Genomic DNA, 60,948 nt, shown 5'->3' with positions numbered 1-60,948 from the left:
AAAAGAATCATCCATACCTGCTAGTTTGCATGCTCTCACCTCAAATTTCTGTTGGACTACTGTAATGAAGTACTGTTCTTCCCAGAATTCCACTGAAATAGCTCTTGTCAAGGTCAGTAACCTCCACATTGTTAAATGTAATGGTTGATTCTTACTCCTTATCTTACTTAATCTCTTCTCAGCGTTTGACACTGTGTGTGGTATAAATACATGGGGTGTGCTTACTCATTCATTTTTTTAAAGAGGTAAAGCATTTGGCTATGATAAAAGAAAAACTTCAGCTGAATTAAATTTAAAGGAGTTTAATGAGAAATGAACGATTTGCAAATCGGGACCCCAGAATCACAGCAGGTTCACTGAGACTCCAGCACGTGGTAGAAGATTTATAGATTAAAAAAGAAGAGTGAGGTACAGAGATCAGAAGTGAGGTACAGAACAGCTGGTTTGGTTATGGGTTGGCGTTTGCTTATTTGAACACAGTTTGAACACTCAGCAGTATATGAGTGGTTGAAGTATGGCCATCTGGATTGGCCAAAACTCAGCGATTGTTACAGGCACGTACTCCTCAGTTAGGTTTCTGATCTTGTCTGCCTATTAAGCTAGGTTACAGCTGGTCTACCAGGACTCAAATATAAAAGTACAGAGTCTTCTCAGGCCATATTTAGTTCACTTTAACAGCTGTATGATACAGATAAACCTCTATTTTTCTGTTATTTGCAATCAAATCCATTCTTCACTGATTTATAAGTTTATAGAATCTTAAAAAAAAAAATCCCAACCAAAAAACTCTATTACTAGAAGCAATGCCAGGCATGGTGGCTCATGCTTGTAATCCCAGCACTTTGGGAGGCCAAGGTGGGCAGATCACGAGGTCAAGAGATCAAGACCATCCTGGCCAACATAGTGAAACCCTGTCTCTACTAAAAATACAAAATTTAGCTGGGTGTGGAGGCGCATGTCTGTAGTCACAGCTACTTAGGAGGCTGAGGCAGGAGAATTGCTTGAACCCAGGAGGTGGAGGCTGCAGTGAGCCAAGATAGCGCCAGTGCACTCCAACCTGGCGACAGAGTGAGACTATGTCTCAAAAAAAAAAAAAGAAGAAGCAACATGGTAAAGTGAGGGGGGGAACTGAATTTAGAGTCCAGATGTACTTCTCCTTTGGGACTAGTGTGGATTTTACTCCCACTCTCAAACTTACTACACTTCAGATCCATTGTGCTAAGAAGGAAGAAAACAATGGCAGAGACTGAGGTAACAGTGCATTTTCTCTGTTAAGTCTTTCCTCAGCCTGGCTAAACATGTAGTTTGGCAATTGAAAAAATAAAAGGGAGCTTCAACTTCAGCTTCCCAAAGGTTGGATTAGATGCATTTTCCTTATTTTTCCCATTAAGTGCAACTAAAACTTAATAGAAAACAAACCTAAGATGTCTTTGAAAGGCAGAGATGAAGGAAGACTGGCTAGGGACCTTGGAACCCAAGAAACAACATGGTAGTGAGTCGTCTGGATTTTCTTCTTGCCTTGTAAATCATAGACGTGAAGCTGAAGAAACTGGCAACATGTGAACAGCAATAATGCAGACAGAAAAAAAAAAGTCCCAACAAAAGTTGGTTCTTTCTAGCTAAAGGACAAGAAAAAGGGCAGCTTAGCAAGACAGAAAACTTTTAGGCAGTAACTGCTCTACTCTAGCCCAGCACCACGGGAAAAACTATGGCTCCACCCACACCCACACCAGCAAAGGCCAAATGAACACCTCCAGCCATGGAGGCTTTAATGAGGTAGTCCTCCCTCTTTCTCTCTGCTGGAGTGGTGTCAGAGAAAGCCTGCAAAACAGAAGGCATAAGAAAGACCCAAAGTCTCAAAACATAGTATCCAAAATGCTCAGGTTCCTATCAAAAATCACTCTTCATACCAAGAACCAGTTAGACATCCAATGAAGGGAAAAAAAAGACAGTGGATAACAACACTGAGATGACAGAGATGTCAGAATCATCTGATAAAGCCTCTAAAGCAGTCACACAAAAATGCTCCACAAGCAATTACAAACAGGCTTGAAGCAAATGAAAAAAAATAGTGTCAGTGAAGAAATAAAAAGTCTCAGTAAATAAAAGGAAAACCAGATGAAAATTTTAGAAATGAAAAATACAAAAACCCAAAATTCAAAGGATAGTCTCAACAGCAGAACAGAAGACACAGGATGGTTCAGTAAATTGGAAGAGAGAGAAGAAAAATTTCCTGATTATGGCCAGGCATGGTGGTTCACACCTGTAATCTTAGGAATTTGAGAGGCTGAGGTGGGCAGATCACTTGAGACCAGGAGTTTGAAACCAGCCTGGCCAACATGGTGAAACCCCATCTCTACTAAAAATACAAAAATTAGCTGGGCGTGGTGGTGCATGCCTGTAGTCCCAGCTACTTGGGAGGGTAAGGCTGGAGAATTTCTTGAACCTGAGAGGTGGAGGTTGCAGTGAGCAGAGAATGCACCATTGCACTCCAGCCTGGGTGGCTAAGTGAGACTGTCTCAAAAAAAAAAAAAGGAAAAAAAAGAAAGAAAATGGAAGAGCTACTGAAGACAAGAGTAGAAATTAAGAGAAATAAAACAAACATAAAAAAGCAAGGATCAATAAAGTCAGACTTGATCATTTGAAAAGAGATCAAACTGACAAACCTCTGACAATATGGATGGAAAAAAGGCACAAAAATAATAGGAATGAAAGAAGGAACATGTGTTCAGATGGTGCAGCCATTAGAAATTTAATCAACAGGCTATGATCAACTTCATATTAATAAATTTGGAAATTCAGATGAAATGGAAAAATTCCTGGTAAAGAATAACTGAATAAGGAGAATAAAAAACCTGAATAGTTCTATAAACAAAAGCAAGATGAATCAGTAATTTTTTTTTTTTTTTGAGACAGCACCTCACTCTGTCACGCAGGCTGGAGTGCAGTGCCGTGATCATAGCTCACTGCAGTTTTGAACTCTTGTGCTCAAGTGATCCTCCCATCTCAGCCTCCTGAGTAGCTAGGACTAGAGTTATGTGCCACCATGCCTGGCTAATTTTTCTGATTTTTTTGTAGAGACAGAGTCTTGCTTTGTTACCCAGGCTGGTCTTGAACTCCTAACCTCAAGTGATCCTCTTGCCTCAGCCTCCCAAAATGTTGGGATTACATGTGTGAGTCATGGGTACCTGGCTGAATCAGTAATTTAAAAATAATCTTCCCACAAAGAGAATTCTAGGCCCCAATAGTATTACTGGTGAGTTCTATGAATATTAAAGGAAGGAACAATTCCAACTAATTAAATTATTTCAGAGTATAGAATAAAGGAAAACACTTCCCAACTTATTATATGGGCTTGGGAGAAGATATCTGTGACACATATAACCAAACCATAGCATCCAGAATATTATGGAACTACAACTCATTGAGGAAAAAAAGTAAAAATAACAACAACTAATTTCACAGAAAGAAAAATATGAATATTAGGAAATGATGTTTAAGCTCATCATAATCAGGGAAATTAAAATCAGTATGAACTATCTCACACTCACCAAACTGGCAAAAATTAAACAGTGAAACAATGCTAACCACTGATAAGACTGTGAAACCATGGTCTCCCTCATCTGCTACAGAGGGAGGATAGGTGTTAGTTCATTTTGTGTTGCTATACAGGAATACCTGAGACTGGGTGATTTATGAAGAAAAGATGTTTAATTGGCTCATGGTTCTGCAGGCTGCATGAGAAGCATGGTGCATCATCTGCTTCTGGTGAGGCCGCAGGAAACTTCCAGTCATGGTGGAAGGCAAAGGGGGTGAGGTGCATCAAATGGCAAGAGCAGGTGCAAGATGAAGCAAGGGAGGAGGTGCTACACTTTCTTTTAAACAACCAGATCTTGCATAAACTGAGTGAAAACTCACTTATTATCAGGAGGGTAGCACCAAGACATTCATGAAAAATCCACTCTGATTATCCAAACACCTCTCACCAGGCCCACCTCCCATGTTGGGGTCACATTTTTAATGTAAGATCTGGAGGGGACAAAACAACCAAACCATGTCAATGGGTAGAACTATTGTGAACGTGGTTTGGAGGCCGGGCATGGTGGCTCATGCCTGTAATGCCAGCACTTTGGGAAGCTGAGGCAGGTGGGTCATCTGAGGTCAGGAGTTTGAGACCAGCCTGGCCAACATGGAAAAATCCTGTCTCTACTAAAAAATACAAAAATTAGCTGAGCATGGTAGCATGAGCCTTTAGTCCCAGCTACTTGAGAGGCTGAGGTGGGAGGGTGGGAGATTTGGTATTACTAAAGTTGAACATGCATATATATTCTATATCTCACCAATTCCACTGTATTGTTTCATAACAGCGAAAGCTCCAAACAATCCAAATGTCCACCAATAAAATGGACACATAAATTATGGTATAGTTATACAACAAAACTACACCTGTGAGGATTAGTAAACTATAGCTAAATCCATCAACATGGATAAACCTCAAAGTCTTGCAAGGAAAATAAGCAAAGAAACCATGATTTTATTTATAGAAATTCTCAAAGCTGACAATGAAAACCACACATTAATTAAAGTTACAAAGGAAAGGAGACTAGCACAATATTTAGAATTAAGGATCCAATCAGGGAAGGATAGTGAGGGAGCCGTGTGGGGCAGGGACATTGTTGTTTCTTGGTCTGTGAACTGTACATGTATTTTTTCATATGCTTTTAAATGTATGCTATATTTAATAATTATTTTTGAATGGTTCAGTAGATTGAATAATGGTCATCAAAAAAAAAAAAATTTAAATCCTAATCCTTGGAATTTATGTATGTTAACTTTTTTGGATAAAGGGTCTCTGCAGATGTGATTAACAATGGTGACATGAGATCACTCTGGATTATCCACTGGGCCCAAAATGCCATCACAATTGTCCTTAGGAGAGTCAGAGGGAAATTTCACACAGACACATAAGAAGGCAATGTGGAAACAGAGGTAGAGACTGGAGTGTTGTGGCCATAAGACAAGGAAGTGAGCAACCACCAGAAGCTCAGAGGCAAGGAGCAGATTCTCCCCAGGACCTCTGGAGGGGCAGAAGAAAACAGATTTGGAACTTGCAGCCTCCAGAGCTGCAAGATAACAAATTTTGGTTGTTTTAGGCTACAAAGTTTGTAGCAATTTGTTACAGCAGCTTCAGCTGCCTGGGAAGGATTGCTTAAGAGACCCAGCAAAATCCCAGACATCTGCACAAGGGCCAGTTGGCAAAACTGAATGATTTTTTCCCAGCAATGTCCAGCAGCCTTAATGTAGGAAAAGAAAAAGTTGACAAAATGATCTGCGGTTAGGTTTCTGCTAGGCAAGGAAATAGAATATTGGTAAGAGAGGTTGAGTATATAGTAGGAAAGTGAAGGAGAAAGATCAGAAGAGATTGGGAGAAGGTGAGGAAATGAACCAGAAATCCTGGTAAGATTAAAGAACACATGTAGTGGAATCATCAGAATGAGAGAACTGAAAAGATGGCTGGTTGTGGTCAGAAGAAATTCAGTTGAGAGGCAACTAAGGTAAAGAGGTTGGAGGTGGCTATAGAGGTGAATGAATAAATGGAGACAAGGAAAAACAGACTTCCCAGGTTCTAGAATGATACTGTGATTAAAATACTAATCACTTACCTGAGAACTCTAATAGGGTCATATAGCCTCCCCATCAGTTCTGATGCTAGATTAAGTGCTGTAAAAAGACTTAAATGTAAGCCAATTTCTTTATTTCATGAAACAATCTAGCAGTGGTCAGAATAGCCTGCAATATCTTCACAAGAGATAATGGCCTGAAAGGCCTTTCTGTAAACTATAGACAAAGCTAGTTTTTAAGGCGTGCCCAGAAGCAAAGGATCTACATGGCACTTTTTGACAATAGGAACTAATGCTACTGAAACTCTAATATGCATACAAATCACCTGGGAGAACTTGTTAAAATGCAGATCCTGGTTCAGTAGGTATGAAATGGGCCCTGCATTTTTGCTGGCTTCAAAGTGATGCTGATGGCTGCCAGTCAGTGGGAAGAACCAGATTAAATATTTCCCTCTCTAAAAAAGGTGATCCTTAAAAGCATGGCCCATTTGGAGGTGATCTTCCCAACTAGGGAATGAAGCTTCAGCATAGCCAATGGTGAATCTGGTATTTCCATCTCCTGGGATGGACAATAGCTAATGGAGTATGATGAATACTCAATTAGATCATCATGTTGTGACACAGAATCAAACTACCTTGTAACAGAAACATATATCCACTACAATAAGCGAATTTAGTAAGGGTGCAGTATACAAGATCAATGTATAAAAATAAATTATATTTCTATATACAATCAAAGGATAATTAGAAATTGAAATAAAAATACTGCTTACAATGGCATGGAAAATATTAACTACTGAGGGATAAACCTGAAAAAACATGTACAGAATCGGTGTAATGAAAACTACAAAATGCTCCTGAGAAAAATTAAAAACCTATATAAATGGAGAACAGTAGTACCATGTTCATGCATTGAAACACCCAATATTAAGATGTCATTTCTTCCCAAGTTAATCTACAGATTCAATAGAATTCCAATCAAAATCTCAGTAGGACTTTTTGTAGAAATTGACAAGTTGATTCTAAATTCATATGGAAATGCCTCAGAAAATATTAAATAGGTAAAACAAAAAAGAAGACAGTTGCAGGGATAATACTACCTGATTGCAAGACTTATTACAAAGCTAGGGTAAGGAATCAAGACAGCATGGTGGTGGCATCAACATAAATAGGCAGTGGAACAGAATTAGAATGCAAAACCTGACCCACACACACATGAACAACTTTTTCATTCATATATATGGACAAATGTGCAATTTAATGGAGAAAGAACAGCTTTTCAACAAATGGTGCTGCAATAAATGGTTATCTATATGTCACAAGATATAAAACAGGTCTTTGCTCAGTACCTTGAACCATACATAAAAATCAACCTAAAATAGACCGTAGCCCTAAATGTGAAACCCCAATGATAAAACTTCTAGAGACAAATAAAAATAGAAGATATTTGTGACTTTGGATTATAAAAAGATTTTATAGATACAATACCAAAAGCTCAATCCATAAGGATAACATGATAAATCTGACTTCTCAAAATTAAAGACTTTTGTTCTTTAAAAGACTGAGAATGAAAAGACAAGTCCAATAATGAACTTATATCCAGAATTAAAACCACAATGAGTAACACTACACAACTGTTAGAATGGCTCGATTAAAAACAGCATATGAGTGCTAAAGATGTAACTGGACTTTCATACAAGGCTGGTGGGAATGTAAAATGGCACAAACACATTGGCAGTTTCTTAAAAAGTCATTCCTGCCACGTGATTTAGCTGTTCCACTCCTAGGTATTTACCCAATAGCCAGCATATGTCCACACAGAGGCTTTTATGTAAACATTCACAGCAGCTTTATTTACATTAGCCCAAAGCACAAAACAACCCAAATATCTACCAGCATGTGAATGTGTAAACAAATTGCAGCAGTCCACATAATGAAGGAACACTCCCCAATAAAAAAGGAATGAGCTGTTGATATGCCTAACATGAATGAATCTCAAAATAATTATTTGGAGTGAAAGAAGCCTGGCAAAAAGCATACATACACTATATGAATCCATTAACATAAACCTCTCAAAAACACACATTAACATCATGACAAAGATCAATGGTGGGTGAGAGGGATTACCAAGGGGCATGAAGAAATTTTGGGGGTGACACAGGTTAATTATCTTGACGGGCTGACAGTTTCACCACATATATGAGACTTACTAAGCTGTATAATTTACATATGTGTAGTTTTTCATGTCAATTACACCTGAATAAAACTTCTAAAAAACCTAATTATATTCTTTAAAATTCAACTAGTGCAAAGTTTTGCTTGTAAATATTATTCTTGTACAAGCAATATCTAAATTATAAAAATAAGAAATAGACTTTGTATGACAGTACTACAATATATAATAGTATTATTTTTGTTCAGTTGAATTCAACTGGTATTTTCCATTTATTTGTTCCACATCATAAGAATTGATATTGATCACATATATATTACTAGAATGACCAAGATACAATGTAGTATAAATTTTTATGCTATAGTATGCTTAGTGTGTATAAATTTGTACTATACTAAAACAAAATTACGGTGATTATATTTCCAACTAAGTATATATTTTCTATTTTTCATACATTTCAGTAACAATGATCATGTAGAAAGATCATAGAAAAGGATTTACTATTTCCAAATACAGTGAAGAAACAAAATGATCATTATTTGCAGATGACATAATTATTCATATAAAAAGAATGTACATGTTAAAATTAACAAAAGGTTTAGAAAGCCTGCCTCATAGACAATAGATAAAAATGGGCAGAAGTCTTTATCAGCAATAAACAAATACAATTTACTCTAGAATATATGTTACTTTGTATAAGAGCAGCGAAAGCTACAAGACATGTGAATCATAAATCTTTATGTGGATAATTATAAAACTTTATTGAAGGGCATAAAAGATATAAATGTGGAGATATACCATGTTCATAAATACAAAGCCTTAGTATTACAAATGTGACCATTCTCCTCAAATTGATCTATAAAGTCAATGAAGTTCTTTTCAAATGAAATCCTATGAAGGTTTTTAGGAACTTCACAAGCCAATGCAAAAATTCATAGGCGAGTATAGGGCTTCAAGATAGCCATGACAACAGTGAATAACTTGAATAATGATGGTGCTGTGGTGCTCATCCTATTAGATAGTAATTCTTTTCTTATTAAAGCTGTATTTAATAAAGAGTGTTGGGGCAAGATATGGTAGTGGTGAAGAGCATACAGAAAGAACTACAAATAATATGGAAATCTGATATATGACAGAGGTGAATAAACTTTTTTTTTTTTTTTAGCTCTGTCTCCTAGGCTGGAGTGCAGTGGCATGATCTCAGCTCACTGCAACCTCCACCTCCTAGGTTCAAGTGATTCTCCTGCCTCAGCCTCTTGAGTAGCTGGGATTACAGGCGCCCACCACTACACCTGGCTAATTTTTCTATTTTTAGTAGAGATGGGGTTTCACCATGTTGGTTAGACTGGTCTCAAACCCCTGGCCTCAGGTGATCCACCTGTCTCAGACTCAAAAGTGTTGGAATTACAGGTGAGAGCCACTGTGTCTGGCAAGATAAAATTTTAAATAAAGGAGGTACTATGAAAATTAGATGAGTATTAAAAATTTTAAAAACTGAGGTAGACACCACGAATGTACAAAAATATATTCCCAAACTGCTCAAAGTGAAAAAGCATATTCAGAAGAAAAAAGGTTAATATGTTTATGACATTGAGGACTTCTTAATACATAAAAATGCACCAACAGTGAAGAAGATAGTTACATTAATATTAGAATAGAAAACTTTTACATGACAAAAATCACAAAGTGAAAATGCAAACCATGGAGAGAGAGAAGACATTTGCAACCTCTATGTCAAGAGGTTAATATCAAGAATACATAAGGGCCAGGTGTGGTGGCTCACGCCTGTAATCCCAGCACTTTGGGAGGCCAAGGCGGGTAGATCATGAGGTCAGGAGTTTGAGACCAGCCTGGCCAACGTGGTGAAACCTCGTCTCTACTAAAAATACAAAAAAAAAATTGCCGGGCATGGTGGTGCACGCCTGTAATCCCAGCTACTCAGAAGGCTGAGGCAGGAGAATCCCTTGAATTGGGGAGGCGGAAGTTGCAGTTAGCCAAAATTGCGCCACTGCACTCCAGCCTGGGCAACAGAGAGAGACTGCGTCTCATTTAACAGGAAAAAGACAAACACCACAATAGAAAAATTTGCAAAGGCTATAAATAGGCAATACAGGATAGGGGAAACCAAATGGTCAATAAATACAGGAAAGGACCACCAACATAAATAGCAATCAGAGAAACATCAATTTTAAAGCATCAAAGACACAATTTCAAACTTATCAGCTTGGCAATAGTCCAAAAACATCAAGCTATTGGCAAAAATATAGAGCAAGAGGAAACCTTAATTATTGCTGGTGGGAGACTAACTTGCTACAAGGATTTTGCTGAACAATCTTGAAATACCTAGGTTACAATGGAAAACATGACCATCTCACATTCTAGTAGTTCCTATTTCTCGTGACATGTCTTAGACAAGCCTTCACACACTGCAGAAGATTATTTGTGTGCTTTTTTTTTTTTTTTTTTTTTTTTTTGAGATGGAGTCTCACTCTGTCACCGAGGCTGGAGTGCAATAGTGTGGTCTCAGGCTCACTGCAACTTCCGACTCCTAGGTTCAAGTGATTCTCCCACCTCAGCCTCCTGAGTAGCTGGGACTACAGGTGCATGCCACCACACCTGGCTAATTTTTCTATTTTTAGTAGAGACAAGGCTTCACCATGTTGGGCAGGCTGGTCTTGAACTCCTGACCTCATAATCTGCCCACCTTGGCCTCCCAAAGTGCTGGGATTACAGGTGGGAGCCACCGCGCCCAACCTTGTATGCTATTTTTAATAGTGAAAGGTAGGCTGGGTATGGTGGCTCGTGCTTGTAATCCCAGCACTTTGGGAGGCCGAAGCGGGCAGATCACAAAGTCAGGAGAAAGACCATCCTGGCCTATATGGTGAAACCCTCTCTCCTAAAAATACAAAAATTAGCTGGGTGTGGTGGCATGTGCCTGTAGTCCCAGCTATTCAGGAGGCTGAGGCAGAAGAATCGCTTGAACCCAGGAGGTGGAGATTGCAGTGAGCCGAGAGCACACTGCTGCACTCCAGCCTGGTGACAGAGTGAGACTCTGTCTCAAAAAAAAAAAAAAAAAAATAGTGAAAGTTAGGAAAACCTTAACTACACCTTAGTAAGGAAAAGACTTTATCTGTAACGTTTTATTTCCTTTAAAAAATCTGATGCAAAGCCTGGCACAGTGGCTCTTGCCTGTAATCCCAGCAGTTTGGGAGGCCGAGGCTGATCGCCTGAGGTCAGGAGATGGAGACCAGCCTGGTCAACAGGGTGAAACCTCGTCTCTACTAAAAATACAAAAATCAGCCAGGTGTGGTGGCGGGCACCTGTAACCCCAGCTACTCAGGAGGCTGAGGCAGGAGAATCACTTGAACCTGGGAGGTGGGGGTTGCAGTGGGCCGAGATTGTGCCATTGCACTCCAGCCTGGGCATCAAGAGTGAAACTCTGTCTTAAAAAAAAAAAAAAACGAAAATCCAATGCCAGTCTGGGTGCAGTGGCTCACACCTGTAATTCCAGCACTTTGGGAGGCTGAGGCAGGAGGATTGCTTGCGCCCATGAGTTTGAAACCAGCCTGGGTAATACAGTGAAAATCCATCTCTACAAAATTTTTTTTTAATTCCCCAAGTGTGGTGGCATGTGCCTGTAGTCCGAGATACTCATACGGCCAAGGTGGGAGGATCACTGGAGCCTGGCAGGTAGAAGTTAACAGTGAGTTGAGATGGCGCCACTGCATTCCAGCTTGGGCGACAGAGTAAGACCCTGTCTCAACAAACAACAAACATCTGATGCAAATAAAACATTTGTTAAATATTATTTTGTATACTTACCTGTTAATCTGAAATACTACGTAAAAATTTTTCAAGTGTGAAACATAAGCAATATTGTCTTTAACATTTACAGCAGGTCAAGTTATATATCTTTCTATTCAAGTGACCTCTAGTCACAAAAACATTAGTAATGCTCATCTGTTTATAAATAATTCTCCACAACCTAACACCTAGTAAGTAAAGCTGTTATTACTCCTGTCCTGGAAATTATCCTATAAATGGGTTACCTTGTCATGTTGGTTCAAAAGCAGAAAGTGGAAATTATCCTATAAATGGGTTACCTTGTAATGTTGGTTCAAAAGCAGAAAGTGAAAAAGCAATACAACTCTTTTAAAAATCTACTCTAATCTCAATACAGTTTTAAAATTTTGATCTCATTAACCTTATGAATGTCAACCACCAAGAGGAAAATAAAACACACCAAAAGATCCAAAACTCTTTAAGGACTGTAAAGGGAGAAGCTTGAAAGCCTGAAGCCAAGCCTCTCTTTGTCCAAAATCACCACTCTCACTGTTCCAGCCCCATGAGTTCCTGTTTTGAGAATCTCTGTATTAGATGCTATCAAAAGTTAGTAATCATAGCTAACATTTATAGAGTGCCTACTACATGCGGAACACTGTGTTAAGGACTTTACATTTATTAACTCACTTTTAAATCATTAACACACTTTGAGGGCTTTACATTTATTAATTGACTTTTAAATCATAAACACACTTTCAGATCAGGAAAGTGGTTTCACTATTCTTGATTTCAGTTCCCCATAGTACAGTATAGTAAGATATTTTGAGAGAGAGACCATATTCACATAACTTTTACTACAGTATGGTTTTAATTGTGCCACTTTTTTATTAGTCATTGTTTATCTCTTACTGTGCCTCATTTGTAAATTAAACTTTATCATAAGTGTATATATGGATAGGAAGAAACAGTATGTATAGGGCTTGGTACTACACTTGGCTTCAGGCTTCCCCAGGAGTCCTGAAACATATCCCCAGTAAATAGGAGGGAACTACTTACTTTATTTCTGATTTTCACATAAGCAAACTGAGGCAATTTGCCTACAGTTAAATGGCTAGTAAGTGGTGTGGACAAGATTCAAATCTAGGTAGTTTGGTTGCAGAACATACACTCTTAATCAGGAATCTTTGCTAGTTAGACAATTAATGAGAAAAGATGTATCAGGAAAACTTAATCTGAGAGTTAAAAATAAGTATTTTCTAAATGAGGTTGGAAGAAAAAAGGATAGAACCAGAGTCTCCAAAGCATTTCTGTCTGTTTTATTCCTTGCCAGACATTGAGACTGTGATTCTATTTCCTGTTTTGAAAATCAGTTCCGTTCTGCACGGCTCAATGCCTTTAAGATGAAGGTTTCTTTGTAATATTAACAATCAGTGCACTCTTTCTTTCAACACCTTTATTAAGTTGGTTGCAAAAAAGATATACATTCTCATATTGACAATTCTTATCATGAATAAAAGCATCAAAAATAAGGCAATCGCAAGATGTGCTTCACATATAAACAACAATCATGTTGTAAGAATAAGAAACCTGAATCCCTGTACAACAAAAAGATTAGGAAGCAAAATGTGAATAAGCTTGTATTCAGAATATACCTATTTGTGGGTGCAAAGACAATACACTCATTATATAACTCACTTAGGTTCCTTTATGATGCATAATTCCTTAATCATTCATTTGTGAAACAAGAATGAATATTAAGAAACATGAAACCCAACTGCATTTATTTTCACAATATCAATGCTGAACTCAAAATAGCAACTTCATTAACTCTCAATGGTAAATTTCAAACCTGGAAAGCAATCTTAATTTTTTTAACCCTGTGAATTGGGTCCGCAAAAAAAGATGAATTCTTTTACTCTACTTACAAAGAGGCTGGGTCTCAGCCTGCACTTAAACAGCATGAGCAACAAAGGACAGGAAACAAATATCACCAAGAGTAATGCCCATACATAGAAAAATATCTAATTGAGCCACGTTCTTTCTACTTACATAGCAAGCCTATTAAACCACTAGAAGATCGTATCTCATGCAACAAATTTACTGAATTAACTACACATCTATCAGAAATTTCCAAATCCCTGCTCCCAACACAATTTTAGTACACCTATTAAGTACCACGGGTCATTTAGAAAAACAGAAAAAAATATATCCCAAGTCTTTGCAATTAAAAAAATCATAACATAAACAATGTTAGATATTAATTTTGAACTAAATATGTTTTTCCTAAATGCAATTTATGTAATCAAGGCTTTTTGAGCAAAGACAGGTCTTAGCTATATGATCTGTACAAACTTACAGTAGTGTATATTCCAAATAAAGATTTTTTCTTCCTACTATGGTATGACAATATAACTGTTTTCTGAATGAAGATACAAGTTAAGGCTTAAGGTGTAAACACTTTAGAAGGCAAACAGCTTAGTGAAAAAATTACTATTCATTAAAAAATGTGTATCATCTCATAATAGGACCCTGAACTTTCAAATTTACATGTGAGAATACATTTACATCTTAAATTTCTAGGAAAGGCACAGGCTTTATGTAAAAAAGCAGCAAAATTTTAAACCCACCAATATATTGACAAAGCCATTACTTTTATTAGAAACAAATAATGCTTCTCCAGATGTTGGCAACACGTCATAGTATCAACATATACTTCATACAGTGTATTTCTCCCTTTAATTATATTCCAGCAGGAGGTGGAATACCTCCTTGGCTATGTGGGGCAGACGTATTTGATGGACTGTGTAGGCTAGTCTCCTTGTACACAAACCAAGCATTTCCTCCCCAAAGTATCATATTCAGAAAGCCAAAGATCTATGAAAGAGAAAAATAAATATGAAAACCAAATACCTACTCATAAAAATTCATGCCCTACTTAAAAATCTCATTTTCTTTAAATATTTAACATTCTTAGGCAGTATACCATTCTTTCACTTAAACTTTAATACTACACACAATGTGAAATAAAGACTATATTTCAGTGTACAAAATGTGGTTATATAATGACTTATTCCCAATGAAATAAGGCTAAGTCTCTAAATCTGTAACATATAAAATCATGGCTAAGAGATTTAGCTATTCTTATGAATGTTTTCACTTTTCTCCCATTTAGAATGATTATCAACTGCTCGTGTACCTTTTCCTATTTACCTCTTATCATCCCCATCCTACCATCTCTTCTACTCCAATCCAACAGTTGTAGCCAGAAAAAAAGAGGAGTCACACAACTTTGCTTCCCATCCCACATGAGTCAACCTCAAAGAAATTAATCTTCCTGGCCAGGTGCAGTGGCTCATGCCTGTAATCCCAGCACTTACAGAGGCTGAAGTGGGTGGATCACTTGAGGTCAGGGGTTAGAGACCAACCTGGCCAAAATGGCAAAACCCCCTCTCTACTAAAAATACAAAAGAATTAGCCAGGAGTGATTGCAAATGCCTGTAATCCCAGCTACTCAGGAGACCTAGGCAAGAGAATCACTTGAACTCAGGAGGCAGAGGTTGCAGTGAGTCAAGATTATGATACTGCTCTCCAGCCTGGGCGACAGAGTGAAACTCCATCTCAAAAAAAAAAAACAAAACCAAAATTAATCTTCCCAGATATAAATCTGACTAGATGAAAGAAAGTCTCAGAGATGAATAAAATCATAATCTTGGTAACAGGTAATACTTTTTTAAAACAAACTTTTCTTCACTAAACGCTACATTGTAACTAGAACTCAGATAGTTGAGTAAAAATGAAAACCATCCAGAGATTTACTGAAAGCTGTTGCTTTCTTGAATTACTAGTACTTTAAACAAATATAAAAATGATTTATAAATAATGCATACATACCACAGATACATTTAGGGATCCCATACTGGTCACAGAGCCAAAGTAACACAGCACTTCTTTCTTCTTACAAGGCAAAAGTTCCTGAACAATATTGTGACCGGTAGCTATTTTAATATCTGTCAGAGCTTTAGCCCAGGCTGAAGTGCTCACCAACCACAAAAAAGTGGCAACAAGAGTAACAACAAAGTCCTAAAGCAAAAATCAGTATGAGTTAATAATGAACAATTAATTTTAATCTAAATTTCAAATCCATGACAAAGAAACTGAGATTACATTCAACCTTATGGTACTGAGAAATGGCCTTCATGATATACTTTATTAAAACAGTCAGCATAGTAAAGATTGTTGCTGGTGTTACAAGCACAGTGCCTGAGTTACAACAGTAAATAAGACTCAGTCATCTGGATCCTCAGAAGTCTAAGATTTTCACACTAGAAACCAAAGTTTTATAGAGCCTTCAACATAAACTTACATCAGCCACTTACTCCCAGGATCATAACTTAGACCTTGTCATCACCAATAACTGTATCTATCCCTCCATACTCTGTTTCGATCATCCCATTTTCCCAAAACACCTTTTTCCAGCTGACTCTCTCTGGCACCCCAATCCTAAAACTCCTTTAGCTCCACTAAGACTTACAATCTGATCCTACTGCTTTTTTACTGTCTCACGACTTCACTAATGTCCTCACTTCTTTTAATCAATTTCTATTCTAAGGTCCTTTGTTATCATCCCTTGCATATACTCTCAACTCCCTTATCCCTCTTCTGCAAAACTCTAACTTTATTTAAATTGAATTCTCCATTAGATGTATAACAAAATGGTGAAAAACCCACATCAGAATGGTTCTCTCTTTTAAATTTCCTAACCACAAATTGTAAAAATGCTCATTATATTAAGAAAAAGGCAACAACAAAAATCTCCCTAGGTACCTTATCACTATTAACTCTGTATTGAATTCTCTACTATTTATTACTAAGAATGGGATGGTTTTAATATTTTAGAATAAATGGTTCTAATGGATGATTTTAATACTTTAGGTCATAAGTTCAATCTTGTTTGATCTTCCTTCAAATTAATGACTAGGGTAGGAATACTACAAAATTTTTATCTTTTGGATGCTACATATGCTAAACATACGCGTACACTCAAGGATAGAAGCTCTTATATATCTGCAGCAAAAATCCACTTTGATGGCTTAAGGCATGACATTCTTATATTTCAAAAGCAGGAACTTTTCTGAAAATGATCACAAAGTAGTTCTAGGGTGAAGGAACATGGGGGGAATTCTGGTCCCTGCAGACAGTATTTGGTCAAAAGACTAGAAATATCATGGCTTATATTTTCTGCACTGTGGAAGTACTCCCCTTTTTACTGCTGTACAGAATGGGTTTTGGAGCTTATCACAGAAGCATTTTGTTTTTTAAATAAACCAGATTAGTTATTTTGCCAGCCACCTTTTAGTCACTTATTAAGTTGATGCAAAAGTTAGTGCAGTTTTTGCCATTTAATGACAAAAATCACAATTATTTTTGCACCAAACTAATATTTAGGATAAATACCAGTGAACTCTTATGAGATACAGAAGCTATGCTATATAGCTTGCCCACTTGGTCAAGACAACACTGAATGAATACTTAGGATTAGAGGACCAAAAAACAACAATTACTAATTACACAAACATGGAAGTATGTGCATTTTGCATCTGAGCTCTCTGCTACTTGTCCTTTTAAAAAAACCTAGATCAAAGAGAAAAGGGTAAAATATTACAGCTTGTATTTTCTTCACTGTGGAAGTACTCTTTTTACTGCTGTACATCTGCTATACATTCCTCCTGCAGGTAGACATTTTCTAAACAGTTGCTAGAAATACAATGTCTTTTAGAAAACTGATGAGTAACATAGGTTATATCGCATGTTAAATAATTTCTCTTTACGGTAAAGTTCACAGCTTCAATCGATATATGTCAAACTCTCCTAATTTTCAGGTATTTTCTTCCTTCCAATTTCTTGTTTTTCTTTTTTCTGGTTGTGCTCTTATAACCACTTTGATGGCTTGAGGCATGACATTATTATATTTCAAAAGCAGAAACTTTTCTGAAAATGATGCACAAAGTAACCCTAAGTGAAGGAACATGGGGGGAATTCTGGTCCCTGCAGACAGTATTTGGTCTACTCAGGACTCTAGTCACACTGCACTCTAAGTGAACGGTGCCACCTGGAGCTCTGCAATGCACAACCTACAGCTTCCTGGAGCAGCTCTACTCCTACTACCCCAGCGATTCACAATATGATTCATAATTTTTAGAATTTCAGATATTCTAATTTCGTTTGGATTAATTTTCTGGTATTCCCAATTTTCCACATTGCCTTGAAACCTTAAACTCCTGCTACTTAACAACCAAAAAAGTGCTATATTTACTTCAAAAGAGAATTGACATAAATTTAAAACTTCATAATTGAAATGCTACTAGAAACACCTTAGTACAGAATTGAGAATTTCGCTAAAAAGAGCTTGTCCTCATTAATAGTACCTAAAAATTAATGTCATATTTGGCTATATCTTAAATTTTGGGTATCTCAAAATGGAATCTTCCTCTGTCACCCAGGCTGGACTGCAATGGTATGATCTCGGCTCACTGTAACCTCCATCTCCCATGTTCAAGAAATTCTCCTGCCTCAGCCTTCCAAGTAGCTGGGATTACAGGTGGCCACCACCATGCCCCGCTAATTTTTGTATTTTTAGCAGAGATGGGGGTTTCACCATGTTATCCAGGCTGGTCTTGAACTCCTGAACCTCCTGTAGTGATCCTGCCCACCTCGGCCTTCCAAAGTGCCGGGACTACAGATGTGACCCACTGTGCCCTGCCTCTCAAAGAAAAAGTTTTAAATATTTTTATGGTTAAATTAGAAGTAGAATTGAAAATAAAATTTAGAAGCGAGACTTTTCCAGACAAGAAGCACCCATTACATCTTATAACAATAAAAACCTACTTAAAGAACCAATTCTGGATTATCTCTTTATATGACCACTAATTGGTCATTCTGAGGTGGAAAATTACTTTTGACTTTTCTGAATAATACAATTAGATCAGTTTTATAGTTTTATCAGACAGAAAAACCACCTACAAAAATGGACCTGAATGCTGCTTTAAAAACTGTAGTATTTAAAAAATTTTACTAGACAAAATATGAGAAATAAAGGGCATACTGATTTAATAAAAAAATTTGTTGGGATAATGACAAAATGGTAAGAAACGGCTTCTAGTTATAAAGAATTTTAATAAAATATAATTATCTATAAGATCATTCTAGTTCCCTTTTAAATAAAATTTGAAAAGTCTGCAGAAGACATAGCTTCCTAACATGTATGTTGAATAAGCACTGAAAATTAAAACAGTTGATACCTATTTAACAACTGAGAAGTATTTTATGAAAACCACTAATTTTCTTATGTCTCCTATGACATAAGAAAGAGAATAAATCTGAATGATAAAAGACTGTTGTATTACTTACTTACCATTTGCATTCTTATGATCCAGCAGCAAAAATTAAAAATAAATAAGTAAATAAAACTTGCAATCTTATTTAACAATCTTTTATATTTAAATAGCCTTCCCATTAAAGTAACTTCACAAATAATTGGCAGAGGTATTTTCTCATATATATGAATGACCAGTATCACACATAAAAAACACTTCTCTTCTCCCTTTAAGTCACTAATAACTGACTTTGTAGTTACTCTTTTATAGTGGAGGTGTAGCTTAAAATCATTATTTATCTCCGGATTTGCCACCAATAATCCAGGGCAGATTCTACTAACTAAATCTCAGAGAATATTTCTAGCTCAGTAGGCTCTAAAGCCAAGAAAAGTATCAGGATTTCAAATCTAAGTCCTTTGTTGATACCTCAAAGATTCAAAATGAGTTCATGGTTGCCACTAATGCTGAGTATAAGAATTATCTGGGTCTGATTTTAAATTAAGGAGTTCAGGGATATAGAACAGTAATCAACATACTTCTTTTGAAAAGAGCCAAATAGCAAATATTTGTTATCTCTGTTACAATTACTCAACTTTACCACTGCAGTATGAAAGCAGCCACAATGTATAAATGATTGTGTATGGCTGAGTTCCAAAAAAAAACCTTTATTTAAAAAAACACCAGGCTCAGTGGCCACACCTATAACCCCCAGCACTTTGGTAGGCCAAGGCAGGCCGATCATTTGAGTCCAGGAGTTTGAGACCAGCCTGGGAAACATGGTGAAACTCTGTCTTTATTAAAAATATACAAAAAGTAGCTGAGTATGGTGGCTTGTGTCTGTAGTCCCAGCTACTAAGGAGGATCATTTGAGCCCAGGAGGTTGAGGCTGCAGCAAGCCAAGATGGTGCCACAGCATTCCAACCTGGGTGACAGAGCAAGACCTTGTCTCAAAAAGTAAATACATAAATAAAGAAGTAAAAATAAAAAATAAGACAAGTGACTTTTAGGACACAGTTTGCAAACCCATGATACAGATAATTAAGCTCAATAAATTTTGTAGAAGTATAAAGTGGGCCTTTAGAGAAAGAAAAAAGGTAAGAAGCAGAAACAGTTACAAGACTATGTTGTGATCAGTAATTCTTCAAATTAAAAGAATTAATTTTGACTTAATTTTTTTTTTTGCTATTTGTAACCTGATGTACTTTATTACATATCTGAGTTTTTTTCAAGTTAAAATAGAGTTAAAAAAAGAAACTTTCCTTATAGTGCAAATAGGCTAAAAAAAATTGGATTAAACTTAATGGAAGAAAGCTCAACCTCGTGGCAAACATAGGCCAACATATGCTGAACTGGCCACATTAAGCATTTTTATTTCCAGTAAAGAAAACCTACATTTAATTTATACAAATTCCTAAAAAAGTGATTACTTACAATCATAGGAAGTTTACGACTATCCAGATATAGGCTCGTGTAGCCAACATAAAGCAGAAGGGCAGCAATGCAGTACAGGAACACAAAGACAGCAAAGGTAACATAGAATTGTGCAGAAGAAGAGTAATCGCCTATGAGGACAAGACTTTTCCAATTTACATCACATACGTTTACACCTGGAGGTGGCTGAAATGATGCCTCATTTAACCTATTAAAATAAATGTATGAATTACTGGACTTTTCCCAACAGAGACAGAAACATTTAAGCAAAACATGGAAGTGATATTTCAAATAATATTCCCCAAGTATATTAAAAACATTCATTTGGGAAAAATGTAAAATTCAAATATATTTAAGTAAACTGACATTTTCATAATAAATGTATATGTTATACCTGGTATTGGTTTATGACATATTGAATATAGACTGAATTAAATACTTTTATACCCAGATACTATCTTCCTGCAGTAAAAAATTAGCCAGTTAGGAGGGATTATACCAAACAGTTCACACTTTGAGACATCATATTCCATTGTGGGAGGCAGAGTATGTGTGACTAGCCCCAAGAGAGCCAATTACAACAATGACTCACATTTTAACCCTGAATCAATTAGTTGCTAATAATAAATATTGCCCGTCATTTTTCCCATTCATAAACTGCAAAAAATTTATCATTAAAGAGGCTGTAACAGCTCCTTTTATGAGAAGCGTCCAGGAGAAGGGATACAAGATAGAGAGGGTTTGATGATTACTAACCACTTGTTATCTGACTTATCTTTAATATGGCGATTTTATTTAATCATCAAAACAGCCTTACAAGATAATATATCCAATTATTGGACCAAAAAACTGAGTCCTAGGTCAAGTAAGTTAAGTTAGTAAGTGAAAGATTCCCACCCTGGCTTAAACATAGGACATATTCAATAAACTTTTCAATGGATACTGATGTCAAACAAGACTTCACAGATGAAATATTCATTTTACTTAAAGAGTAAGAAAGTATGGCTTTATGCTAATGATGAAATATAGAAGCTCTTTTCTTTATATACATATATGTCTTAAAACTATATAAAGACATTAACATTCAGCAATTGCAAAAAACATCGAGAATCTGGATTTTTCTAAGTTACATTAGGGCTTCTCATACTAAGGTGATAGAACAGTCTCTATTTTGCTTAATTTTTAAATTTCCTATCCTCTGTTAGAACAAAATTATCAAGGCAACATCACATTGTTATAAAACTTTAAACGCTTACTCTCACTTTCTGTACTATTTTGTCACAGACCAGGAGATGTTTGCAGACAGGCATGGGTCTGTGTACCACCCTTTGGGAGGTAATGATCCCTTACAAATGAGCACACAATCTAAAATATTTTCTACCCCCCACAATCAATAAATTACTGGAAATCTTAGTAACTCAGTGTGAAAGTAAAAAGAGTTGTGAAACCATAAAAAGAAACATAACTCACCTGAATGGATAACCAAAAACAGCTGTAATAGTTTTATTCTCAGTAACTGTGGGAGGACAACTCGCTTGAATTTCTGTTTGGCCCTTAAAACCTCCACAGGTGGCAAAAGCAAAGATAGAAGCAAGCTATACAAAGTAAGATGAAAAAAGACAAAAGAAAAAAAACATAAGCATTACTACACCCCAAACAAGGGTCAATAAAACTGTAAGCACACTGATTATTAAAGATTGGCTCACTAAAATTTTAGAAATTTTTCTTTTTTTGAGACAGAGTTTCTGTCACCCAGGCTGGAGTACACTGGCATGATCAGGGCTCACTGCAGCCTTCACCTCCCAGGCTCAAGTGATCCTCCCACCTCAGCACCCCAAGCAGCTGGATCACAGGTGTACATTACCACACCTGGCTTATTTCATTTGATTGTTTTCAATTTTAGTAGAGACGAGGCCTCACTATGTTGCCCAGGCTGGAGTGCAGTAGCACAATCTTGGGTCACTGCAACCTCCGCCTGCTGGGTTCAAGTGATTCTTCTGCCTCAGCCTCCCGAGTAGCTGGGATTACAGGCATCTGCCACTGTGCCAGGCTAATTTTTTTGTAGGCTTTAATAGAGACGGGGTTTCACCATTTTGGCCAGGCTGGTCTTGAACTCCTGACCTCGTGATCTACCCACCTCGGGCTCCCAAAGTGCTGGGATTACAGGTGTGAGCTACCGTGCCTGGCTAGAAATTCTTAAACACAAACTAAGATGGTAAAAGACAATAAAACATTCATTTGCAAACCTCAACAAATATGATTGTATTTTTCTGAATATAATATAGAAATGAATGTACCAGCCCATATGACAATTCATTTGCTCATACTTTAGTGTATCTACTAAATATTAGTATGAAATACAGAGGGAGACTCATTTATTAGTATCAAAATCAAAAGGGGTGAATTGGAAGTATTTTTATTTGGAACCTAAGTTACCAGTAATTTGTAAAGCCAAGAGGTTGTAAGCAGAGAAGAGACACTACTTCATGAGCCTGTTAAGCCTCCCTTGTGGGTACTGCCAGGTCTCACAAAGTTGTTGGAAACTTATTTCCCTAATCATGCATATATTTTAAAAAATGTAATGAAATTCTCTCAAATACTATCTAAAACACAAAAAAAAACCTGGAAGTAACCTAAATGTTGATAGGGAATCAAACTATAATTCATCCATTCATTCATGCAATGAAACATTATATAGCCATTAAAATGTTGGAGATTAACACCACAGAAAGTGTTCATTACATATAAAGTAGGTTTAAACAACAAAAACTAGAAAGGTTATGCATCAAAATTTTAACACTGGTCACCTCTCAAAGGAAGATAAAAAATAATTCCTTTTTATTTTTGTACTTGTAAATTTTCTACAAAACAACATAAGCAAGCAAAAAACTCCAGATACGCTGTTAAAGTCCAAGAGCTCAATCTTTCAGCAAATGGTGATGATTCTATTTTCAAAATACATTTGGAATCTGACCACCTGTACTGCCTCCTGATCTGAACTACCATCACCTCTTGCCTGGATTTTGCGCTAACAGCCTTCTAAATGATCTCTCTGCTTCTGTCCTTGCCCCAGCTTCAGTCTGTTATCAACACAACAGCCAAGACAATCTTTTAAAATGTTGTCCTTTGCTCAAAGCCCTCCATTGGCTTTTAAGCTCTCTATGAATAAAAACCAAAGTTCATATAAAGGCCTGCAAGATCCTTTCTTCCCTTGTATTTCTGACCTCATGTTGCTACTTTTTTCTTTACCTAATCTGTATACACAAACTGGTTTCCATGCAATACCTTTAATGACATGGGATACACTCTTCCTTCAGGGCCTTTGCACTGGCTATTTCCTCTGCCTGGAACACATGGTTCACTTCCTCACGTCCACAGCTTCCTGTTCCAGTATGACCTTCTCAGACAGGACTTCCCCTCACCACGCTATATCGTACAACAGCATCCCCCATCCCACACTACCTATTCCCTCTACTCTCTGCTCTATTTCTCCTCCGTTCTAATTACCACGGTTTGGCACAGCACTTAATTTGTTTGTCTGTCTTTCCCTACAATAGAAACTTGAAGAGACTTGGTTTTGTTCAAGGTCACACACACTCAGCAAGCAGTAGTAGATAAAACTCAATGAAGATTTGATATCAAACCTTCACTTGATATAATGCTTCCCATGGATTATTCCAGGGCCTTGAATTTTGTAGGCCATAATTCAAATCATAATAATTGTCAAGTTTTTTTTTTTCACCCCACCACAAGGAAGAAATACATGAAAAGAATTTGGTTACAGATACGAAGAGTCTGAGGGAATATCCAACACATAGTTAGGGGTCTTAACTGTTAAGAGGTGATTCCTGGTTTTTACAGGAATTCAAAATGTGTAAAAATAACTTTCCTTGGAAAATGTGTCATTATTTATACTAAATAATGTCTTAGGTTTTAAAAAAAAAGAGGTAAAGAGAGAAGAATCGATATTCTCTTAGAATGAATATGCATTAATACACAGAGTGAAAACAAAAGGCCACAAAATGAGTCTTGGGCATATATCCACATTTAGATTAGAAAAAAAAAAAGAGAGATACACAAATTGAACAAATGGAGCAGAATAAAGAGGTAAAGCGGCCAGGAAAAGACTAGTGTATATAAGACAAATTGTATCTAACAGAATTGATCTGTAGATCACAGAGGAAAGGAATTGGTGGTTTTAAAGGTATGCCCACAAACTCTGATACAACTCACATCAAGAGGTGGAGCTTGATTTCCCTTCCCTTGAGTGTGAACTAAACAGTGACATGCTTCTGCAGAATAGAACACGGTCTGCAGAAGAAATGGAATGTCTTTTCTGAGACTCAGTTATGAAAAGATTGCAACCTTTATTTCTTTTTTTGAGATGGAGTCTCTCTCTGTCGCCCAGGCTGGAGTGCAATGGCTTGATCTTGGCTCACTGCAACCTCCACCTCCCAGGTTCAAGCAATTCTCCTGCCTCAGCCTCCTGAGTAGTTGGGATTACAGGCACCTGCCACTATGCCTGGCTAATTTTTGTATTTTTAGTAGAGACAGGGTTTCACCATGTTGGCCAGCATGGTCTCCATCTCTTGACCTTGTGATCTGCCCGCTCGGCCTCCCAAAGTGCTGGGATTACAGGCTTGAGCCACTGTGCCTGGCCAAAGATTGCAACTTCTGTCTTCCTTTCTCACTCTCTTGAACTTTCTCATTCTCTGGGGGAAGCCAGCTGCCATGTTGGAAGGATACTCAGGCAACTTTTAGAGACTCAACTTTTAGAGGACTGCCAGTAACCACATAACTGAGCTTGGAAGGGGATCCTCTGAGGCTTGCCAACAGTCATGAGAATGAGCTGGAGGCCCTGAGATAACAGCAACCCCAACCAACAGCTTGACTGAAACCTTATGGGTGACCCTAAGCCCAAACCACATAGCTAAGCTGCTCCCAGATTCCTGACCCAGAGAAAAATGGATGAGAAGATAAAGGTCTGTTGTTTTAAACTGCTAAGCTTGGGGTAGTTTGTTATATAGCAATAGATAATACAAAGAAGCTGTTCAGTAAATGGTCCAGATGAGCTGCAGACAAAAGTAAAAAGTCTTTAAAAAATTTAAAAACAATATAAAAGAAAACCTGTGACCACATGAAAAGGAAGAATTTAAGATTTTTTTGTAAAAAAGAACCATAAATTCAGCTACAGAAAAAATCTTTTAATCAAGTCAGCTGTTGAATATAAAACAAGCTACCAACTAGATGGACATGTTTGTAATAAACATGATGTCACAAAGGATTTACTAGTATATAGATCTAAGAGAAACCCTCGCTCACATGTACTAAGAGAGGTATTAGAATGTTCATAAAAAGGGGGGAGGGGAAAAGTAACAGTAAAATGGATAAAACACCATAGTATATTCTTAAAATGGGAAGTTATATGGCAAAAAAGATAGAATTATAGCTGCCTACATCAACATAGATGAATCATAGAAACCTAATGCTGAGTTAAAACAAAAACTATGTTGCATGTGACTACTTAGAGCATAAAACCATTTTTTTAAAAAGTTCTGTTTACCTGCCTATATCACACCTGACCCATTTTCATTCAGGCCCTCACCATTTTTCACTGGGACTAATCCAAAAGACTCTTCCTCTCATTTCCAATTTCATTCCAATTGATACTCATCCTCTAAAATGTGGGCTCTACAGCTGCAGTACCCTGTAATACTACTTGTGACTCTTAAACACTTGACATGTCACTAATCTAAATTGATATGTACTCTAACTGCAAAATACACACTAGATTTTGAAGATTTAGTATGAAAAGGATGTAAAATACCTCATTAATAATTTTTATATTGACTACTTGTTCAAACAATAATCTGGATAGATTGGGTTAAGTAAAATGTCTTGTTAAAATGACGGCTGGGCACGGTGGCTCACATTTGTAATCCCAGCACTTTGGGAGGCCGAGGAGGGCAGATCACGAGGTCAGGAGTTCCAGACCAGCCTGGCCAATGTAGTGAAACCTCGTCTCTACTAAAAATACAAAAAATTAGCTGGGCGTGGTGGTGGGCACCTGTAGTCCCAGCAACTTGGGAGGCTAAGGCAGGAGAATCGTTTGAACCCGGGAGACGGCAGTTGCGACGGGCGGAGACTGTGCCACTGTATTCCAGCCTAGGTGAAAGAGCGAGACTCTGCCTCAAAAAAAAAAAAAAAAAATTTCACCTGTTTCCTCTTACATTTTAGTGGGTTAACAGAACACTGAAAATTACTATGTGGCTTCCATTTTGGTTCCCATTTTATTTTTTTGTACTGGACAGAGCTAGTTTAGAATGATGTCACACTGATCTGAAAAAAAAATCTGATGATATCCGTCCCATTTAAAGGAATTTCCTCAATGGTTTTTCAACCTAAATTAAACAAACAAACAAACAAAACAACACTTAAACTTCTTAATTTGGCATAAAAAGCATGGCTGATCTATACTCAAGTTTATCTTTCTGGATAGATTTATCTGCACTATATTCACTGCCAGGTACTGTACCATTCTGTCACATTGTACTGCTTGCTGTTCTTGAAACATAGCATATATTTATGTCTTAGACATATATGCTTCTTCTGCTGGGAATGCCGCCTGTCTCTAATTAGCTTATTTTTTAAGGTCCTATCCAATTCCTTGTGGTAGAACTCATGATTCTTCTCTTGAGCTATCATAGACATTAACTCTGTTATATATGAACTCTACTATAGGCATTTTTCTAGTGTAACTTGCCTTATAAAAAATAAAATGAGGCCGGGTGCAGTGGTTTATGCCTGTTATCCCAGCACTTTGGGAGGCCAGGGCAGGAAGATTGCTTGAGCCCAGAAGTTCAACACCAGCTTCGCCAACACAGTGAGACTGTCTTAAAAAAAAAAAAATTAAAAAATTCAAAGGAAAAATGAATTACCTAATACAAAGAGTAGCAAATAAATGGCACATTACACTACCGCTTGTTGCTTTTTTTTTTTTTTAGTTGGGACTCTCACTCTGTCGCCATGCTGGAGTGCAGTGGTGCAATCTTGGCTCACTGCAATTTTGGCCTCCTGGGTTCAAGTGATTCTCCTGCCTCAGCCTCCCGACTAGCTGGGACTACAGGCACACTCACCACTACTCCCAGCTAATTTTTATATTTTAGTAGAGATGGGTTTCACCATGTTGGCTAGGATGGTCTCGATCTCTTGACCTCTTGATCCACCCACCTCGGCTTCCCAAAGTGCTGGGATTACAGGCGTGAGCCACAGCGCCCAGTCAGTTAGACTGTCATGTTTTTGCACCTGGTCTTGTTTAGGATTTTCAATGACTAGCTAGCAGAAAACCTGGCACATAGCAAATGCTCACTAAATAACTTCTTGAGGAGAAATTAATTTCCAATAACTTACAAATAAAACCATATTTGAATCTTACATAACTATCATTTTAAAGCTTTTTGTTATAAGGATAAATAAATACCATGACAGCAATTCTGGTCTTTATCTTATACAAAAAAGGGACAAAAGCACATATTTTATATTAAAGCACAAAATTTTCTAAGGGTAGAATGTCCAACTATCTAACTTCTTCCTATATTCTACTGCTATTTTGATCTAGATTCGAAGTTATATACTGGCAGCCTGTTGGTAAAACCTGGCCTGCAAGTGTATTTGTATGGCCTTTCTAGTATTACAAAAAAATGTGAATTTGTTGTCACTGTTTTAATATCAGGATATCACACATAAAAATTTGGATTTCCTGCTTTTCCTGAGTGTGTGTGGGAAAACCGAAGAACAGCAACATCAGACCCACATTCTCATGAAGCAACAATCAGAACTGAGTGACAGATGTCACTTATGGCAAAGCATGTGCTTTCCAGGTTATCTCCTTCTCTATTTTCTTATCAGCCCTCAGGATGCGTGGTAGTTGCCAGTAATCACCAATATACTATTGTTTTTCTTCCAAACATCTTGCTTCACTCATTTACTTTAGAGGGTGGTTCCTATGACCATTTCAGTTTCTAACCCTAGTCTAAAATGACAAAGTACTAGTGTTCTGATTTGTATTTTCTGGCCACTTTTGAAATTCATTTTCCAATACACTCCTACCCCATGAAGAATGACTGAAACTACTGACATAAAATTCTATCTGCAGAGTAACTAGTAAGACTCCAGGGGCAGGGTGACAGTAAGCTTCTTTTTAGGTCAGAAACATTACTTGTTAATCATACAGCTTCAAGTAACCAGAGAAACAGTCCCACATACATCTCTGCCCACCAGACCCACACTAGATGACCACCATGGCAGATCTTATTCAGAGATCTGTAACATCAGAGTGAATATTACAGCCTGGTTTTCTAGAGCACTAGTCTCCAAATTAGACTGGAGTAATCAATTAACTGGTATACAAGAATATATAAACTTCTATTTATATCTACTTTTAGACTTAACGAATTGAAGCTTTATTGCAATTAATATACCACTGAAACTGATGCTGGGCGTGGACATCAGAAGGTCACATGTCAGTCAGTATAGCATGCTGGGTATCCTGAAGGTCAGGGGAATCTCATACACAGAAGGACTGACAGTGATAACCTCACTTATTTCACTTTTAGTGGTCATGCATTACAATGTGAATGGGCCTGGGTTTATGAAATAAATTGTCTCGTTTTAACCAAACTCTTAACCTTCACAAAATCGACCTATGGGTTTAATATATCTTCAAAGAAACTATACATTGGTAACATACACACTTATGTATAAAAAAGGAAAATGGAAGCATTCATACTCTATATATACTCTATAACTATATTCATCAGCCTCATTACAATGTAAAAACATACTGCTTAATCAGATCACAAGAAGGTGGCAAAACAATCAGAAATTATCAGAATAGTGTCTGAAACAATACTATGATTTAACATACTAGGATTTAAAAATATAAACAAAATTTGCACTGAGTATATAATACACCTTAAGATACTAACTGACATAGTAAAACATGCATCTAACTTTTAGATGGCTGTATCCATAAAATTTTGCACTAATAGGAGTTCATGATAAAAAAGGACTCTGGAGGCTGGGTGCAGTGGCTCATCTCAGCATTTTGGGAGGCCAAGGCAGGAGGATCACTTGAGCTCAGGAGTTCGAGACTGGCCTGGGTGACATGGTGGACTCTGTCCCTAAAAAAAAATAAAAGTAGCTGGGTGTGGTGGTGTGCACCTGTAGTCCCAGCTACACAGGAAGCTGAAGTGGGAGGAAGGCTTGAGCCTGGGGAAGTCAAGGCTGCAATTAGTTATGATCCTGCCACTGCACTGCAGCCTGGGTGACAGAGTGAAACCCTATCTCGAAATAAATAAATAAATAAATAAAATTTAAACAGTTTGGAGACCTGACTCCTATTGCTAGGCCATGCTCATTCTGAGGATTCTACTAGAGAATATAAGTATTCACCTGGTTTATGAGTGTTGTTTACATGTTTCTAGTTGCAGGATCGTCACTGCTATTTAGTTCCATCATTAATCTGAAACCATCTACTTAAAATCTCTTTCTGTCCAAGGTTTAGTTTATCAAAGTGACATGACTGAAATCTTCAAAAATAGATATAAAAGCATATTATATATGAGTGTTTACATGCAAAACAAATGTATACTGGTTTTACTAAATCAAATGACCATTCAGTACTTAAAATGAACTATTATTAACACATTTGCCTTTACAATCAAAAGATTAGATGCCCAAGGTATTGATTTTTTTTCTTTTCGAGATGGAGTTTTGCTCTTGTTGCCAGGCTGGCTTGCAGTGGCATGATCTCGGCTCACTGCAACCTCCGCCTCCTGGGTTCAAGCAATTCTCCTGAGAAGTCTCCTGAGTAGCTGCGATTACAGGTATGTGCCACCACACCCAGTTAATGCTGTATTTTTTGTAGGGACAGGTTGCTCCATGTTGGTCAGGCTGGTCTTGAACTCCTGACCTCAGGTGATCCGCCCACTTTGGCCTCCCAAAGTGCTGGGATTACAGACATGAGCCACTGCGCCCAGCCCAAGGTATTGATTTTTATGAGTCAAAGTCTAAAATGTTTACTAAAGTTATTAATTTAAAAAAATGTATTGTTTTTTGTCCAGGCATGGTGGCTTATGCTTGTAATCCCAGCACTTTGGGAGGCTTAAGTGGGTGGATCACGAGGTCAGGAGATTGAGACCATCCTGGCTGACGTGGTGAAATCCTGTCTCTACTAAAAATACAAAAATTAGCTGGGCATGGTGGCTTGCACCTGTAGTCCCAGCTATTTGGGAGGCAGAGGTTGCAGTAAGCCAACATCAGGCCACTGCACTCCAGCCTGGTGACAGGATGAGACTGTATCAGAAAAAAAAGTATTGTTTTTGATGCTGCTTTTTTCAGTTTATTTCCACTGGGGAAAAAGTCAGTTGAAAAGTGCTTTAGTTTCGCTCTATCTCCCTTTGCTTCTAATGTACAATAGTAGAAAATTCTAAATAGCCTGCCAAGATAATTCTATAACCCTTAAAAATTTGGATTTTGGCCAAGTGCGGTGTGGCTCACGCCTATAATCCCAGCACTTTGGGAGGCTGAGGTGGATGGATTGTCTGAGGTCAGGAGTTTGAGACCAGCCTGGCTAACATGGTGAAACCCTGTCTCTACTAAAATCACAAAAATTAGCCAGGTGAGGTGGCGGATACCTGTAGTTACAGCTACTCGGGAGGCTGAGGCAGGAGAATCGCTGGAACCTGGGAGGAGGAGGTTGCAGTAAGCTGAGACCATGCCACTGCACTCCAGCCTGGGCAACAGAGAGAGACTCTGTCTCTAAATAAATAAATATCATTTTCCAATTGTTCTACTATTTTCATGTCTTTTAGAGTGAATCAGTATCCTGATTGTTGATCTGGCTGGCTGTCTTGAAGTAAGCCTGTCACTTTGTGGAAAACTGATAGCGTTTGTTGCCACTGATGTAATTTGAGTTTTTAAGTAAAAGTTAAGTTTTCTTTATGTGTTTTAGGATGTTTGATATAGGCTCAACTTGACTGTCCCCTCCTGCTTCTATCCCTGTCTAGTGGCTTTATGGTCATGGTCATTTCTGCTTGGTCTTCTGAGTCCCCTAGTCCACAAACACCACACCTTATGATGGAACCCCCAAACCACCAACATAAGGGAATTCAAGTTATCACAGATCTAGACCTTAAGCCTGCAAGTAGATTGGTCCAGGTCTTGAGTGGCTATATATATCTCTTTATTTCTAAACTTTTTTTTTTTTTTTTTTTTTGAGATGGCGTCTCGCTCTGTCACCCAGGCTGGAGTGCAGTGGCGCAATCTCGGCTCACTACAACCTCTGCCTCCTGGGTTCTATTTCTACACTTTTAAGTACTCAGCTCTAAGTCAGTCATAAATTCAGACAGTCAATTCAACTTTCTCCAGATTTATTAATAGTTACCAAATTTGGGAATAGTCCTTCTCCCTGCCATATTTTCTGTTCTGTTTCTGGTCCCCAGTGATGTTTACCTCATCAACTCTTTTTTTTTTTTTTTGAGACGGAGTCTCGCTCTTGTTACCCAGGCTGGAGTGCAATGGCGCGATCTCCGCTCACCGCAACCTCCGCCTCCTGGGTTCAGGCAATTCTCCTGCCTCAGCCTCCTGAGTAGCTGGGATTACAGGCACGCGCCACCGTGCCCAGCTAATTTTTTTGTATTAATAGAGACGGGGTTTCACAATGTTGACCAGGATGGTCTCGATCTCTCGACCTCGTGATCCACCCGCCTCGGCCTCCCAAAGTGCTGGGATTACAGGCTTGAGCCACCGCGCCCGGCCCCTCATCAACTCTTAATGTGTGGTCTGTGGACCCCTGAAAGCTCCCAAGGCTCTTTCAGGAGTTCATGAAGGTAAAACATTTTCATAACAATACTAAGACATTATTTGCCTTTTACACTGTGTTGACATTTGTACTGATGAAGCAGATACACTGGTAGGGAAAACTGGGGGGCTTGGTAAGAATCAGCAAGAATACCAAACTCTATTTCACTGCCACACACTTGCAGTTAAAAAAAAAAACAGAACAAAAAACACACCCCAGTTTTACTTAAGAATGTCTGATGAGGCTGGGTGCAGTGGCACACGCCTGTAATCCCAGCACTTTGGGAGGCTAAGGCAGGCGGATCATGAGGTCAGGAGATCGAGACCATCCTGCCAGCATGGTGAAACCCTGGCTCTACTAAAAATACAAAAATTAGCCAGGTGTGGTGGTGGAGGTCTGTAATCCCAGCTACTTGGGGAGGCTGAGGCACAACTGCTTGAACCTGGGAGGCAGGGGTTGTGTGAGCAGAGATCGTGCCACTGTATTCCAGCCTGGTGACAGAGCGAGACTCCATCTCAAAAAAAAAAAAAAAATCTGATGAAGGAGTAAAAATTTTATTAAACTTTGATCCTTGTGTTCTCTTAATAGTATGATAAAATGGGACATGCAAATAGAGTTTTGTTGCATACAAATACAATGGTTGTCTCCAGAGAAAGCATTTAAGCAACTGAGTTGTAAGCTGAACTAGCCCCACTTTTTTTCGTTAACCACCAAATTTCTCCGATCTTCACAGTCAAATAGCTGTTTATGCTCACTGTCTTCACTTTCTTATCACACATTCATTCAGCCTACTACAATCTGGCTTTTTGATTTTACTGAAACTGCTCTTGCTAAAGCCATCAATAGTCTGATTAGTAAAAGCAAGGGACACATTTTAGTCCTTATTTTACTTAACCATTTTGCACCTAATGTTTTGGGGCTCTCTTTTCTTGAAATTCTAATAGCGATGCCAAAGCATTATTTCTCTCCATTTCCTAACCATTCCTTCTCTCCTCTGCAGGCAGATAGCTGCTGAATCTGCAGCCCAAACATATTTTAAATTCTCGATCCATATATACAACTGTATCCTATAGGATACCTCCAAACGATCTAAAGAGACCAGACTCAATCCATTTGAAACCTTATTTGACCTTCCACAAAAATCTGCTCCTCCTACTCTTAATGACATACCTTGAATAAGATGCTAATGGCAACCAAGTCAGAAAGACCACAGTCATCTTAGGGTCCTCCCTCTTCTTTACCTTCCAAATATATTCTAATTTGTAAACCCCTTTAGTCAATCCCTTTAGTCCTGCTGAAACTAATTTTAGGCCCCCATAATTCCTCAATCAACAGATTTCTCTTCCTCCAATTCTGACCTTTCCAATCCATCCTCTACACTGCTAATAAAATGAAAATTTCTAAAAGGCAAATCTAATCATATTATTGACTTGTTTAAAGCTTTAAGTAAGTTCCTATCATTTATGGCAGGGATTCTGGGCTTGAGTGGAAATGATCCAATAAACACTCCAACATTCTGTACCCTGTACATAGGCATTTTCCTAAGGAAAGGGCCCAGATTTCCAAAGATTAACCCTAGAAGCAGCCAAGCTCTTTGAAATCTTCTCAAAATAATCTCAAACCATACTTTCTCACCCAGTATATATTCCAACCAACGCCCAGTTTCTTTAAGTTCTCATACAGGGTTATACTGCTTCAATGTTTCCTAACCCTGAATATAAGATTCCTTCTGCCTAGAAGGCCATTCCCCAAGTAAACCAGTACCCATCCTTCAAGTCGTCTTTTATCTATGAAGTCCTCCCTAGTACCTCCAAGCAAATGATCTCTTCCTCATTTCATCTACTATTCTTTGCATACACCTTTATTATAGTTTATTACTTGGCATTTTTATATTTTTTTCATGCCCTTCATCCTTAATAGATCATGAGGAAAAGACCATGTTTTATTCATCTTGGTATGCTAGTGTGTAGCACAGAGCTGGTATAAAATAGTCAAATATTTATCGAATAAATATTTACCACACCATTAACAATATGTAGTCTTTTCATAAAAGACTCTCCTGTGCAGTAACAAGCTGTTCAAACTGAAAGTGGTATTTCCGTAAGGCGCTTAAAAAGTGATATTTTTTCAAAATACATCAGAATACGAATTAATTTATCACTAGTGCTTGAAATATTAAGGAAAAAAACTAAGTCTATAGTTGTTTAAAAACTTGACAAATAATATAAGCACAGATGTAAACAACTGCCTCTTCATTTAAGTGGAAGTCTAAATTGCTAGTTATAAATTTAATTATAATCCTCAGTGAGACTAAATCTACTAGATATAAGACTGTCTTAACGTTTATATTTGATTAGCCTCGTTGCGATTTTCCTCTTGCAATTTTGAAATGCTTAAATAATGGTTTTTTCCTTATACTTAAATCTGGACTTAGGTTTAAAAAACTCAAGTACATATGCGTCTTTGAAGTAGACATTTGTGTGAAGTCATCACCACTTCAGTTTTCAGAAAACACACACAATGTTGAGTGAATGGTGAAACCGCCTAACCCGTTGGGCAGTTACAGTGGTCTAAGTAGGAAATCACATTAGGTACCCATCAGAGAAACTGAGTTTCTATGTTGCTTTTAAAAACATCCTCGGTAGGTTATTTAAAACAGGAAATTAGAAGTTCTTCTTCACCACTCTATCACTAAAAGGTGAAAAAGCTATGGATGTAAATGTTGCTGTCTATAAACACAACTTGCCTGTACAAATACGTACTGGGCCACGAAGTTTGAAAGAAGCCTGCAGTACCCGGTATATTCACCAACTCCTCCAAGTGACTGATCATTGCCAAGGTCGAATTAATAAGTGTTCCTTGATGTTAATGATTGTGAGTGTTCTCAGGAAAGGACTAAAAGCTGACTTTCTAAGCAGGATGTTGCTTGGAAATACCCAAAACAAACACGATGTCCATTCCAAACGTGTTAGTGAACCGAACTGACTCGGTGCGTTTTGTTAAAAGGCCTTTCCTTCGTTTTCCTGGCCCACGGTTTATTTTTTACTATTTTTAACTAGGAGCCCATCTGAAAAACAAGTTAAGAACGGAATGCTCGCCAAATCACGTCTTCAAGACAAAATCGGTTACCCAGGGAGCCGGACCTCGAGTGGGTACCGGCAGGGACGCAGCCGCTGAGCCTCTCCGCAGAGAGCGACGCCGGCCGCCGGGTTCGGTTAGACCGCAGCAGGAAGTTTTCCCTTCCTCTGCGGGAGGCAGTGGAGCCAAGGGGAAATTTGAACTCTCACCCCACGGGGGCACCCAGAGGGGAGCTCCGGCGTGGGAGGGTGGCTCCCCAGGAGCCAGGCGGTCGAGGAACTCGTGATTCGACGCCTGCCGCGGCGTCTCCGCCCCGCGCGGGCCCAGGCCGCGGCCTCCCTGCCCTCCCTGCCGTCCACTCCCGTCCCGGGGCGGCGGCCTCAAAGGCCGCAGAGCAGGGCTGCGTCCGGGCTCGCAATCCCCCGCCGAGGCGCCGCGCAGAGCCGCAGCTGGCTTGGCCGGTGCTGGCTGCACTCACCCACTCGAGGACCTTGATGAAGCCGAGCGGCTCCTTGAGCGGGTTGAGGTTGATCTGGAAGCCGGACATCCTCTGAGGGAAGGAGGGAGAGAAAGTCAGGACGACGGGGCGGAGAAGGAGGGGACCGACAAGACCCGAGCAGCTGGGCGGCGAGGAAGGGCAGGCGGGGCGCGCGCGCGGGCCGGGCTCGGAGGCGGGCCCGGGCGGTTGCGGGGCGGGGCGGGGCGGAGCGGCGGCCGTTGAGCCGCAGGCTGAGGCGTTGGGGCGGAGACGGAGAGGGGCGGCGGGGGAGGTGAGGGGCGGGCCGGGGCGGGGACAGGGAGGCTCCTCCTCAGGCCGCACCTGGCCGAGTCGACTGATCCGCTGGCGAACCAAGTAGAAGTTAGGCGCCATGCTGCTTGCGCCGCGCCCACTTCCCTGCGGTCCAGCCCTTGGCGCTCGGTCACTCCCTGCGCACGCGTGGGCTCCTCTGGCCCGCGCCGCGCTTCCGGCCCCGCGTGGCTGCGGAGCTCCCTGGCCTGGGGGGCGCCAGCGCTGTCCTCAGAGAAACCCTTAGTGATCCCGAGCTCACCACAGCTGAACTCACTACACCCAAGCCGACCTCTCCTTCCCCCGTTTTCCTTCACAGATCTCAACTTTTATATGAATTTATAATGTATTGGTACAGATGTAGCCGTGTTTCAAGGCATGTGTTAGGGGCCTTTGATTAAAATGGTGGAAAGTTACTAGGAAACAACAGACTTATGGCGATCATGCTGTAGGGCACCTGGGAAGTGTGAATCACCAAACCATTCCTACACAAGTTAGGTTGATTTTCAAAGTTATCATCGCAGCCGTGGTTGAAAGATGAAGAAAGGTTATACCTAAAAAAAGAGGCGTGGCCGGACAGGCCCTCGGTTACCTACACTTTCACCTCTTCTACCCGGTCTGTCATCGTTGGTATCTTTCTTCAAGAAGCTGACGCCTTTAAGATTCGGCTTAAGTGATATTTTCCTCCTGGCACCCAGTTACAGGAGCCCCAAGGTAGTGTGATCTCCTTGCTCACTTCCTCAATACCTGGAAAGTTCCTGGACAGCTGGAATGCGGCATATTCGTACATATGAAAAACCAGCTTCCAAGTACTTACCTGAATTTCCAAGCACGAATGTGGCTTAGCAGATTACCTGCCACTGAGGTTATTCCGTCATAGTTGACAACTGTTATTGAACATCCTGCTAGTAAGCGAACCCTTTCTCTTTCGAGACCAATTTATCTCCTTGTTTGCCGTCCAGAGAGTGCAAAGAATACATCTCATTTTCCATGCAGACAGAGACAATCTTTTTATTTTTATCTTGGCTCCCGTTCCTCAGTTCGCAGTACGGTCAGTCCTCGGTGAGCACCTAATGGATGGTTGCAGATTTCTCCTACTAAGCAAGAAGGCATTGTAGGTACCCCTTAGGGCTAGGTGAGTGGAAGCTGATCATGCATTGCTACCCGTTGCATCTGATACCACTATGAACAGTGCTCCTTGTCTTCCAGCTTCCTCTCTCCCTTTTTTCTACGGTTTCTGTACCTTCCTCTCAGTACTTATCTTTTTGTCTCTTTAGCCCATTTTTCTAAGCTTTTACTCTCATTCTGTTGAGGCCTTCTGGTTAGGCACCTGGGGATGGAATAGTGAATAGTAGGACTATTTAGCTTGAGCTTCATATTCACAAAGATTCAAATTAGACTCTTAATGCTATTTCAAAATGAGATATACCTTGACAGATTAGAAATAGGTTCACATGCAGCTTTATTGATTAAAGATCTAAAACATACCATAACTTAGTAAACCAGTATTGGCATTTCTTCTTTTTGTTTATTCAAGACCTTAGTAACTGGAATTGGCCAGGCCCTTTCTTAACTTCTGTGCTAAACTTTCTGTTGCTTCTATCTGCCTCTCCTCACTTTCTCTCCTGCTTCTTGTTCAAGCCCACCAGTGGAAGGCATGGTGGTTACTTTTCCTCAGGAAACCTTCAGTGCTAGAGTAACTCCTGGAACTTTAAGAACGTCCCGTTCTTGGCCTTGTGCCACTCGTTTTTAAAGATGGAGACCACCGAAGGTGAGCAGAACCACATCTGGTCACTTACCAGAACTCATTTGCAGACGCTCACTGAGCAGAACAAAACAGAAGTGAGCCACCTCTGCTCACCTTCAGTCACAGCCCAGCGCTGCTTCTGTCAGTCAGGCAAGCTCAGGGGCCTACCTTCCTGAGAAGGAGCTGGCCGTGACTGGTAGAGCCAGTGAGATCTGATTGGGCAACAAGATAGTTGTGATTTTTAAAAAAATCCTCCCGAAACAAGAGTCTTTAAACAATCGCATCTCATTGAAGGCACAGCTGTTCAAAATCTGAGATGAATGTTCAGATGACTATATCACATTGACTCCAACACTGGTCATTTTCTCATTTGTTCCTCAAATCTGAGGAAAGAGCCAGGCACTCTGGGGACAACATGTTCACGGGTCTACTCTACCAGGGCTATTTGGAAAACAATCCCTGTAATATAAAATGGTTCTATCTGAGGTGGTATTATTGAGCTCTGTCTATGGTGGTATAGTTATGGCTAAGTTATCTACATAATTTGTCATTGTTTTACTTTCTCTCTGTGGCTTTGAGCATATGTGCCAGACTGTGACACATGGGATTTAGGAATGCTCAGAAGGCCAGAAAGGAAGATATATTAGGCATGTCATATCATTGGCTAACTATAATATTTTTTGTTTTTCTCAATGAGAATACCAAGTTTTGGTCACCTTATTGGCAAGATGGGACTTTGTAACTCATTCCCAACCAACATTTATCTCTTTTTCTGAAAAGATATTGTTGGGTTTTGTTTGTCTGTTTGTTTTGAGAAGGACTCTCATTCTGTTGCCCACGCTGGAGTGCAGTGGTGGGATCTCAGCTCATTGCAACCTCTGCCTCCTGAGTTCAAGCAATTCTTCTACCTCAGCCTCCTGAGTAGCTGGGACTACAGGTGCCTGCCACCACGCCCGGCTAGTTTTTATATTTTTAGTAGAGACAGGGTTTCACTATGTTGGCCAGGCTGGTCTCGAACTCCTGACCTCGTGGTCCGCCTGCCTCAGCCTTCCAAAGTGCTGGGATTACAGGCATGAGCCACTGCACCCAGCCAAAAAGATATTGTTTAATATCAAATTCAAAACCTGACTTTTGCTTATAAACACAAATAGGTGTTTTGTTTTCACTAATGAATTCAGTAATCATTTTAGAAACATTTTAAAATAACTAAATTTATTTAAAGTGTACAATAGATTGATTCAATAGGCACAGTAAATTAATCTCAGAATAATTAAATTGAGCTCTCTTAAAATAAACTTTTCATTTTAAAACATATTTTGATTTACAAGCAAGTTGCAAAGTACAAAGAGTTCTGTATACACTTCACCCAGTTTCCTCTAATATTAACATCTTCTATAACCATCATATATTTGTCGAAACAAAGAAATTAGTATTAGTGTATTACTACTGACTAAATTGAAAGATTTTTCAAACTTCATCAGTTGTCCACTAATGTCTTTTTTACTCTCCCAGGATCCAATCCAGGAAACCACATTTAATGCAATGAGTGTCACAGGTGATCAACAACTATCTGGCACCAGTGGTGCAGGCAGTAAGAAGAACTTACCAAGACACTTGTAGGTAAAGAAAGGCACATTTATTTGAGAAAGCAGGAAAACGCATTGCAGGAGTGCACCAGGCAGGTCAGCAAAAGGGGAGCTGACTGCAAAGAGACAAAAGCTTGCTAGGGATTTTATAGGATGGTGCTTGTGCTCTGTGCTTAAAGAGGACTTTGTGCGGTATGGATAACGCCAAGGTTGCAGTGAGCTAACTTGCATTTTTCTATCAGCTAAGGGTCTGGTGGTAACTGGGCACAGGAAGATTGTGAGTTACTTACACATGGGGGCTATGTATCCTAGACTATGAAGAAAGGCAGACTTACCTATCTGCTTTCTCTTTTTGCTTTCTTCTGGTCCTGCCAGCCTGACTCCCTTTCCCAAATTAGGACTCTGCACACCCCAACAGAGCAACAATGACAAATCTTTGGCATGTGGTTGAAGGTCTCATCTTCCAACTACTTCTTGCTGACCGAGGGTGTAGAGTTGGCCCTACCTAAGATTGTTAGTCAGTCACGAGGTTATTTGGGCCTAAATCCCTGAGTTGGGACTTAAATTGGGCAGGGTCGCTATGAGACTATCGGGGAACAGCATTTGTAGCCTAAAATTTTGTTCTGCTGCATTCAAAGGACAGTTATAGGGTTCTCTTAGTGGCTGATACCTTTGCCGTAGTACTATTTTGGTTTGAAATTGTCGTATCCTAGAAAACACAAAATAAGATGTAGTATTAACAATTCATGATGCAAATAAACAAATTAATATGACTTTATTATAGGCAGAAGAAGTTGAACAACCCATGGCGAAATGTAACTGGAGAAGCTTTGAAATAGTTGTGCTAAAAAGGAATTTTGAGGAACTCCCTTTCGAAGGCCCTTTAATATTTTTATGTTCTCTGTTATCTTTTCTAAACTTTCATTTACCTGACCTGAGGTACTGATGTAAAAGCAGCAAGTTTTGTTTAACAGCATACAGGTGCCTCCTGCGTCAGCAGTGAGCACATGCAAAGCATGTTGGTTCTGCAAAACATCCCCTGCCTGCTGTTGGTCCTTGATGGCTGTGACTGTAGCTTCCCAAGACTGCTAGACTGGGATGGTGAGAGTATGAATGCTGCACTTAAGCATGAGTATATCTGCAAACCAAAAGATTGCACGGGCTACAGAATGTCCTAGGCCATTTTTCTCCATGACAGGATTATTATCGGTGAGGATGCCAAATGATGGGAGATTGACTAAGTACTGCTTCTGATGCCCTCTGGAGGGACCGACGTAAGAAGGATTTTAAATTTGGAACTTGGCCAAAGGTTACCAAGTCTGATGAGTTATATGTATGCACTACAGATATTGCTGCAACTATAGTGCAAGTGCCTTTTCACTTAACAGACAAGGCTAGAAATACGTTAGATCTGTATGAAAAGAAGAACCCAGTTTCTTTCAATGAAACTCCTGAAGAGGAACCTCATAACCAGGCATAGGTGTGATTAGTTTAGATTCCAGTATGATTTGCATAAATAGAGGGATCCCATGGTCCCCTGGGATTAAATGTGGATGGGCGGTGACCCAAAAAGTAGTTTTCCATACATAAGGGAGTAAAATTTTGACTTGTAGTGTTATGTGAATGTGGGCCTGACAGGTAAGGTTTTTGAATATTAATGGGATAAGAGAAAATTGAGGAAAAGATGTAGATGTATTAGTGAAGTTGAGAAGTAGTCCACTTTTGACTTCCATTTCTTTTTTTTTTTGAGACGGAGTCTTGCTCTGTCACCAGGCTGGAGCACAGTGGCGCAATCTCAGCTCACTGCAACCTCCGCCTCCTGGGTTCAAGCGATTCTTTCGCCTCAACCTCCTGAGTAGCTGGAACCACAGGCGTGTGCCACCACACCTGGCTAATTTTTGTATTTTTAGTAGAGACGGGGTTTCACCATGTTGGCCAGGAGACTTCCATTTCTATATATTCCATCCTGGTTGCTGAACTATATATATGCATAAAGGAATGGTTATCAATCTTTCTGGCATTAACTTTGTTGTTTCCTCACTATAGAGAAAAACTGAAGAGGTCCACAGTGAACTTGTTAGCGTCATTGTATGGCTTCCATTCTGGTTTGTTTGATTATAACTGAGAGTGTAATAGCAATGGGCTTATGTGTTAAAGTCTCTGGGAAAGGGCTAGACTCCTTGGAATTTCTAGCCTTACAGGCCATCTCTGGTGCCCTCCCTATTTGCTCGGTCACCATGGAAGATTGCCATGAGGGATCAATTGGCCTAGGTTCACCTCATTAACCTGTATTTTTGGTGTGCATGTATATGGTGTAGTTGAATCCAGAGTATGGGGCTTGTGTGTTAGCAATTTCTTCCATAGGTAGTGGGACTGCTAGGAGTGTAATGTCATTCTCAAGTAACTGCCTACGTGAGGATATCCAGCGGTTAGTGCTGTGTGTTGTGTTAGCAACCTGAGATATTACTGGTTAGAGTGGGTGCCTGGTGCAGCCATGGAAACAATAGTTAGCTGTGATAGACAGAATAAACACAGAAAAAAAAAAAATATATATATATATATAATTATTATTATTGAGACAGAGTTTGATTCTTGTTGCCCAGGCTGGAGTGCAATGGCATGATCTCGGCTCACTGCAACCTCTGCCTCCTGGGTTCAAGAGATTCTCCTGACTCAGCCTCCCGAGTCGCTGGGATTACAAGCATGTGCCACCATGCCTCGCTAATTTTGTATTTTAGTAGAGATGGAGTTTCTCCATATTGATCAGGCTGGTCTCAAAATCTCAACCTCTGGTGATCTGCCTGCCTTGGCCTCCCAAAGTGCTGGGATTACAGGTGTGAGCCACGGTGCCTGGCCTCACAGAAGTATATTTAAGGAAAATGACAATATACAGTAAACTCAGGGAGACAGGAAAGAAGAAATGCTGTAAAGAGTATGAAAAAACCAAACACCTAGTACTTAGTACCTCAGCCTATCAATGTTATGGTGTGGGGGTAAATAGCATTACTAGGACAAAGATAAAGAAATTTCCTCTGGGCAATAATTTTGGAGGTCCCCTTGCACATAGCAATCATATACTGTCTCTCTTATAAAAGGATTAATATCAAGAGAGTGAAGCTCCTCAAGAGAGGAAGTTGGACAATTATTGAGAGCTTGCAGTAGAATTGAATAATAAGAGTCAGCTTTAAGAAAAAGGTTTAAGGGCCAGGCATGGTGGCTGATCACCTGAGGTCAGGAGTTCAAAACCAGCCTGGCCAAAACAGTGAAACCCCATCTCTGCTTAAAAAAAATACAAAAATTAGCCGGCCGTGGTGACACACACCTGTAGCCCCAGCTACTCAGGAGGCTGAGGCAGGAGAATCGCCTAAACCTGGAAGGCAGAGGTTGTAGTGAGCTGAGATTGGGGCTCTGCACTCCAGCCTGGGTGACAAAGTGAAACTGTCTCGAAAAGGAAAAAAAAGAATAAGGTTTAAAAGAGATGCTGGATTTATTTCCATCAACTTTAAGGGAGATTTAAAAATTCTAGGTTGTTTGGTTTAACAAAATCTCTCTTACTTTTTTTTAAATTTAAATGAGTTTCCAATGTTTACATTCTAGTTAGACCGTAAATAATGAGTCTCATCTCAGCACTAGCAGCTGAGTAACAGCAGATTTAAAGCAGGCAGAAAAAAAGAGAGGGAGATAGAGAGCTTTAGAGGACTCTACTTAACTCTACAGTGCAGATTAATCATTTGAGCTCTGAATTTTTTTGTTGTAGTTTGCCCATCAGTTTAAAATGTGCACAAAATTATAATAGTGAAGGAGATCTGATCTAGCCCACTGGCCCCTTTTGCCTATAGTTTGTAAGCTGCCTTATTCATTCCTGGGCTTTGGGGCTGTTACCTTTAGAAGACATATAGGTTATAGTTTAAATGATAATAGCCCTTTCCCCAAACTCAAACACCTTCTTAAACCTAATGAGCGGCCATCAGGCTAGGGGGTGGAAAAGAGCCTGATTCTGCTAAGAAATGGACACAGATTTCCAGCCATTCCTGTAGATAACACTGCTATTGTAGGTTGGCCTCTTGAGATGTCTTTTCAGGTTTTTTTGTATGTTTGACACCCATGGCTCTACCTGGACCCACCAATCCCACTCCTGTGGCCTCACCAATAAGCGATTCATTGTACAGGAGGACAGCTTCAACTCCCTATGATAATTTCATCTCTACCCCAACCAATCAACAGCAACCCCAGCCACCCCCACCCTTCCCCTAAACTGCCTTTGAAAAACTCCTAAACTACCAACTTTGATTTAAATACTAACTCCATCTCCCATGTGGCTTGGCTGCCTCATGTCTATTAAACTTTTTCTGTACTGTAACGCTATATTCTTTCTTTGTACAGAAGGCAGGAAAATCTCCTTGGGTAGTTACACATCCAACCCCAAACTCAGGACTCAAACCCCTGTATGGCTCTTGTTCTACCAGATGGGCCTGGGGCTCAGATGTTGCTCTTATACAAGGAGTGAATCTCGGGGTTGGCCACTCCTGGATTCCCTTGCTGGGAACACACACTCAGGTGCGTCTGCTGTATAAGGTCATTCTAAGGGTATGCTCAAGTTATTGCTCTCAGGGACATTTACCCTATACTTTGACAAGAGGTTTAGCCTTTCTAAGTTTCCATTTTCTCATCCCCATTTTGCAGACAGGAAATGAGAATTGTAGTGGGATTTAAATTTTATAGTCATAAGCAATCATTTAGAAGAGGCCTGGTACAGACTAAGAGCAGAGGAAATGTTACCCACTCTGGCTGCTGTGTTCCAGTAACAGTGGGGGTGTGTCAATCTTCTGATTGGGTGGGTAAGAAGCAGCAAAGACTTAGTGCTAGAACAAAAGTCATTTAAGGAAATCAGACTTTGGCTAGAGCAAATTAGAGTTGTAAGGAAGAATGTTCCATTGATAAAATGAAAAATATGAAATGAGAATAGAATTCTTGCAAGCAAATAAAATACAGTTTTTCATTGCTGAAAATTATGTGGGGCAGAGGTCATGCTAATCCTCCCTGTATGGGTCCACTTTTAATCTATTTGTGTCTGAAGTGAATGCAGTTCTCATCACCATTTCAAGCTTAGCTTATATTTAAACAATGAATAAACAAGGAAATTCCTCTAATTTGTAGAGGTTAATTTTATTTTTATTTTTATTTTTTTGAGAGGGAGTCTTGCTCTGTCACCCAGGCTGGAGTGCAATAGCCTGATCTCGGCTCACTTCACCCTCTGCCTCCTGGGTTCAAGCTATTCTCGTGCCTCAGCCTCGAAAGTAGCTGGGATTACAGGCGCGTACCACCATGCTCAGCTAATTTTTTTTTTTTTTTTTTTTTTTTTTTTTTTTTTTTTAGATGGAGTTTCGCTCTTGTTACCCAGGCTGGAGTGCAATGGCACGATCTCGGCTCACCGCAACCTCCGCCTCCTGGGTTCAAGCAATTCTCCTGCCTCAGCCTCCTGAGTAGCTGGGATTACAGGCACGCGCCACCATGCCCAGCTAATTTTTTTGTATTTTTAATAGAGACGGGGTTTCACCATGTTGACCAGGATGGTCTCGATCTCTTGACTTCGTGATCCACCCGCCTCGGCCTCCCAAAGTGCTGGGATTACAGGTGTGAGCCACCATGCTGGCCAAGGTTATTTTTATAATATTCATTATAAGTACTGTAATTAAATTTCTAAAAAAGGCTTATTGTATAATAACTATTTTATAATAATATAACTTGGCCTTTACATAGCATTTTGCGTTTTTCAGAGTCATTTTATTTTATTTTATTTTACTGATACAGAGTCTCGTTCTGTTCCCGAGGCTGGAGTGCAGTGGTAAGATCTCGGCTTACTGTAATGTCCTTCTCCTGGGTTCAAGTGATTCTCCTGCCTCAGTCTCCTGAGTAGCTGGGATTACAGGTGTGTGCCAGTATGCTCAGCTAATTTTTGTATTTTTAGTAGAGACAAGGTTTCAACATGTTGGTCAGGCTGGTCTCAAACTCCTAACCACGTGATCTGCCCGCCTTGGCCTCCCAAAGTGCTGGAATTACAGGCATGAGCTACTGCACCCGGCCTCAGAGTCATTTTTTATGTGATCCTTGAGTCAAAGGATGGTGTGGGAATTATAATCCACATTTTTGCTAATGCAGAAACTGAAGCTTAGAGGGAAGAAAGTGTATCAGGAAAAGCTTCATAGGGGAAGAGACAGAGCACTGTAGTTTGAGAGATGTGTAGGTGATTCCTCAAGTAGATTGGGACTGGGGGGTTTTCAGCAGAGGTGCTGTAGAGGGTAAGGCACAGTGATAGAGGAGGAGGAGTTCTATGGTGGGACCAAATACTTTGATTTATCTGATGATTTGGGTAAGGGGGACAGTGTAGAGTCAGGACTTTGTATGTCAGGCTAGGAGTTTGGACTTTATTCTCTGCCAGTGAGGTGCTTTCAGGCAAAGGAGAGTAATATGATCAGATTTCAGTTTAGGAAGATCACTATGTCAGTAGTGTAGAGGCTGAACTGGAAAGATGTTTAGGTGGTAGGTTCAAGATACTTTCTAAACCTATTGGTTATGAGGTCTCAGTTCCCAGGTATGGTGATAATGAGCAAATGTAGACAGCCAGGTTGGCACTAGCAGCATAAACTGCTTGTGACAAAAGCACAGCATTTAGACACAGAAACTACTGGCTTCTGTCCTGGATTTGTCAGATCTACAGATTTTCCTGGAGCATTTGCCATTTAATTTCCTTTGGCTTACCTCATCTGTGTAATGAGGGTATTTGTAGGGCACCAGCTTTGCATATGTTAACATTGATGAAATACTTCAAATAAAACAAATCGGAACCTGGGAATGAAGACAGATGTGAAGATCTTCTAATGATGCAAAGAGGGGAAAGAAAGAAACACCTGAGTGGAAACTGGCCAGGAAAATTCTGATGCTGATGAATTGATGGCAATGAAAGTTTGCATATCATTTCTCTAGCAGGCATAGGGAGGTACTTTACACAGTAGGTGGTTTCTAGAAACTTATTTATTTATTTATTTTTGAGACGGAGTCCCACTCTGTTGCCCAGGCTGGGGTGTAGTGTCACAATCTTGGCTCACTGCAACCTCCACCTCTCAGGCGAATCAAGCGATTCTCCTGCCTTAGCCTCCCAACTAGCTGGGACTACAGGCACACACCACTGTGCCCAGGTAATTTTTGTATTTTTAGTAGAGATGGGTTTTTGCCATGTCGGCTGGGCCAGTCTCGAAGTCCTGACCTCAGGTGACTCATCCACTTTGGCCTCCCAAAGGACTGGTAGAAACTTAAGTATAACTGTAATTTTTTCAAATGGAATTTTCTTTTAAATGCACTTTAGGAGTTGGCCATTTAAAGGAGTCTTTTGGAGAATCTGCTGTGAACATTCTTTTTTTTTTTTGAGATGGTATCTTATTCTGTTGCCCAGACTGGAGTGCAATGGCATGATCTTGGCTCACTGCAATCTTCACCTTCTGGGTTCAAGCAATTCTCCTGCCTCACCCTCCCGAGTAGCTGGGATTATGGGTGCGTGTGGCCATGCCTGGCCAATTTTTATATTTTTAGTAGAGATGGGGTTTCACTATGTTGGTCAGGCTGGTCTCGAACTCCTGACCTCAGATGATCTATTCGCCTCAGCCTCCCAAAGTGTTGGGATTACAGGTGTGAGCCACCACACCTGGTCTGCTTTTGAACATTCTTTATGTTTCATGGGCTTGTATTTTTTATACTTTCCACCCATTCAAATTTTTTAAAGTGATAATCATTTGTAATTAATTGTCTTACTAGCTCAATAAATTGGTCTCTGCTTTCTGAAGCAATTTGTTTTTGTTGCTATTTTCCTTGAGGGAAAAGCAAGGTTTTTTTTGTTTGTATTTAAACCTGTCTGCTTTCTTATTTTTCTTTGTTGATTTTTTTCCTGTCCTAGTATGACCAATGGTGAGAAGCCCGAGTTTATTGACTTTGACTAGGAATTTACTGACTTTGACTTTGTGACCACCTTTATCATGAGGCCTGAGGGAATAAGAAAAGTCCCAACCAACCCCCCACCCACCTACAGAAACATATATACACACCATGCCACTGTCACACTGACCCTGAAATGCCATCATAATACATTCTCTATCTTAGGCTAAGGGCTTCATGTTCTAAAATACAAATACCCTGGAGAATTATTGCATTAAATGGCCTATTACAGGATAATGCTTTAATGAGAAATTATCTGAATATTTTTCTCCTGGCAGTGAAAATACTGGCAGTTTTAATGGGAGTATAGCAAGAAAGAGATAGTCGTGGAATCTGGGCACCATCCCAGGAAGACAGGCTTAACTAAAGGGAAAAGTTCTAGGCTGCTGAGGAGCTGTAAAAGGGATATGAATGCCTGGGAAGTATGATGGAGAAGCTGCTCAGTATTGAAGAAAAGGAAAATGTAAAGCAGAGCTAGAGCAAACTTGGATTTATGATACAAGTTAGCTTAGGGAAGACTGAACTCCTTTAGCATCTTTAATTTCATTGTTTACTAATCTTTTGAGAAGAAAGATCTGAACATTTCATATATTCCTTCTAGTATTTATTGATCACCCATATATACTGGACACTTTGCTAAGTGCTGATCATACAAGTAGAATAAGACATTCTTGTCTTCAAAGAGTTTATATTTTAAAGGGAAAGATAGAGCTGTGCGCAGTGGCTCATGCCTGTAATCCCAACACTTTGGGAGGTCAAGGCAGGTAGATTGCTTTAGCTCAGGAGTTTGAGATCAGTCTAGGCAACATGGCAAAACCCCGCCTCTACAAAAAATTCAAAAATTAGCTGGGCATGGTGGCATGAGCTTGTAGTCCCAGCTACTGGGGAGTCTGTGGTGGGAGGATGGCTTGAGTCCAGGAGGTAGAGGTTGCAGTGAGCCAAGATTACACCACTGCACTCCAGCCTGGGTGACAGACCCAGACCCTGTCTCAATAAAATAAAATAAAATAAAATAAATAAAGGGAAAGATAGGATTAAAATATATATGTTTTTTCAAGTTGTGATAAGTGCAATGAAGATCACAAAACATGTACTTCTTATATTTTTTGTTTTCTGCTTTACAATTAGATTGCTCTGCAAAATCTATGGTAAAACAGAGATAAATTGGTAAGGGCTGCAGTCTTCATAATCTACATAAAAACTGTGATCAACTCAGGTCCTATGTAAGGAAATTTCTAGATATAATCCTGTGACACTCTCAGGACTCTGAAATTCTGCAGAGTGACCAGCTCATGGAGTCCAGAAGGAAGAGCAACCAAGATGAAGGTGAAGATGTTGAGTTTGAATCCGGACAACTGTGTGCAAAACCAAGTTGGACTTACAGAGAGTTCCAGGAAACCACGTTCCTACCTTACATCCTTTTGAGGTCCCACGAGAATATGTAAAAGCTTTAAATGCTACCAAATTGGAAGGAGTTTGCAAAACCGTTTCTTGCTTGGCTGGATGGTCACTGAGATGGAGTCAGTTTCTTGGCAAAGCATCTGAAGAGCCTGGCTACTGTCCTTTCTGGGGCATGTGATGGAGAGATTAGAATTTGGAACCTGACTCAACTGAAATGTAACTGTACAATATAAGCACATGAAGGCTTTGTACAAGGAATATGTACTCGCTGTTGTGGGGCTTCTTTTTTCACTGTTGGTGATGACAAAACTGTGAAGTAGTGGAAAATGGATGGGCCAGCCTATGGAGAGGAGGAAGAGCCATTACATACAATATTAGGAAATACAGTGTATACTGGGATTGATCATCACTGGAGAGAAGCTGTTTTTGCCACATGTGGACAGCAAGTAGATGTTTGGGATGAACAAATAACTAATCCTATATGTTCAATGACCTGGAGATTTGACAGTATAAGTAGTGTTAAATTTAACCCAATTGAGACATTTCTCTTGGAAAGTTGTGTGTCTGACAGGACTATAGGACTTTATGCTATGAGGCAAGCTACTCCTCTGAAAAAGGTTGTCTTAGATATGAGAACAAATACAATCTGTTGGAACCCTATGGAAGCTTTCATTTTTATGGTTTCAAATGAAGATTATAACTTATTAACTTTTGATATGTGTGCACTGGACACTTCTGTAATGGTCCATATGGATCATGTATCTGCAGTGCTTGATGTGGATTACTCTCCCACTGGGAAAGAGTTCATGTCTGCTAGTTTCGATAAATCTGTTTGAATCTTTCCTGTAGACAAAAGTCAAAGCAGGGTGGCATATCACACAAAGCGGATGCAACATGTTGTCTGTGTAAAATGGACTTCTGACAGCAAGTTTATTATGTATGGATCTGATGAAATGAACATTCACCTATGTAAAGCTAATGCTTCTGAAGAATTGGGTGTGCTTACACCATGAGTAAAAGCAGCCAAGTATTATAACCAGAAACTGAAGGAGAAATGTCAGCATCATCCTGATATACAACAGATAGCTCACCATCAACATCTACCAAAATCTATCTACAGCCCAATTCAGGAACAGTGCATCATGAAAGAAGCAAGTGAATCACATTAAACACAGCAATGTGTTTAAACACAGATCCATCCATTGGATCTGTGCCAATTGTGTCAGAGAAGAAGAAACACATCGTGGCAGTTGTAAAATAATACTTGGTATTCCTAACTATCCTGATGTATAATTATTTGTTACTTTTGATTTGAGAATTCTACAAATAAAAGTGTTGGGACTAGATTAATTGCAGACATTTCAGTTATATATGTAGAGCTTTATTGTTGCTCCTTTTAGCTACTCTGAAAAATGATTCTTAAAGGTGGCCTACTTGATACGCCCATCTAATTGTTTTATCCTTAATCTGTGTTCTTCTTTCATTGAAGAATACAGTATTTGCAACTAACTTATTTTTCCTTTGTTAGTTACAGATGCACTTACTTTCTCTCTGATCTATTTTCATAGACACTCTACATTTGAATTGACATTGATGACCAAACATCTCTTATGTTACCTTCAATATTACTTTGAAATTATTGCAGTGATGTTTCTTCCTATGATTCTACATAACATTTAGAAGAATGATGTCAACTTTTTATGACTGAATTTATTTCTAGTGCTTTATTTATATTTGGCTTTTTGACTTTTTCAAAACAATCAGCCTGCATTTATATAATTTTTATAAACAATATTATAATTTTGTCAAGAAAATAAAACTTTCTTTCAGCATTGAAAAGAAAAAGAAATTTTGTATACTCAACATTCTAAACACTGAGGGATTTCTCAGAGCCAAATCCAGTTCTAATAATTAAACAGGTGAGATTAACTGCTGCCTGTGTGGTTTGATGTTAAACCAAAGGAAACTGCTGTGGTTTGAATGTGTTCCCCAGATTTCATGTGCTGGAAATGGAATCTTCAATGCAACAGTGTTGTTAGGTGGGACCTTTAAGAGGAGAGGGGTTCATGCTGTTATTGTGGGAGTGGGTTAGTTATCTCATGGGTGGGTTCCAGATAAAGGGATGAGTTTGGCCCCCAACTCTTGTGTGAGCACTCCCTCCCACCATGTGTTGCCTTCTACCATGTTATGATGCGGAAGATTCAGCCCCTTGATCTGGGACTTTCTAATTTCCAGAACTGTGAGCCAAATAAATCTCTGTTCCTTATAAACTACCCTGTGTTATAGCAGCATAAAAAGGACCAAGATAGAAACATTTACGGATGTAAAACAGGAGATGTGTACAAGAATGTTCATCGCGGCCCTGTATTTGATGCAAAAACTTGAAACAACTGAAATGCCTGTCAACTGGAGAGTGGATGGATAAATTGCGGTGTAGTTACATAACTATTGCAGGACTATAAAAACAAATGAACCACACTGATTCACAACAATGTGGATAACTCCTAGCAGTAATAAAATGCTAAGTGAAGAAAATGCCCCAAATTTATATAATATGATATATAGTCATACACCACATAATGGCATTTCAGTCAGTGACGGACTCCATATATGACAGTGGTCCCATAAGATTATAATGGAACTGAAAATTTTCTATCACCTAGTGATGTCGTCCTGAGGAATTGACTAACAAGAAGTTGTTGGAAGTGGAACAGGAATGTGTTGCTGAAGAAGAGGCAAGAGACAGGAAATTGCAGGAGAAGGAAAAAAGAATCCCCAAGAAAATTCATGAAGGGCTTAGCAGAAGGTTTTGCAAACCTCAAAAAGCTCCTTAAAAAGTTTAAAAACATAGACCCCAACACTGAGGTTTTCATTAATAGAGAGGAATATGGCTGGGCGCGGTGGCTCAAGCCTGTAATCCCAGCACTTTGGGAGGCCGAGGCGGGTGGATCACGAGGACAAGAGATCGAGACCATCCTGGTCAACATGGTGAAACCCCGTCTCTACTAAAAATACAAAAATTAGCTGGGCATGGTGGCAAGTGCCTGTAATCCCAGCTACTCAGGAGGCTGAGGCAGGAGAATTGCCTGAACCCAGGAGGCGGAGGTTGCGGTGAGCCGAGATCGCGCCATTGCACTCCAGCCTGGGTAACAAGAGCGAAACTCCGTCTCAAAAAAAAAAAAGAGGAATATTCATAGTACAGTATCTGCTTAAAAGCAAATCTTTGACAAAAAAAAAAAAAAAAAAAAAGGAAAAGAAAAGAAACAAACCAAGAAAACCACCATGGACGTATTTCTGAAGAGTGACCCCACCTCAAGAAGAACCACAGGCGGGTCCTTCAGGAGGAATTCCAGAAGAAGTCACTGTTGTCATAGGAGATGACAGCTCCATGCTTGTTATTGCCCCTGAAGACCTTCCAGTGGGACAAGTTGAGGAGGTGACACTGATGATCATGACGTTGTGTAGGCCTAGGCTAAAGTGCATGTTTTTAATAAAAAAGTTTAAAAAGTAGAAAATAAAAATTTAAAACTGGAAAATTTGAAAAAAGCTGATAGAATAAGGATCTAAAGAAAGAAAATACAATGTGTTCGTGTTTTAAGCTAAGTGTTATTTCAAGAGTTACAAAGTTCAAAAAAGTTTATAAAATTAAAAAGTTACAGTAAGCTAATTTATTATTGAAGGAAAATATTTTTAAAATAAATTTTCCATTGCCTAAGCATCCGGAGTTCATAATCTCTACAGTACTGTATGGTAGTGTCCTAGTTCTTCACATTTACTCAACACTCACTCACCGACTCACCCAGAGCAACTTCCAATCCTGCAAGCTCTACTTATGGTAAATGCCCTATATAGGTATCCAGTTTATAATTTTTTTTTTTTTGAAACGGAGTCTCACTTTATCCCCCAGGCTGCCTCTGCCTCCCGGGTTCAAGTGATTCTCCTGCCTCAGCCTCCTGAGTAGTTGGGATTACAGGGACATACCACCACAATCAGCTAATTTTTGTATATATATTTTTAGTACCATTGGAGTTTCGCCATGTTGGTCAGGCTGGTCTTGAACTCTTGACCTCATGATCTGCCTGCCCTGGCCTCCCAATGTGCTGGAATTACAGGCATGAGCCACTGCACCCAGCCTATAAATCTTTAATACTGTCTTTTACTTTACCTTTTGTATGTTTAGATACACAAATACTTACCATTGTGTTACAGATGCCTACAACATCCAGTGCAGTAACATGCTGTACAGGTTTATAGCCTAGGAGCAATATGTTATGCCACACAGCCCAAGTGTGTAGCAGTCTACACCACCTAGGTTTGTGCAAGTGCACTCTGTTATGTTCACACAACGATGGAATCACCTAATGATGCATTTTTAGAATGTATTCCTGTCATTAAACAATGCACGATGTATTTTTCTAGAGTTATAATTAATGTAAAAATAAGCTTTATAGAAATACATACAGGTGCAATAAAACTATATATTTCAAAAAGCCAAGGAATTCTCCAGATGATGGTGATCTTGTGTGTGTGTTGGGGGGCAGGGGGACATGGCATGTGGGCACTGTATGGTTAGATAAAGTTTATGTCAAGGTTCTATATTTTGTTTTGGATGGTAGGTTTGCAGGTACTTATATCATTAAGAATAATGAAATAAGAAATGAAGCATAAACATGACTAGAAAACCTGGGTTCCTAAGGAAACTGAGGCTGATGCTTTATTTGGAAAGTGCATTTTCAGAGCACTGATAGTGAGGGGAGTGTGAGGGGCGGCAGGAGGGATAGGGAGCAATGCCAGGGGTGCTTGAGCCTTGTTTCACAATGAGCTCTGCTGGTGAGTCGGCAGGTGAGCCTGTCCAGCCACATGGGAGTCTTCAGATAGGACAGGTCTGCCTTGGAGCAGTCCTCAGGTAGAAGAAGGGAGAGGAAATGGGCAGCTTGGGTCTCTCTAACTGGAAGGTAACTTCTTTGGGGCACTACCACTGGGTTGCTTAGCTGGCCTCTCTTGGTGGCGGCCGGGAAACCAGATCTCACATCCTGTGTTTTCGTTAAGTCTAGGAGTGGTGGGAGATACCAGAATCTCAAGCCTGTGGCTTTCCTGCCTAGCTGCCCAACAGCACCAAGAGTATGGTCCCAGCCCTCCCTGGCAAGATGCTGACTGACCCCAGGCGGAGTAAGTTGGTGTTATGGAGGCAACTGAGTCACAGCTGGTGGCTAAGGGTCCATGGGATGTTGTGTGAAAAGGATCTTGGGAGTCAGACCCAGGTTTGAATCTCTGTGTGAACTTGGATCGAGTTCTTAACTTCCTGGAGACTCATCTAGAATGTGGGAGTAGTGATAACTACCTCCAAGTGTCGTTTCTCATATTAGAAAGGGGTCATGTATGTAATGCAACTAGCAGAATCTTTGGCATCTAATAAGTGCTCAAAACATGTAGCTCTTCTTCGTCCTACCCCCTGCCATGAAGCACAATTGAGATAGTACTGGGGGTTGAGGGTGGGCAGGCCTGGCTTCATTCCCCTTCTCTCCTTGTCCCACCTGGCCCATTTCCTGGCCTTGGGCAGCCCAAGGGCACTGGGCCCTATGTTACAGGATGAAGGAGAGAAAGACGCTTTGCACCCCCTTCCTAAGGTTGAGAGTCCTGAGGCTGCACCTGTCCTCTGTGCCCTTGGTTTGAAAAGATATTGGGTTTAAAGAGGGATCTCAAACAAAGATGGGTACTCCAAGCAGGTAATATTTACTTTGGCTGGGGGCAAAGCGGGCCCAGCAGGACAAAGGCACCTTTCCCCAGTATGTCAGGGATTGGGCATAGAGGCCCAAGGCCACTGATGGCAGATTTCCAATTTATTTCAGGGATATGTCTGCCCTCTTCTGGCATGCTACCCTGGCCAACTGTTCACTGGTTGTTTCTTTCTTTCTTTCTTTCTTTTTTTTTTTGAGACGGGCAGAATTTTGCTCTTGTTGCCCAGGCTGGAGCACAATGGCATGGTCTTGGCTCATTGCAACCTCTGCCTCTTGGGTTCAAGTGATTCTCCTGTCTCAGCCTCCTGAGTAGCTGGGATTACAGGCACCCACCACCAAGCTCAGCTACTTTTTTGTATTTTTAGTAAAGATGGGGCTTCCCTATGGCCAGGCTGGTCTTGAACTCCTGACCTCAGGCAATCCACCCGCCTCAGCCTCCCAAAGTGCTGGGATTACAGGCATGAGCCACCATGCCCGGCCACCTGGTTGTTTTTTACATGTCTAGAGCCCCACAAAGGCTGACTAGGTCAGCCAGAGCTCTTGCCAGGCTTCCCTTTAATTCAGGATTACTTTTACTCTTTGGTCACGTAAGAACATTCATTTCCTGATTTGCCTCTCTTATACATTTAACTACTTGTGTTTTTCATAACACCACTATAGGTTCTTGTATTTACTTACCAGGGACTAAAATAAATTCACACTGCTATTTTGCTGGTGAAATGTCCTACTGTGTAAGTGAAGGTTTTAGTTTTGTAGATTTAGATGAGTAAGTTAAAATTTTCCTTTCTGGTTCTTAATTTGTTTTCTAATTTGGGGTAAAATGAAGTTAGGTTGGGACTGAGAAGAAGCTTGGAAAAGGAGCTCTTCATATTAGTAATGCATATTTTATACACCCCCCAACTCCAAGACCCTTCTCCTCAGAGCTGTTTTGAGGGCAGAGAACATTCCTGATGACTAGGTTGCCCCTCTTCTCTTTGAGTTAATCCTGTGGCCTCCCCAGCAGGTAGAAAATTCTGGAGGAATGGCACTCCTTATGCTCTCACAAATTTTCTTTAGCCTCCCCATTCTGGCTCATGTCTTGTGAATACAGATACAGTTAGCCCCAATTTCTTTCTAGTGGGCAGGGGTCAAAGGTGTAGAATGTTGGTGAAAAGTTTTGTACTATTGTGCAAAGTAGTACTGTACAAATTATCTTCTGCCTCTTTCCCATAAGACCTTTTGAACAAAGCCCAATTCTAGAATTCTCGAATTTTGCTATTAGAACTTTCCATTGGCTAAATTTTTGATTGTTCCTAAAAAATCAGTATGTTGGAGGACCACATTTTATTTTATTAATTTTTTTGAGACAGTTTCTCACTCCTGTTTCCCAGACTGGAGTATAGTGGCATGATCATGGCTTACTGCAGCCTCAACCTCCTGGACTCAGGTGATTCTCCCACCTCAGCCTCCTAAGTAGCTGGTTCTACAAGTGCACACCACCACATCCGGCTAATTTTTTTGTATTTTTAGTAGAGATGGGGTTTTGCCATGTTGCCCAGGCTGGTCTTGAACTCTGGACTCAAGTGATCACCTCTGCCTCTTGAAGTGCTGGGATTACAGGCGTGAGCCACTGCACCTGGCCATGGTCTGCATTTTAATTGTCCTAAGTCATTGTGTTTTAATGTGAATGTCAGACATCTTGTGTCAGTGGCTGCTCTGGGGACAGCCCCAGAATGGAGGGGAGGAAAGCCTGGAGTGAGGTATCTCAGGACTCAGAAAGAACGTCCACTTTGGTAGGAGACATCTCGGGCCTGCCTATAGCTAGTAAATAACATTTTGACTCTGAAAGCCTCTTCTTCCTTTCAGGTATAAGCTGTACCTTAGCCTTTAACTTTCAAATTAGAAATGTTTATTTAGGGTAGCAATGGGAAATAGAAGGTAAGTTAGCAAAGTCAGCAGAAGTTGGAGAACTCATAAACAATAAAATACCAGAAAAGTGTTACCCAAAATGCAACACTGAAAAAAGGTAAACATTAAAAAAAATATTGAGAGCTAAGAATAAAGGCACCTGGGGGGAAGTAACATATACCATGATTTTTTTTGCACTCTCTTTTTCTTTTGCCCTGTGATACTTGTTCATCTTTTATGAAGGTCACCTTTTATGAAATTCAATAATGTTAACCAATGTTAGGGTGTCTCCTGAGGCAACATGGGATTATATGGAAGGTAAACAGTAGGCAGGTGCTGATTCAAAGGAAAGGATGCCTTAGAAACACAATTACCCAGTGCCAGTGGTCTCCTTAGTCAGAGTCCTCAATCTCTGCGGGGATCACCCTTTGGCCTGGACTTTATTGAGCTGCCAGATTAAAGGCATGAGAATTGAGCCTCAGTTTTTTCCCATTTCTATTCTTAGATAATCCACTCATTCTTTTTCAATTTACCACGAGCAGTCCCAGAAAATGTTGAGAACTGGGTGTAAGCAATAATCACTGATATTATATGGTTCCTTGTAGTTTGCAAAGCAGCTTTCCATACGTTATTGCATTTAGTCCTCCCGATAACCCTGTGAAGTAGGCATTATATTATTATTATCATCACAGTTTCACAACTGTGGAAACAAAGCTTGAAGAGATGACTGGACTAGCCTAAGTTCACAGAGAGAGGAAATGGCTCTCAGTTCAGGTGTTTTTTTGTTTGCTTTTGAGACGGAGTCTTGCTCTGTCACCCAGGCTGGAGTACAGTGGCATGATCTCGGCTCAGTGTAACCTCTGCCTCCTGGGTTCAAGTGATTTTCCTGCCTCAGCCTCCTGAGTAGCTGGGATTACAGGCATGCACCACCACATCTAGCTAATTTTTATATTTTTAGGAGAGACGGAGTTTCACTATGTTGGTCAGGCTGGTCTCAAACTCCTGACCTCATGTGAGGCAAATCCTCAGCCTCCCAAAGTGCTGGGATTACAAGCGTGAAAAAAAAATTTTTTTTTTGAGACAGGGTCTCACTCTGTCACTCAGGCTGGAGTGCAGTGGAACAATCTCAGCTCGCTGCAGCCTTGACCTCCCTGGCTCAAGCGATCCTCCCACCTCCTAAGTAGCTGGGACTACAGGTGCACACCTGCTGATTTTTTTTTTCTTTTTTGTAGAGACAGGGTTTTACCATGTTACCCAGCTAGTTTTGAACTCCTGAGCTTAAGTAATCCACCTACCTTAGCCTCCCAAAGTGCTGGGTTACAGGTGCGAGCCACTGTAGCCACCTGAAAAATCTTAAAACTATTATAACTATTGATTAAAGGAAAGAAAGGGTGAGAGCGGAGGTTGCTGGTCCAAGATCATTCACTGAGGTTGTTACTGATGTATTGTATGCTTAATTCTGCACAGATTTTCTGATAGTGATTTTCTGTTTTCAGTAGGTGAGTGGTGCTTATATTCAATATTAGCACAATAGATTGGTTTGGTCTTTCTGTCACATGGTCTGGAAAGAAATGTGTAGCAAGAGCTATAAACTTGCAACCTTTCAGTTTGGGAATTATACCTCAAGGACATAATTCTGAATCACTTTTTAAACAAGTCAGTTTTTTTTAAAGACAAATAGTAGGTAGACAGAGAGTAGCTAAATAATCTGCGTCATGTTAATGATTGAATGTGAATGATTGAACCCAGCCTTTTAGAATGGCAAGTGTATGGGAATTTGATTCGTATATGTAGAATAATGTTAGTTGACAAAGAATAGTCCAAAATATCCATTGATTACAGTTTTGTTAATAAAGTTATATGTATTAGCAAAGACTAAGAAAATTTAGAGGAAAGTGCTCTTTTTCTCTAAAATTGCTTAAGTATGAAATATTCTAACAAAGAGTGAGGGATATAACGTACTAGGAGCCCATCTGAAAAACAAGTAAAGAACGGAATGCTTGCCAAATCACGTCTCCAAGATAAAATCGGTTACCCAGGGAGCCGGACCTCGAGTGGGTACCGGCAGGGACGCAGCAGCTCAGCCTCTCAAAGTGCTAGGATTACAGGCATGAGCCACTACGCTTGGCCGTGCTCAGGTGTTTTGATCCTAAGTCCTGTTGCTTCCCAGTTCACATTGATTCCGAGGAGCTGCCATTTGTCCACCATGCTCCTTTCACTCTGATTAATAACAACAATGGTAATAGTGGCCAATGTTTGAGGGGTATTCACATGATACCAAGTACATCCCATTTAATCCTCACACCGATTGTATTATACAGGCTTAATAACTAAATTTATTCTACAGTTGAGTAAACCGAGGCTCAGAGAGGGTAGGTAAGTCTCAGAGAAGTTGGGTATGTCGACCAAGGGTACATGGCTAGTAGGTGGTGGAGACAACATTCAAACGTAGACCTGTTTGGCGTCTGTGCTCTTAAACACGCGACTCTATGACCTTGCTGTGCTCTTTGGTTTCTCTTTCAAGGTTTCTGGCTTCATCCAAATGTTTGATTCAACACAGCAGAAGCACACTGGCTGCTTTCAAGGGCAAATAACCAAACTACAGGCTGTGGGGAAGACATAGAGAAGGAACAATGGGTTGTGCAGGGTTTGTGAGAGTGGGAAGCACCACTGACCTGCAGACGAGACTGAGCAAGACAGACAGTAATGGTGGGGTGCAGACACGCTACCCCAACATACAGTACCTCGGCATATTGAATAGGGTAAGCTGAAGGAATTGGAAAAAACCACATAAGCAGGAAGGTCTCTGTGACCTTCACCTACCCTTCTTTCCTGAAGCAGGTCCTAAAACCTAGAAGGCCTCTCTGCCCTCCCCTGCAGCAGGTCTTCAGGTGCTCACGTGAGAATTGCGCTCCCCACATCTGAAGGAAAACAGCATCCTTATCTCTGAGGACACAGGACACAGAGAAAACCCTGAACAAACAGGCCTGCTGAAGTTCCCCCAGCTGGTTACCGTGACATCATGCTCTTCTCTCTCTCAGATTTCTCCACGACTGTCCACTCTTCATCACACCTACTATAAAAAACAGGTTTCACTGTTTCTTGGGGGTCTTCATTTCCTTATGAAGGCTCCTGTACCCATAAAACTTACATTTAAATAAATTTACATGTTTCTTCTCTTGTTAATCTGTCTTTTATTAGAGGGGCCTCATCCATGAGCCTAGGATGGGTGAGGAAAATATAATTTTAGTCACTACAATAACATGCATTAGTGAGAAGGGATATGGAGTCTACAGGAGGACTGGGAAAAAAGCTGGATGGATTAATGTACGTCCAGGCATCAGGGACTTCATACCGATCCTCTGCCCTGAATTATTTGCATTTCATTGCAGGATGGCAGTGCTTAACACTGAGGCATTCCTTACTAATAATGACCTATCTTAAGGCACGTGGAGGGCTCAGAGTTACCAGCTGGGTACGGGGAGCTGCTGGAAACACTCTGTGAAGGCAGCAGCCTGCTCTAGACCGGGAACACAGACTGAGAGTGGCAGGACTCTCTCGTTGGCTACAAATGCTTCTGCACTAAGTGAATCCTAAAAGATACAACTTCTTTGATGGAAAAGCCATAATACACTTAAATGTTACTTAACCCAGCAATCCCATTACTGGATATATACCCAAAAAATAGAAATCATTCTATTATTAACATACATGTATGTGTATGTTCACTGCAGCACTATTCACAATAGCAAAGACATGGAATCAACCCAAATGCCCATCAATGATAGGATAAAGAAAATGTGGCACATATACACCATGGAATACTATGCAGCCATAAAAAGGAATGAGATCATGTCCTTTGCAGGGACATGGATGCAGCTGGAAGCTGTTATCCTCAGCAAACTAACACAGGAACAGAAAACCAAACACCACATGTTCTCACTTATAAATAAGTGGGAGCTAAGCAGTGAGAACACATGGACACAGGAAGGGGAAAAAAACACACTGGGGCCTGTGGGAGGGATGAGTGGGGGAAGGAGAGCATCAGGAAGAATAGTTAATGCAGGCTGGGCTTAATACCTACGTGACAGGTTGATCAGTGCAGCTACCTACCATGGCACATATTTACCTATGTAACAAACCTGCACGTCTTGCACATGTACCCTGGAACTTAAAATAAAAATAAAAATTAATTTTAAAAAGCAACACACAGTTCCTCGCCATTAAGAGATATTTAGCTAGTTTCCTTGCTGATTGAACCTGGCAGAGGTGAGGGGGGAAGTTGGTGAGAGAAGGACTGAGAATGAGACAATTTGTCCAGCCCCATAAGAGGAACACCCTGGAAGGATGGAGCAGGTGGGGGAATCTACATCTTTTTCATCTTCCATCACTCCCTGGTGAAGCAGTGGGGCGCTGCTTCTCCCAGTCCTGGATCCTGGTTCGCAGGCCTGGAGGCACATTAGAATCACCTGAGGGGGCTTTTAAATCCACCCC

General features: G+C 40.0%; 1 protein-coding gene and 1 pseudogene across 4 annotated transcripts; one reads left to right on the top strand and one right to left on the bottom strand.

Moving 5' to 3' along the window:
• Window positions 1–13,012: 13,012 nt before the first annotated feature.
• Window positions 13,013–35,954, bottom strand: SYPL1 (synaptophysin like 1). 4 transcript variants are annotated; one of them, XM_064374563.1, is made up of 6 exons: window positions 35,801–35,954; window positions 34,991–35,068; window positions 21,852–21,976; window positions 20,382–20,589; window positions 15,469–15,657; window positions 13,013–14,451 (listed from the first exon to the last, which is right to left on the bottom strand). In XM_064374563.1, the coding sequence occupies exons 1-6, from the start codon at window positions 35,867–35,869 to the stop codon at window positions 14,317–14,319; spliced, it is 804 nt and encodes a 267-aa protein (XP_064230633.1). In that variant the 5' UTR covers window positions 35,870–35,954; the 3' UTR covers window positions 13,013–14,316. The 4 variants fall into 4 exon arrangements, with proteins under 4 accessions (XP_064230633.1, XP_021528846.1, XP_064230619.1 ...); XM_021673171.2 differs by lacking the exon at window positions 34,991–35,068 and having other exon boundaries at window positions 35,801–35,952; XM_064374549.1 differs by lacking the exon at window positions 35,801–35,954 and having other exon boundaries at window positions 35,007–35,027.
• Window positions 35,955–37,864: 1,910 nt separating this feature from the next.
• Window positions 37,865–49,998, top strand: LOC105720304 (DDB1- and CUL4-associated factor 13-like; annotated as a pseudogene).
• The last annotated feature ends 10,950 nt before the right edge of the window (window positions 49,999–60,948 follow it).

The sequence above is a fragment of the Aotus nancymaae genome, unplaced genomic scaffold (assembly GCF_030222135.1).
Source record: "Aotus nancymaae isolate 86718 unplaced genomic scaffold, 86718_ANA_hifiasm-v0.15.2.pri h1tg000002l, whole genome shotgun sequence".
NCBI classification, from domain to species: Eukaryota; Metazoa; Chordata; class Mammalia; order Primates; family Aotidae; genus Aotus; species Aotus nancymaae.
Note: the sequence above shows the minus strand (reverse complement) of the source record. Positions and strands in the feature narration are given on the sequence as shown.

What these genes read in the sequence shown, in the direction of transcription:
- SYPL1 (XM_064374563.1), bottom strand. Translation starts at nt 35,869, where the DNA reads ATGTCCGGCTTCCAGATCAACCTCAACCCGCTCAAGGAGCCGCTCGGC. An exon ending in GTTTTTGGTTATCCATTCAG is followed by an intron (nt 20,590 to 21,851) that starts GTGAGTTATGTT and finishes TTATTTTAATAG; the next exon opens with GTTAAATGAGGCATCATTTC. An exon ending in GATCCCTAAATGTATCTGTG is followed by an intron (nt 14,452 to 15,468) that starts GTATGTATGCAT and finishes TCTCTTTCATAG; the next exon opens with ATCTTTGGCTTTCTGAATAT.